Source organism: Lissotriton vulgaris, chromosome 4_1, assembly GCF_964263255.1.
Source record: "Lissotriton vulgaris chromosome 4_1, aLisVul1.2, whole genome shotgun sequence".
Classification (NCBI taxonomy): domain Eukaryota; kingdom Metazoa; phylum Chordata; class Amphibia; order Caudata; family Salamandridae; genus Lissotriton; species Lissotriton vulgaris.
The window spans coordinates 517680099-517752187 of NC_141691.1; positions in this window are offsets into that span (position 1 = coordinate 517680099).

Sequence of the window (72089 nt, forward strand, 5' to 3'; positions counted from 1 at the left end):
CGCTATAAAAAATAATATTAACATAACATTAACTATGCCATGTTTTATAGTTAAGTTTACACAGTTCGGAGGAGCTTCGCGGGCAACCAAGATGGGCGCGTGAGCTCGGAGCTCCGAAGACCCTCCGATCCTCCGTATTAATCCTGTCACATATCCTCATCGATGTTCGTGGAATATTGAAGGTGAACCGACGCTGACACGGGTCCCGTTGTCCGATTTCAAATCCGACATTCCTAGGCGCAGTTACACCGTTTGGAAGTTCGCGGACTGCAGTGGGACCAATATTCAGGCCGGGGCTGGTGGATGCGACACTGCCAGACGGAGGTGACGAGGCACGGATCTGGCCACTCCGGCTCACAACGGAGCTAGCGTAGTGGCGGAGTGAGCGCATACCAGACGGAGTGCGGGATAACTCATCCCTGACGCAGGTGAACCGGTGAGGCCCGTTGTGTGGACGGACGAGGTGGCCCGGGGACCAACGATGGCTGGCAAAGGTGGCGCTGACAAACCACAGCCTCGGGTCAGCAGGAAGACTACGTACTCGCAGTCAAACAACATGGAGCGCTACGCTCAGCCGAGGGGCTCGCCTGGTGCCTCCACGAGACCCAAGGACCTGCATCGGGAAGTGTCACCTGAGGTTCAAGAACCCACGCTCCGTGACATAATGGGCGCCATTGAAGGCATGAAGGCCGAGATGCACCAGCAGCATGAAGTGATGGCGCACTAGGTGGACACTCTGGCGATTGATGTCAACCTGATCAGAGAGGACTTGGGTAAAACGAATGAGCAAGTCAAGTCGCTAGACATCAAGACTTCTAGCCTAACTACGGACGTCTCGGACCTGCAAACCGAGGTCCGGAACTTGAAGTCGGCCAACGACCTTTTTGCGAGGAGGCTTGAGGATTATGAGGGTCGGGCCAGGCGGCAGAACGTCCGCATTATTGGTGTGCCGGAGGGGGCCGAAGACTCGGCTGTGGACCTCTTCGTTGAAGACCTGGTCCAGAACCATCTAGCCCCTAAAGTACTTAGTAAGTTCTTCTCCGTGGAACGGGTGCACAGGATGCCTGGGGGCCGGCCGAAGGAAGGTGCCCCTCCAAGATCTATCATCGCCCGCGTGTTTAACTTTAGGGACCGTGACTCCATTCTACAGGCCTCAAGGAGAGGTGGGCCTCTGCAGTTCCAGAACGCTGCCATTAACTTCTTTCCGGACTTCACCCAGTCCGTGCAGAAACGGAGACAAAGCTTCATGGGAGTGAAACGGTGATTGCGGGACATGGGCATGAAGTATGCTATGCTGTTTCCTGCAAAACTGAGGATCGAACATGGTGGCCGGGCTTTGTTTTTTGACTTGCCGGAGGTGGTGTCGGACTGGCTTGACACCTTGCCCCAGCGGCGTGAAGACACCGAGGAACGGTCAGAAGAAGCTACTGGCGGCCACGACCGGCTGGAGTGATTACTGGCTAAGGACTTTTTTTTGGACAATGGGTCTACCATCAGCTGTTTGGTTTGGTAATCCTGTACTCATAAGGGGGCTTCCCCTGTACTTTTCTATTTGGAGGATGGGGGTGGATAGGGTTACCTCCTTTCTCCTCGGGGGCTTCTCGTAGATTTTTTTTTTTTTAGGGGCAACAGGCACACTGCGAGTTGGGTGGGCTTTTTAGTCTGATGCAGGGGTGCAGGGTGGGGGGCGGACGGGATCTTTGTTTTCGTTCTTGGGTTGAATTCCTTTATTCTTTGTTCTCCTTTTGGCAAGGCAATTGGTTGTATGATTCTGTTCATGTAATGGCGGTGCCCGTCGAGGGTGGGATGGGAGTGGGTTTCGATGATGGGGGGTAGGAAATTGAATGTTTTAAGCTGGAATGTCAAATGGCTGGGGGACCGTATCAAGAGGGGTATTGTACTGCAAATGTTTAAGAGGTGTGTGCCGGATGTAATACTGTTTCAGGAAACGCACTTGGTGGGGAACACATGCCACGCACTTAATAGAAAGGGCTTCAAAATGGTGGCACACTCGGGGTTCTCCTCTGGGGTCCCGGGGGGTGGGGATTATGGTGCGCTCGACCCTCCTCTTGGAGATTGACTCGAAAGTGGTCGATGAGCGAGGATGCTACGTCGCCGTCACGGGGAGATGGGAGGGGCGTAACCTGGCTCTAGTTTCGATATATGTCCCCCCTGGGTTACAGACGGACACCTTCAAAGATCTTGGGGGCGCCATTTTAGGTCTACCCGAGGGGCTGCTTCTTATGGGAGGCGACTTCAACGCAGTAGGTTCAGGGACATTGGATCGGTACCCATCCAGAGACCTCTGAGGTGCGCAGACCTGGCTTCCCGACTTTCTTGACACCTCAGGACTTGTTGACTGCTGGAGGCTTCTGCATCCTACCCAGCGCCAATATTCGTTTCACTCAGGGGCTCACGGTAGCCTCTCCCGGATTGACTATGTCCTGACATTAGCGGCCCACGCATCGGCAGTCTCAGAGGCCAGATTGATGGCGAGGGGCATCTCGGACCACTCTCCGGTCTGGGTGTCCTTCGATTTTGATGTTGGAGCGGCCGAGAGGGTGGCACCAATTAACCCGTGGTACTTTCGGGATCCCAAGATTCGCGGACTCCTGGCCAAAGCCATGGAGCTCTACTTTTCCGAAAACACAGGCTCGGTTGCCTCCGCTTTCTCCTTATGGGAGGCATTCAAGACTGTCCTGAGGGGGGAGGTGTTCTCACTAATCGCTGAGGTGCGGAGACGCAGAGACGTGGACGTGGTGACTATCGAGTCCGACATAGCGGCGATAGCCACCCAGTTGGAGGCCAGCCCGACGCCGGATCTCCTACACGCTCTCTCACTCAAACAGTCGGAGTATCGAGCCACAGTTACGGAGGCTGCGAAGGCCATGGGCCGGGAGCAGCAGGGGCGAATCTATGAGGTTGGAGACAAAGCCGGTAAGCTTATTGCCTGGCTTGATAAGAAGGAAAGGGCCAGCCGCGTTGTCCCGGAGGTATTGGGGGAGGATGGCACGGCTGTCACCGACCCTAGCGCTATTGCTCTGGCCTTCGCTGAATACTTTTCATCCCTTTATGCCTCGGCCTCCGAGATGTCGGAAGAGGACTCTGGCGCCTTGCTGCAAGGCATAGAGGTCCCGTGCCTGTCGGAGACTGAGAAAGAGGACATGGATAGAGACATCGCGGTGGACGAGATCGCTCATGCGATACGCTCCCTGCGATCCGGCAAGGCTCCTGGCCCTAACGGTATCCCAGTGGAGCTGTACAAGATTAAACCGGACCTCGTTGCTTCGCCATTGCGGGCTATGTTTCTTGAGGCGCGGGAGTCGGGTGCACTTCCCCCCGATCAGAGGCTGGCCACCATTGTGGTCATTCATAAGGAAGGGAAGCCCAGAGATTTGTGTCGGTCGTACCGTCCTATCTCGTTACTGAATGCCGAGCCCAAGATCTTGGCTAAAGTGCTAGCCAACCGGCTGGTTGGAGCGATTGGCGACTTGGTGCACCCGGACCAGTCTGGTTTTATTCCACACCGTAACACCGCCCTCAATTTGAGAAGACTTCACGGAGCCCTCGCGAGGGTCCGCACCCTTCAGGAGCCGGCCATCTTGGCGTCCCTGGATGCCATGATGGCCTTCGACTCCCTTGAGTGGCCATATTTGTGGGCGGTGCTGGAGAAGTTTGGGTTAGGTCCGGGGTTCATAGGATGGGTCAAGCTCCTATACGCCAACCCGCTTGCCAAGGTGGCGGTTAACGGACGCGCATCGGCTCCATTTGCCCTTGGCAGGGGCACCAGGCAGGGATGCCCCCTGTCCCCCCTTTTGTTTGCATTGGCCCTGGAACCACTGGCGACATGGTTGAGAGGGCATCCGGACATCAGGGGAATCAAGTGGTCCCCGGGCTTTGAGGATAGGGTGTCTCTGTACGCAGATGACATTCTCCTGTACCTCACCTCGCCGTGTATGTCCCTTATTGTTGTGTGTGATGTCCTGTGTACCTTCGGTAGACATTCTGGACTCGTCATTAATTGGTCGAAGTCTCATTTATATGTCCTGAGGGGTGAGGTCCCGAGACTCCCGCGGGACTGTAACATACAGGTCGCGAGTCAGGGGTTGAAATACCTGGGCATCTACATTTCTGCTGATCCCACGGTACGTTACGCGAACAACTTGCTTCCCCCTCTTGCGCGCCTTCGGCGTGACGTGGAAGGGTGGCAGAAGTTGCCGCTTTCCTTGCTCGGACGGGCAGCTTTGTTCAAAATGATGTCCCTGCCCCGGTTTCTATACGTGCTTCAGAACACCCAGGATCTGGTCCCGTCAGGATATTTCAGAGAGGTTGAGGGCCTACAGCGGGCCCTGCTTTGGGATGGTAGGCCGCGCATCGCTATTACCAAACTGACTCTCCTGTGGTATGACGGAGGGATTGCGCTGCCTGACATCCGCAGGTATTATTGGGCGTCTCAACTGGTAGCCATCAATCACGGCTTCTATGGACCAGCCGTAAATCCCAGCTTTGCCATGGACCGGTGGCTCCTGGGTGATGGGAAATATTACAGGGCTCTGTACTCTAGGTCTCTGGATGGAAGAATGACAGGTCCCACTAAGTCATCGATCCACATCTGGAGAGCGGTGACGAAGGCGCAGGGATGGAAAGGCAAACTCACAATGGTGACTCCACTCTATGACTCCGATCTGCTGGGTAACTTGTGGCATACCAAGGGCTTTGACCGCTGGGACTTGATAGGCATTTCCAGGGTGGAAGACATGATTGCTAAGGGGCAGATCAAGCCCTTCGAGGTACTGCAGAGAGAATTTCAGTTGGGGGAAAGGGAGTTCTTATGGTATGCTCAGTTAAAACACGCCCTCCTGGCAGTTATGCCGGAAGGTGAAAAGATCCCTGAATCTTCCCCGCTGGAGGACAGGTTGCTGGACGGCTACATGCCCGACAGCGCTATCTCACTGACCTATAAGAAACTGATTAACGTTCGTACGGACCTTCTTCTAGAGGTGCGAGATCAGTGGACCCGTGATGGGATTGAGTTAGACGACGAGGATTGGCAGTGTGCGGTCTCGTCTCCGAAGGAGGTGGCTATTCCGGCCAGACTGAGACTTGTACAACTGAAAATCCTGCATAGGGTCTATGTCACAGGCCCCCGACTGGTCCACATGGGTTACTCGGAGGATGGTCTCTGTAGACGGGGGTGTGGTTCCCTGGCGACCTTCATGCATATTATATGGGAATGTAGGGCGGTAGCTGCTTATTGGAGGCGTATACACACAGTGATGGGTGAAGTGACTGGAGTTGACTTGCCCGCTGAAGCCCGGCGCTGTCTGTTAAATGAATGGGACCCCACGGACTACACCAGTTCACAAACTCAATGGGTCACCCTAGGCAACATGGTGGCTAAAAGGGAGCGGCTCTGCCCCCCACAGTAGAGATGTGGAAGGCTAACATGGACTGGTGCATGTTCCGGGAGAAAACTGTATTTTGCCAGAGGTATGCCCAAAACATGGAATAAGATTTGGGGGCCCTGGAATGAGTATAGAGGTGATATTTGCCTCCCGCCGGACACAGCGCCCTTGGAGGAGTGACTGTCCCCTTAGCCCTTGAGTCCAGCTGACTTATTGATACACAATGTCCTGTTTCCTCCCCCCCCCCGATATCCGTGCATGTGACCTGTTCATGTATCCTATTTCACATATAGGACCATCCTGCCAGGAAGTTGGGCGATGCCGTATTCACTTCCTTTGCCTTGCCCTCTTGCACCGTTATAGGTGCTTTTCCGTTTTTTACACTGTTTCTTTTCTTTTCACACTATAAAATAAACCTCATGTGATTCTGTACTGTATTCTGTGTGCACCATTTATACTACGTAAAGTCTTGCTGCCTAGCCTTCGGGATGTATGGCTGAATAGCTGTGTACTACTGTGTTGTAAATAAAGGTTTTCCAAAAAAAAAAAAGTTTACACAGTTCATAAGTTTTTCCCCTTCTTTTGTCTTTCCCCATTTCCTACCATTTGACTTGGCCCTCTCTGCAGGTTCACACCAAACTTCTTTCGTCAGGTTTCCAGAGTTTTTTTTTTTGTTGGCATTAGGACACTGCGCACATTCCTACTGCTAACCAGTGCTAAAGTTCTTGAGCTCACTCTGTAAACACAGTAAAATTGGCTTACACCTGGTTTGCATATTTAATTCACGTCACCCACTTAACCGGCCCTTTAAAAAATGCCACAGGCTGGTATTACAGCCTGTATGCAGTTTTAAACTGCCAATACAACTTTGCAAAATAAACCTTTTGCCAAGCCTAAACCCCCTTTTTTGATGCATAAAGGTCAGCCCTGAGGTAGGCCCTAAACAACTCAAAGGACAGGGTGCATTGTATTTAAAAAGGCTGAGTATGTATGTTGAACATGTTCTGGTAGTGAAAACAAACAAAAGTTATCACTTTTTAAATGTAATAAGGTAACCCAATGCTATCCTATGGTAGAGGAAGGTTTTACAAGAGTCATCTTTCACTCCTGTGAGGCCTACCTCTCCCACAGGATAGCATTGGGTTACCTTATTACATTTAAAAAGTGATAACTTTTGTTTAGGAACAGGTTGGAATATACTTTTTGGTGTCTACAGAATGGAAATTTAAATCCCTCTCTAATGGTAAGTCACCATTTTAAATATGCCACTCATAGAAAGCTGCATTCTCTTGTCCTCACCATTTGATGCCTTCAGCCTGTTTTCTGGGTCATATGACTATGTGTAGTTGGCTTTTTTGTATTCGTCTCAGACAGTCACTTAAAAAGGGGAATGGAAGTTGGCAGGATGTGCTATCCTGACAGCATGGGAGGAGCTCTGCACAGCCCCAATTACACTTCTCAGCTCACACACTAAGAACTTCACAATAGCCTTTTGTGCCCCCAGAGATCCTGGTATCAGGGAAGGGAGGAAGGAAATTCCAACACAATCTGTGGGGGTAAAACTCTGGAAGTTTCAAATCGGGTAGTGCGCCGGGTTCCGACGGACTCACGGTTGGCTTTTATAAAGCCTTCAAAGACATTCTGCTCCCGCACTTGGTTGCCCTCTTTGATGCTATCGGCGAGGATGGCGAGATGCCGCCCACCATGCGCGAGGCGTTGCTGATCACTATACCTAAGCCAGGGAAACCACCGGACCTTTGCGGCTCGTACAGGCCACTCAGCCTGTTGAATGTAGATGCAAAGATCTATGCCAAAGTCCTGGCCAATCGGCTGGCTTTGTTGGTCCCAGAGCTGGTCGCCCCGGAGCAGTCCGGATTTGTCCCAAGCAGGAATTTAACTTCCAACATACGCACGGTGCTGGGCACAATGCAACATGTCAAGCAGGAGAACAGCGGGCTGGCAATCTTCCTTGACATGGAAAAGGCGTTCGACTCTGTTGAGTGGCCTTTCATGGTTAGAGTACTGCGAAAGCTGGGCCTAGGCGAACCGTTCCTGCAGAGGATTGGGGCGCTGTACCATCGGCCTTCTGCCAGACTACGGCTGGGAGACAGAGTGTCGGAGCCGATATACATTGGTAGGGGCACTCGGCAGGGCTGCCCTCTGTCGCCTTTGCTCTATGCACTGGTTGCGGAGCCCCTCGCTTGCGCTATACGGGAGTACCACAGTCTGGAGGGTATAAGTTTTCCAACCTACAAAATAGGGATTTCGACGTACGCTGATGACACTCTACTGTATGTCCGGAACCCGGAATCTAACCTGACTGCGGTTCTTCGGGAGGTGGTCCGCTTTGGCTCGCTCTCGGGCTTAAGGGTGAACTGGGACAAGTCCATCGCTTTTCCTCTCACTCCGGTGACACAACCTTTTGCTATGGAGTACCCACTACAGTGGTCCTCTGACTCAGTCCGTTATTTGGGTATCCGCCTGCATACAGATCCAGAGGTCCTGGTCAGGGACAACTACGGAGTGGCGTACAATAAATTGGTTGATGATGTCGATGCCTGGGTAAAACTCCCGCTCTCCCTTCTGGGCAGGATCGCTATTATGAAAATGATAGTGCTTCCCCGATTCCTGTTCCTTTTCCTCAACTTACCAGTGGTTCTGTCGAGAGCATTTTTTAAACAACTTACCCAAGTCATGATCCGGCTGGCCTGGGGCGACAAGCAACCAAGAGTACGGTGGACGATCCTGACTCTCCTCTGTGAGATGGGGGGCTTGGGAGCTCCGGATCTAGAGCGCTACTACCGAGTTGCGCAGGCTTCGCACCTGCACTCGTGGATCCATGGTGACGCACGCACGCCGCACCTCATACTGGAGCGGTTGTTTGTGGACCCACTCCCTGTGCCTGCCACTATTTGCCTACCCACGGATCGGTCGATTGGCCGGATGGACTCCCTTAAAGCGACCAATCATGCCTGGAACTCCCTGATGCGTTCCCGCGGCTGCGCCCTTTTGTACTCCCCATTGATGCCTGTAGAATGGGCCCTCTGGCTGGACCCGTTGGGCGAGAGAGGAGTAGTCAAGGCCCTGCGTGCCCTCGGCATAGCGAGGATGGAGGATTTGTTCTCTGAGGGCACTTTGAAAACCTGGGATCAACTCACTACCACGGAGTCGGGCCCTTCCTTGCTACAGAAATTTCAATTTCACAGACTTCGCTCTGCGTTCCGAGAGGTCCTGGGCTCTACCATGGAGGAGCCTGAGGAGATCCCGGAACTGACCTATATTATTAAATCCACATCATCTGCAAAGCTAATTTCACAGGTCAACAGGTTGGGAGTGGCGCATCAGCGCCTACAACCCTCTAAAGCTAGAGCGGCCTGGCAAGACGATTTGCAAACCCCTATAGACGACGTTATGTGGCGATACTGCTGCTCCAGCACGCGCAAGATTTCCCTGAATGACAGGCACAGGCTGGTGCATTTCAAATTCCTACAGCGGGTGTACTATACCCCCGAACGACTGCACCGCTATGGCCTTTGCCCCACTGCGGAGTGCGAGCGTTGCCGAACATTGGTGGCGGACTTCTTCCATTTAGCGTGGCTTTGTCCCGGTGTACAAGCATTCTGGGGGGAGGTATTTGCGGAACTTGACCAGAATCTGGGGGAGACCCTGCCGCGCACTCCGGCGCTTGCGCTCCTTGGTTACTCTAAGCCATTGGCCCCTTCTCTGCGCCGGCTGGTCGATATGGCCCTGCTGTTGGCCAGGAGGGTGGTTGCGGCCTGTTGGATGTGTGGGCCCCTACCTGCCAAGACGAGATGGTTGCGGGACCTACAGTACTGCTGCACTCAAACAGAGCTGTACAGCGACCTGTTACCGCCCAGGAGTAGGCCCAAGAATTTCTGGGATCTTTACAAAGAACACCTGCATAAGGGGGAGGATGGCGACTCTGACACTTCTGAAGTAGCTGAACTCCAAGACCGGGTGGTGGAATAGTGGTTTGAAAGCATGCATCTCTTTCCCCGAGGGGAGTGGGTTGGGGTGAGTTACGGGACGGGAGGGGGCTGCGCTGGGGCTCCAGACTCTGGGGCGCGATTGGGGGTAGCACCGGGGGGGGGGCATTCATTTACGGTGGGATGACACGGGACGCATGGCAAGTACACCTTGAGGTACACGTGACTGGATGGGGTTAGCAGTTCCACTGGCACACTCTGGGGGGAGGGGTGGGAGTTAAGTTGGGGTAGTTCTATTGACCTTATCTCAATACTAGACCTTTTTGCCGCGATCGCAGTAGGGGATTGCCAGTTGACACACTGCTCCAATGAGCTGCCTATGGAGAGACATTGCACTTGGTTATACTAGAATAACGACACATCACCACGCCGCCGGGCCTCCGGGATGCCGGCAAAAAGGCTGTGTACGGTTCTTCTCGATCATCGCTCGCATGTTTTTCTTGTAGTGTATGATATAGTGCAATGTGAAAATGTAAAGACTTGGCGGTGTCAATGGCTTTGCTTTCAATAAAGGTCTTTTAAAAAAAAATAAAAAAATAAAAACTCTGGAAGTTTCATCCACTTCAAAGATGGCACTAGGTATAAATTCAGGACCCTCAGACCCACTCTTCAGTTCACTTTCTGACTTGTGGAGGAGTTTCAGAGGACTACCCTTCTGCCTGTGTTCTACTGCCCTGCTGCCTGAAGCCTGTCTTGTGCCATCAGAGAAGTGCCCTGCTGCTTGAGACCTGATTTTCTGCTTGAACCCAGGACTTTTAGAATGAATCCAAATGCTATTTGACTGGCCTCCTGACCAGAGCCTCAGAGACAAAAAAGCTCCAACCTTCTTGAACACGCTCCTGGACCAATGCCTATTTGAGCCCTGGTCCTCTAAGTGGTCCCCTCCAGTCCTGGACCCATAGAAGTGGTGCTAAAGGTTGCCAGATACCCCAAATCAAAACTTGGGACTTCCAAAATGTTCAGGCAAAAAGTGCCCTGAGAACAGGGAGAGGACCGGGATCTACCTGCTTGCCAATCCGCCCAAGGTGCATCGCTTGACTTTGTGGTAATTCCCACTAGGGTCTTCTCCGCAGGAGAAAATCCTGTTCAGTGGCTCCACGTAGATGGAGTATCTGGTCTTGCACAGCCCTTGGGGGCTACAGTCTGCAGCTTTGTCCGCCGGAGATTTTTTACTTCTATAAAAAAAGACTAAGTCCAAACATAGGAATCTTTACCACAACTTCATTCAGCAGCTCCTTAGCAATGATGCCTACTCCTCGGACACCACTGGCTGCCTTGCCCTGCTGAACCTTATCTTTTCAGACATTTTGTTCTCAAAAATAAATCTAAGTCCGAAGGTAAGCAGAGGCAGGGAACAATTCACATCATGTATCTGAACTGTGCTCCATTGCAGTCGGCCATAACATTGGACTTTGCCTCGGTCTCAAGGGCCCAGATGTCCATAGTTGGTGCTTTGATCTTTTAGGTGCTATTTTTCACTTTTAAACTTTAAAAATTAAAAACTCCTATTCTACTGATTGGATTTTGTTGTTTCAGTGTCCAACAATTTAATACATTTTACTCTATTTTTCTAAATTGGTGTGGGAATTTTCTTGTATCGAGTTGTTACTGTTCCATTGTGCATAAATACTGTACACATTGCTTCTATGTTAAGCTGGACTGCTTTGAGTCAACTTACCAGAAGATTAAGCACAGGTTAATTTAGTGCCTTTTATTGGTTCACCCTGACAAGGATAGTGACTGTTGCTTAAGAAGGACTCACATCCTCCTCAACCAACAAACCAACTTCTCACACCTACCTTCTTGCTTCTTCTTGTATGCATAGTTGCAGCTTCTATGTGCTTACCTATGCTGTCTCCTTAACTGGTGTCCCTCAAAAAGCAAAGCGCACAACTCAAGTAAGTATGAGTTCCACTCTGTTCCTTTCTCTTTCTTCACTTTCTCTTTACTATTTAACACTATTGTTGTCTTCTGTTTATTCTTATAAATCAACTTAAATTATTGTTCCTTTCCTTACCTCTCATTGAGCCACACTTAAAACATCAGTGCCCTCTTTTAAATAATAAATCAGGTGACTTGTAAAGCATGACTACTCACCTGTCAAGGTCTCAAGGCGCTGGTGGGCGGGTGGGGGTCCATTGAAAAGCACTGTGGTTCAGTCGAAGAGCCAGATCTTGAGGTCCTTTCAGAATTGAGGCAGTGACAATGATTCCCTAAGGGAGGGTGTTCTAGGTCCTTGCTGCGAGGTAGGAGAAGGATCTTCCTTCTGCCGAGCTCTTGCAGATATGTGGGACAGCAGCCAGGGCCAGTTGGGCGGAATGGAGGACGCTGGTAGGTATGTAGAATGCGAGGCGGTGGTTGAGATAGGCATGTCCCGTGTTGTTTAGGGCTTTGTAGGCGTGTGTGAGGAGCATGAAGTTGATTATTTTAGTGACTGGGAGCCATTGGGGGTCTCTCAGGTGGCTCAAGTGGCCAGTGATGTGGCTGCAGAGGGAGATATTGAGGATGAGTCTAGCGGAGGCATTCTGAATGATCTGCAGTTTCTTGGGGAGTTTCTGGGTGATGCCAGTGTAGAGTGTGTTGCCGTAGTATAGTCTGCTGCTGATGAGTGCGTAGATGACTGTCTTTCTGGACTCGGTGGGGATCCACTTGAAGATCTTTTAGAGCAGGCATAGCGTGTGGAAGCAGGATGATGAGATGCCATTGATCTGGTGGTTCATGGTGAGCGAGGAGTCCATGATGATGCTGAGGTTTTGTGCATGGTCTGTGGGTGTGAGGGGGAATCCAGGATCTTTAGGCCACCAGGAATCGTCCCCGGCGTGGGGGTGGAGCCCAGGATGAGGATTTCGGTCTTCTCTGGGTTTAGCTTGAAGCAGCTCTCTTTCATCCATGTGGTGACAGCCTTTATCCTGTCATGGAAGTTCTTTTTGGCGACTGTTGGTTCATTGGTGAGTGAGAGGATCAGCTGGGTGTCATCAGCATATAAGATGATGTTGGGTCTGATGGCTGCGAGCGGAGCCTTGTAGATGTTGAAGAGAGTGGGGCTCAGGGAGGAGCCCTGTGGCACACTGCAGCTGATCTCTGTAGGATCAGAGTGGAAAAGTGGTAGCCTGACTCTGTGTTCGGCCGGTGAGGAAGGAGCGGATCCATTTCAGGGCTCTGTCGCAGATGCAGGAGTCATGGAGTCTTGTGCATAGGGTACGGTGGGAGACATGTCGAAGGCAGCTGAGAGGTCCAGGAGGATGAGGTCTGGAGTTTTGCCTCGGTCGAGGAGGGTGCGGACATATTTTGTGATGGTGAGGAGGGCAGTCTCTGTGCTGTGGTTGGTTCGAAAGCCAGATTGGGAGAGGTCCAGGTTGTGGATGGCTTCGATGCACTCAGAAAGTTGGGCGTTGATGTTCTTCTTAATGACCTTGCCTGAAAAGGGGAACAGAGAGATGGGCCTGAAGTCATTGAGGTATTTGAGGTAGGCAGAGGGTTTCTTCAGCAAGGGGTTGATCTCTGCATGGTTCCAGTCTTCCGGCAGGTGGCAGAGTTAATGGAGCAGTTGATGGTGGCAGAGTTCGGGTGCGATGGAGGTGAAGAAGTGGTGCGGCCAGGGGTACGAGGGTGCTATGGAGTGGATGCTCTTCATGATCTTGAGGGTGTCATCAGCAGTGAGGGGAGTTGAGTGGGCTCGGGTCTGCTGGACTCTGGTGCCGTTGGGTGCGGTGGTGGCGAGTGGGTTGAGAGGGTCTAGGGTGTTGAGCCAGTTAAAGCTGTTGTAGATCTCCTTAATCTTGCGGTGGAAGAAGGTGCTGAGGTGGTTGCAGAGGTCTTGGGAGGATATGATGTTTGTTGTCTCTGTATTGGTTTAGGCAAATTCTTTGACCACGGTGAAAAGTTCTTGGCTATTGATCCTTTCTTGTAGGGCTGCTTTCTTGGTTGTTCTAATGAGGGGGTGATGTGCGGTGACATCGGTTTTGAAGGCTGAGTGTTCTTCCGGGGTCTTGCTGCTCTTTCATCTCTTGAGTCATCTACAGGTGTGTCTGAACTCATGAAGGCGAGAGAGAACCTGCTAGCTTTTTTGGAGTGTCACGTGTCTGGTGCTTTCTTAGGGGGAGACAGTGTGTCGCACAGTTGGAGACCCATCAGAGGGATAGGTGTGATGAGGTATTGGCGTTCACGGAAGTCAGAGGTGGGGTTTTGCTGAGGGAGGTGGTCAGCTGTTCTTCGGTGACCTTGTTCCAACTTCTGTAAGGGTAGCTGTAGGCGTGGTGGTGTATGGTGGGTTTGGTGAAGGAGAAGTGGAAGCAGAAGTGGTCGGTCCAAAGCAGCTAGGTGGTTTGGCTGAATGGGATTTGGGTTGGGGAGGTGACCCATTGTTTGAGTCCAACAGTGGCGAAGTTCTCCAGAAGGGATTATGTGTTCTTGTCATTGGGGTTGTCCAGGTGAAAGTTGAGGTTGCCGAAGAGGATGTAGTCTGAAGATGTGAGAGCATGGGGAGCAATAAAGTTGATGATGGAGTCACTGAATGGTGGACAGGTTCCAGGCGGTCTATAGATGAGGGTGCAGCAGAGGGTCATGTTCGGGTTGGCCTGGACCTGGAAGTGGAGGTTCTCCATGTTGGTTGAGTGGTCCTCTGAGTAGGTTGTGAGATGGAGGGTGCTTTTGTGTACGATGGTGACACCCCACCCGGCTTGTTGATGCGGTCCTTGTGGATGATCTTGTAGCCATCCAGGATGGCTGTGGTGATGTACGGGGCAGCAGTACAGTTTATCCAGATTTCTGTGAGGAAAGTGATGTCGGGATAGACAGAGTTGAATAGGTACCAGATCTCCACGGCATGTTTGTGGAGGCTGCATGTGTTGAGCAGGATACAGCTGAGGCGGTGTGGTCCGGTGACAAAACCGCCTAGGTAGCTACTCACTTGCTTATAGTAAACAATCTCAGGTTAAAAGTATTCTATATTTTTTCTTGTGTTTAAAGAGGAATGGAAGATGGAACGAATTATGCATTCACAAACTGGACAACAGACATATTTAGTGCAAATGGCATATGGCATTTGTCACAATGAGTGACAATGTGTTGCAGTTTTGGTGAAACAGCCGGGATCGTAAGTATCTGTTCAGCTGGTAAAAAGCACTTATATACCCACTTCTCATATAGTCACACAGTGACTGACACACTCAGCCACATCAATGGTCCAGTTGCTGATGATCTTGCACCACCTTCCCTCTCTCTTATCATCCTCTAATTTGTCCTAGTATGTATGGTTTTCAGCTGTTTCGAAATAGATGTGCCATGTGAATACTTCTTCTCAGTACTGCTTCAAAGTTTTTTGCTGCATAGATTGCGTTGGACAAATTTTATAACAACTTTCTTTCCTTCTGAAGGGATGGAGAAATATTTCCAAATGTCGGAGGAATTCTTTGGAGGTAGTAAGTCTTCTTCTTCTTTATCCTGCTCATTCCATTCTCGTCCATCTCCAGCAGAAGATATCTTAACTTTGAAACTCTTTCTTTTGAAGGACAGACAAAAATACGATGGAGCTCAACTTTTGAGACTGTTTCTAGAAAGATGTGAACCCAAAATAACTGATTTACGGTACAGTTTACAATCTGGGTGGATGGAGAGATTTGTGGTGCATCGAATTCAAAAACAAGAAAGAGTTGCTTTATTGCCTTTGTAGAAAGTTTACATAAGTTACGTTATTTTGTTAATTGTTACTTTTAAAATGTATAATTAGAAGAAATATGTTAATAAAATGTATTTATAATCTTGTAAAATATATATTACTAAACTGAAGTTATAAGTGAAATTGTAGTACAAAAAACTATGAAACCGAGTAAAGAAAACACAGGTTACAGGGATGTTATAGTTAGGAAATAGCATAAAAAAACATAGAAATTCACTGAATAAACCAAAGGCTACAAAGCTGTTATAATTAGGAAACAGAAGTGAAAAAAACTTAGAATTTCACTGAAAAAAACAACGGTTACAGGGACGTATAGTTAGGCTCAGATTTTACAACACAAAACCATAGGAAGTCAGCAGTAATAGTTGCCTGAGTTAACTAAAACTCACAACCCCCCATCCAACGCACTGCTTATGACCTTGCATATTACATCACTCAAGACATGATCAGTGACACCACTAGTGACATCATCCAGCAAAGTAAAATCAATATATATCATAAAATACAGTTTTTGTTTTAAATAAGACAACACAGGTCAAGGACTGGTTAGAAAATATTCCACTTTTTTATTATTATTGCATCTTATAGAGCACATGGCTACCTCCAACGGAAGTGTCATGGTGCTAACAGCGAATACAGCAGGTAAAGACTCGAGGACTGGTGAGGAGCTCTAGGGTAGGCCAAAAAGACAGGTTTTTAGAGCCTTCCTAAACATGGGTTTTGACTTAGCCTTCCGTATGTGCTCAGGCATGGAGTTCCATGGAGAAGCAGTGTCCAGGTCTGGCGGTATTTCTGGAGTCTCTGCCTCAAGTATTGTGGACCAGTATCTCTAGCTGCTCTGTAAGCCAAGGTCACGCCTTGAACTCTATCGTTTTAGAATCAATAATTTTTATGTGTGGTAAAGCAACTTAATACACAGCCCAGCTGCCTACATCAACTTGCCGGCAGGGCGCAGTCTCTTGGCAACGACACAGCGTCTGGGCCTACAACCCGGAGGGCGACACCGGGTAAGAGATTTGAGCTTTAAGAAACAGCCACCACTTTTATTAGAAGAACAAACAAAAGAAACAAACAACCCAACCCTCCACCCCCTCCTAGCCCGCTCTGCATCCGCTTCTAACTCCACTGTCCATCCTCCAGGACCCACAGACTCTTGATATCACCATTCAGGCAGCATTCGTAGCTCCCCGAGGCTCTAAAGGAATGAGTTGCACAATTTGTAAATATTTCGGGCATGTCACTTCCCTCAGGTCTTTAGAAAGGAGCTGTAGGAACGGACCCCATAGTCCTAACCATTTTTCAAACGCCGACTAAGGGGCGAGACATAGAGGCGAGATTGGCCGGCTGGGTCACCCAGTGCGCCAACTGCGAATAGTGAAAAGCGTCAGACCTGGCAGCTGGAAGTATTCCTTACACAATTGGGGAAATGGGATCAGACCATCTAGGTCGAAGAGGGAGCCCATCCTCTTACAGCCCTCCTCTTGCCAGCGATGGAAGACTGGAGACGCACAACCCATCGGGAAATCGGGATTATCAACAATAGGAGTCATTGGGGAGGGAAATGTAGTCCACCCCCTGCGCTGCGCCAATTGGTCCCACGCTTTTAGAGTCGGGGAGGTCATCGGGGAAGAGTAAAGGCCCCACGCCCTGTGTTTGCACTGTAACCACAACTCCCGCCAGATGTTACATCCCGCCACTGTCTGGTCCATCAAGTTCCAATGTTTGCTAGAAAAGGGCCTGTTCCATTCCGTAATATGACGGAGACAGGACGCCTGATAATAAGCCGTCAACAAGGGAAAGCCCAGCCCGCCTGCCGCCTTCAGTGTAGTGGTAAGGGACATCGCAAGCCGAGGCCGCTTGTTGTTCCACAGGAACTTATTAAGGAGTCCCTGCAGTTTCCGAAGTGTGCCCGGCGGGGGACTTAAGGGTAGCATTTGGAAGAGGCAGAGGACCCGCTGGAGCACCGTCATTTTCACCGCCGCCAACCTCCCATACCAGGCCAAATTGAGGCGGGACCAATCAGAGAGGGCTTTGGCAGTTTATTGTTAAGGGACACCGTTTTAGCGATAGAGGGGGACAATCGGATACCCAGGTATTGAATATCGGAGTGCACCCACTGAAAGGCAAAAGTCTTGCTGCAGATCCAGCACGTCTGCATCGGGAATGGAGACATAAAGGATTTGTGATTTTGAGAAATTAACTTTGAAGCCCGCTACCTTTCTGAATTCAAGGAGTTCTGCCAACAGATACCGCAGGGAGGAGTGAGGTTGGGTTAGCGACAGGATAACATCATCCGCATACAGTCTAATCTTGTGAGTATCAGTGCCGAACTTAATCCCCTCGTTACCCACGTTGGACTGAATGAGTTGGGTGAAGGGCGCCATATAGAGCGCAAACAGCAACGGGGATAAGGGACATCCCTGTCGCATTCCCCTAGTGATGGGGAAGAGGGCTGATTTACATCCATTCACCCGCACCGCCGCTCTAGGGGCCGCATAGAAGCACCAAACCCAATGCAAAAAGTTGTTACCAACCCCAAAGGCCTTCAGAACAGCAAACAGGTAGTCCCAGTCTACTCGGTCGAAGGCCTTCTCTGCGTCAATAGAAAGAAAGAAAGCCAGAGTCCGAGAGCGGAGGACCAAATCTATGAGGTGGAAAAGCCACTTTGGTGTTGTTCCCCCCCTGCCACGTTGGGATGAAGCCTGCCTGGTCCGGGTCAATGATTCCATCCATTAATGGGCTGAGTCTCGCCGCTAGAACACTCGCGAACAATTTTGCATCAATGTTGAGCAACAAGATCGGTCTGTACGAACCGCAATCCTTGGGGTCCTTCCCAGGTTTAAGAATGACCGTAATCGCCGCCTCAGCCATGGAGGGAGTAACTTCTCCTGTATCAAGAAAGGAGTTAAAGAGACTGGTTAAAAGAGGAGCCAGCTCCACACAGTAAGTTTTATCAAATATGGCAGAGAAGCCACCCGGCCCATGGGATTTAGCGACCTTCAGCCGAGCAATCGCGGATATGACCTCCTCTATGCGGATCACTCAGTCTACAGCATCCGCTGACGTCTGGAATAGGGGCGTAATGCCACAAGACGCCAAGTAGTCTGCCATTCCCCCAGAGGCCCCTGCCTCCCTCTTATATAGGGTCTGGTAAAACTGCCGAAAGGAGTCTACAATGAGGGTATCAGTGGATTGCTCAACTGCTTGAGGGTTCTAATGGATTGTACAGTCGTCAACTGAGCTCGTGCCCGCAATCTGTGCACCAGCATCTTCCCCCCTTGTTCCCGCTGAGGTAAAACTTGAGCCGCAGGCGCGATAGGGCATGTGCAGCTCTATCTAGGTCAAGGTGCTTTAACGTGCGTCTCTTCGTCTCCAACTCCTTCCAAACCCTTTGGGCCCCTGTCCTCTTATGTATTGCCTCCAAGTCGCCCACCTCCTTCTCCAACTCAGCGCTCTTCTCTTTGCGCAAACGAGAATGTGTTGCCGCAAGGGCTATAAACTCTCCCCGCACCACTAACTTCAAGGCCTCCCATACCGACGCTAGGGGTGTACCCTCCAAGTCATTATCGGCAAGATAGTGGGTAATAGTGTCCTGAATCCGCGTGACCACTGAGGCCGAAGCACTGAGATAAGAGCATGATCTGACAGGGAGCGTGGTGTAATTTCCGTCATTGACAAATAAGGTAAGAGAGAGGACGTTGCCAAGAAGTGATCCAAGTGCGTGTATGTCTTGTGTGCTGCAGAGTAGTAGGTGTAATCGTGCTCTACGGGGTGTGGACAAGCCATACATCATGCAACCCTCCCTCCAGAAACCACTGTCTCCCTACCTGCGACATTGGCCCCGCCTGGTGGGACCTCTGCTTAGACCTGTCCATCCCAGAGTCCATCACAATATTCAGATCACCACCCACGAGATTCAATGCATCCGGCGACGCTAACACCTCAGAGAGGGCCGCCCTCAAGAAGGGCTATTGTCGCTCGTTCGGGGCATATATTGACCCTATTGTGAGCTGTGTCTCCCCCCACTGGACACAGACAGCTAAAAACCTTCCCTTAATGTCCACAACCTGAGAAAGGACTTTTCAGTGCGCAAGCGCTAAAAAGAATCGCCACCCCATGTTTCTTAGCCAGGCCTGAGGACCATAGTTGTAGAGGGAAGCGCTTATCTGCCATAGGCTTAGTATCCTTAGAGAGGAGGTGGGTCTCCTGCAGCAGGCACACGTCGCCCTCCGCATTCTCCAGGAGGGAAAGGATGGCCGAACGCTTAACAGGGCTATTTAGACCACTAAGATTCAGGCTCACAATCTTTAAGTCCCTACCCATAACACTTAGAGGAGGTGGAGTAGCTAATGCAGCGCTTAATGTCAATGCCCCCTTGGGGACCATGATGCCCTGTCTGCAACCCGGGTCCTTGCATAGTTCCCCTGAGAGCTGATGTGGAGCCCCTAAAATAACCCCAAACCCCCAACAAAGCACCCCACCCCAAACCCAAACACATTAAACCCAAAAGAAAAGGAGACTAAGATTTCGCCAAGAGTAACAACAATCTGTTTGACAGGCCCAAATAGCAGGAGAACATGGCGCCATTGTGGAACATTTCCCATTCCTGATACAGGACACACTAACTTCCAATGACATAGGTAGGCAACAAGTCCTCATTAGGGAACCACCCGCCTCCGGCACCGGATAAAAACCCTACTAATGCCAGTCTTGTGGACCTCAAGAGACCCCAGGGTTATCAGCAGCCTCCCTCTCCAACAGGCTTGCGGACACATCCGGTTTCGCAGACGGGGAGGGCTTCCCAAAGCTCTGCCATTCGATGGAGCGCATGCGCTGTCTAGTAGGCGACCTGTTGCTCCCAGGCGTTGGTGCATTCCGCTCCAGACTCAAGATCTCAAAGGCAGAGTCCAGCGAACGAACCTGCACAAATTTGCCATTATATTTGAAGATAAGTCAAAATGGGTGGCCCCATGAGTAGGTGATGCCCTGCTCCCGAAGGTGATGAGTGATGGGCTTAAAGTCCCGACGTTTGACAAGGGTGGAATCTGCCAAATCCTGAAAAAGTGCTGGTTGATGGCCCTGGAATTGTATGGGATTGAGGTCACGGACCTTCCGGAGAATCCTCTCTTTGATCTGAAAGTCATGGACACATACCGGTATGTCCGGGGGAGGGGCCCTGGCACCACACGGCAGTCCAACACGGTGGACACGATCCATCTGAATGTCCTGGTCCTCCTACTCACCAAGAATTTGACACAAAAGTGCCCCAACGTACTCACACAGGTTATCCTCCTCTCCTTTCCATGGAACTGCCCGAATTCTAATACTGTTCCACCTGGACCGGTTCTCTAAGTCTTCAGCGTGCGCGGGAGATCTAGGTTTTGTTCCGTGAGGCAAAGCACATCCTGCTGGAGCCGGTGAATGTCACCTGCAGCTCTCAGATCATGCTCCTCCAGCGTCGCCACTCGCTCGTCAACGGCGTCCACATCACGCCGTATCTCGCGTAAATCCGAGGTGAGCTGCGAGTGAAGCTCCAAAATGTCTTCCTTTATGGCAGAGAACAGTTCTAACATGAAAGCCTTGGTCGCCGGCAGTTCATTGTCCTCAGAGCGTGGAAATTTGTCAGCAGGCGGAGAGGCAGACTGCCACGTCGCCTTCTGTGGCAGGTCCTTTAGGGTTTTATCTCTCTGATGCCTGGCAGCCGCCATCTCACCCCCGGCAGGGGCCCGCGCCCCACAGCACGCAGATAGGGCAAAGGTGTAGTCAGCCCACCGGAGGCACAGCTGAGGGCCCTCTCATCAGCGCCCAAACGCCAGCCTAGGCGGGAGCTCCGCGCACCAAAGTACTACATAGGCCTCGTGACCATCCAGGAGGAGGGAAGCCCAGCTCGGTAAGGGCCCTGCTTAGCGCTTTAGAGACTCCGTAGATTTCCCGGGCAGTGGTGGCGGTCCACCAGGGGGCGGAGGGAACCACCGGGAGTCCAGACAGTAAGCACAGCAAAATGTGAGGGGGAAGCAGGGGGGCATACCACTCACCCCACAGCAGGACCTTCCAAGGCGAGGCCACCCCCCCGGTGCTGGGCTACACTGCGCTGCCGTCCACCGAGATACGGACCGAGCAGGCCGCCAAAGCTCCAACAACCACTCCCAAATATAGGCAGATCTCCAGGCTCCACTCAGGATAGCAGGCTCACTCCATGCACCGCACACAACTGTCAGCCAAGGCGGGACTTCTCCGCATGTGCAGGGATACCGGTCGCCGTCCCACGGGCCGATGGTAGGCCTCACGCTCCCCGCAGGCCTCTCAGGTCCCAGCAATGCAGGTACCCCCCACGCGCTATGCACATCAGGAGAGGGCCACTCACCCCCGCCGCCAGCCCGCAGGCCTCACTGCTGCAGTCTCTTGGGGGCGAACGGGTGCCACGCAGTGCTCCCCCACTCACCGAGCTGGGCCGTACCTCCAATCAGTTGGGAGGGGGTCCACAAAAGTGTCTCGGGCATCGGGGTACCGCCTCCCGCCGACTCGCGGACCGAGAACACGGCCCCAATCCAGCTAGCTGTCTCCTCTTGCCTCATCTCACGTCTCGGCACACTGGCCTCCGCTCATCAGCTCCGCACCGCAGCACCCCAGGAGCACACATCCGGCTGCCACGCGAAGCAGCAGCCACCACTGCAGTATCGGGTCCCCCGGGCCTCTCCGTACTAGATCGCAGATGGGCCTGGGCTCTGCTCGCAACCACACGGAAGGCAGGGCCGTAGAGGAACAAAATGGTAGCTGCTGCCCGGGCCCGCCTCCGACACCATGCCACTGCTTCACTCCTTGATCCGTCGCTCAGGCAGTGAAACTGCCGCTCCTGTCACGGTGGCAGCCGCTTCTCCACTCTGCAGAAACTCCGCAGAGCAGCAGACGATCCCACAGCCCCGGCCTGCCAGGGTCGCCGGGTCTCCGCCGAGCTAGGACTGTACGCCCCCAAAGGGCAGAACGCCGCACTGGGGCATGAAAATAGGGCCCCCTCCAGAGGCTATGATGAGAGGGGAGACAGAAGACCCCCACGGCCAGCACAGATGGGCAGTAGAAGGGGTGATATACAAAGCAGTATGCAGGCGGCGCCGGAGGGACTGTAAAGCACGTCCTACTCCGCCACCATCTTGGCCACGCCCCCGAACTCTATCCTTTTGACAGGCAACCAATGTTGGCTACGCAGGTGAGGGGAAATGTGGTGACAAAGAGGTACATTTCTAATAAGCCTAGCTGCCGCATTTTGAATGATTTGTAGTTTCCTGATCAAATTGGCTGGGAGACCCAAGTATAGACTGTTGGCATATCAATCTGAGATGTTACTAATGCGTGGACCACAGTTTTTGTACAGTCCATAGCAGGAAATGTAGGAATCTCCACAAGGCTTTTAGTTTCCAAAAGCACAATGGGGAGACTTGACAAATCTGGGCCTTGCTTGTAAGGTTGGAATCAAACTTGAACCCCAGGTTTCTAGCGAGACAACTGGAAGAGGAGAAGGGTTTAACTCTGACGGCCACCATAGTTCTGACCGAGGAGGGGGGAGACTGATTAAAGAACAGGACCTCGGTTTTACCTGTGTTCAATTTCAAACAGCTGTCCGACATCTAAGTCGAGCTATTGAGCAGACACTGCTCAAAGTTAGTGAAAGCTGCCTCGGAGTGTTCCCTAAAAGAGAACACCAGCTGAGTATCGTCAGCATACAAGACAATTTTCACTCCACTTTGCTCGACTAGCGAGGCGAGGGGAGTGGGGTAAACATTAAAAAGAGTAGGGCACAAGGCCGAGCCCTGGGGGACTCTGCACATAAGAGGACTAGAGGAGGAAACATGGGGGCGGAGAAATACATGATACGACCGACCCTCAAGACTTGAGCGGAACCATGCTAGTATAGTTCCCGACACTCACAAGAGCTCTAGTCTTTCTAGAAGAATCCGCTGCAACACTGTGTCAAAAGCTGCGGACAAGTCCAACAGCACCAGCATTGCACAGTTACGCTAGTCTAAAGTTTCACGTATAGTCTCTGACACTTCTAGCAGAGCTGTCTCCGTTCTATAGCCCAATCTAAAGCCTAACTGGGAGTCATGAAGATAGTTATTAGACTCCAGGACCTCTGATAATTGTTTCTGAACTTCCTTCTCAAGGATTTTGGCGGGCGCTGGAAGGAGAGAAATAGGCCTAAAAGTCTTGAGATCTGCCAAGTCTGCGTCCTCTTTCTTGAGGATTGGCTGAACAAATGCTGTTTTCCAAATAATTGGATAAGTGCCTGATGTCAGAGAAGAGTTTCAAATAGAGTTTATTAAAAAATTTAACCAGGGGGTCAGCAACTTATGAAACCTGGCTGGATAGGGGTCAGCCGGAGAGCCAGATTTAATTTGTTTCATCTCTGACCGGGATGCTTCAGGGCAGAAAAGGCGAAATTCAGCCCACCTGCCAGAGTGGTAGGGATTATGTGATGGCATAACTGCGGCCCTGTCACAGGAAAGGAAGAGTAAATAGTCTGAATTTTCTCCTGGAACAAAGTAGATAACTCCTTGCAGAGGGTAGCTGAAGGAGCAATAGTACTCTTCAAAGCCTGTGGCTTAATAAAGCCCTGGACAATCTTAAAAACTTCTTTCGCAGAGCTGTCAGAGGACTTAATTTGATTGGCAACGTAATCCCTAATGGTATAACATTTTAGCTTTTGGATTTGTTTTTAGCGCTGCTCTGTATGCGCACTTAGCCTCTGATTTATACATTTTCCACCAAGCACACTCAAGCTTCTTGCTTAGGCTTTTGTCCAAACGAGTTCAGTCATAAACCAAGGGGCGGTGGGTTTATTCCTAGCCAATTTCATGGTCTTGATTGGAGCTATTCTGTCGAGGGAGGAGGTGACCCAGCAGTTGAAGACAGAGGCGTCTCCTATGAGCAACGGAGGAGCCTTCGGTAGCTCTGGACCCATGGACCCTAGTGAGACCTTCCTCCAGTTTCTCTTGTCTGACCCAGCCTGGTTATTACAAAGGGTGCTGGTAAGATTGAAAGGAACTAATTGGTGATCCGACCAGGTTAGAGGCAATGGATCCTCCACATTTAAAGTGTGATCATTAGTAAAGATGAGGTCCAATGTGTGACCAGCCACATGAGTGGGCACACCTACTTTCTGAATCAGTTTTAACACCTTGAAAGCTTCGGCCATTTGGGAGGCTAGGGGGCAATTATCATTGTCCATATGGACATTAAAATCACCAAGGACTATACAATTAGTGTGCCTCAATGAAAGATCTGCAATAATATCATACAACTCCAACAAGTGAGTGGACAGAGAGTCTGGAGGTCTATAGACCAACAATCCGGCAATGGAGGAGACAGGTGAGATTTTAATACAGAAGGACAATGTCTCAATCAGCCCTGTACTCTCAATTTTCTTGTACGTAATCTCCAATCAATCTCCCAGGATCACAGCAAGCCCGCCCCCAGTCTGTTGTCTGCCCGATTAGCCATAGTTATCCTATAGCCTTCTGGAATTGCTAGTAGTATATCAGGGTTAGTACTCTCTCTTAACCAGATTTCAGTTAGGAACATAAGATCCCAAGAGTTTAACTCTAAAGAGAGCTGGATATCATCCGCATGCCTGGGGAGGGATCTGCAGTTAATTAAACAGGCCCTAATATTGGACCTGTGTGTTAGAATGCGTGCTGCAGGAGATGTTGGCGCAAAGGTGCCATTTTTTCTACCTCCCTCCATCAGCTCTTTATCAAGAGTAAAGGAGCATGATTTACAATGTAACTCCTGACCTTGCCCCTCTTGTCCCACCAAGCAGAGATCGAGACATGCAGGCCCGGAGCAGCCCAGTAGGGAAAGAGCGAGTAACTGCTCGTTAGACCAGACAATTCTGGCTGAGATGGGCAGCATGGCTGGCGCTGGCCACGGCCCGGTCGCAGACAAGCTGGCCTTAGGCGTGCCTACGGCACGCCCGCTGCGCGTGTACGCTGGCACATCGGTCTAATGTAGGAGAGCCGGCGGAAAAGATCCTCCGCCCCCTCCTAGACCGGAAGTACTTCTTGGGAGGCTTAGAAGCTAGCAACACCCGCCCTCCACACAAACGACAGTCAGCCGCGATGGGACGGGTAAACATGTGAAAATATTGCCAATAAAAGTGTAAATTGTGCAAATACCGCTGTTAAAAGTTTAAAAATGCAGCTTAGTGTGACTTAGTATTTCAAATTTAAACAATCTCAGTACTGCAAAGTATTTCAATTTTAAAAACAAGCTAAGTGCAGCTTAGTATTTCACTTTTAAGAATATTGGAGATTTCTAACGTTAGCAGCACTAGATGGGAATCAGCACATCCAGCAGTCTTACCAAAATACAGCTTCTTGTATACATTCTTGTATACATTCCACTTCTTATCACCCTAAACGTTTGTTCAAAACCTGGGACACTCATAAACATTCTAAAAAACTTCAAAATACTCTAAAATATTCCTGGTTCCAAACATTACCTTTGTTATAAACATTATAAGTTATGTCTAATTCTACACTCCAAACTTTAAGCAAGCACTACTTGGAGAATTGTTTTGTTTTAATTGTGCAAACACTGCTAAACAAATATTAAAATGCAGTGTAAAAGTAAATCTTCTACTCACCAAGCACCTCCTGCATGATATTCATCAAAGTATCTTTTTGTTTGGTATAAAAACTCTATACTTAATAGAATTAAAATGGAATGCATGTACAAAAAGGTTTAAAACCTCAGAAAAAAGAGAAATTCATGAGATTACAATTCACAATATTCTGTACATAGTCCATCATCCCCTACATATTATTCAATGACCTATCTAGAGCACTTCTTGTATTCAAAGAAAATGCTTACACAATATTCAATTCTTTCTTCAGACGATTCCTCAGAGTGACTCTTTTCTACTCTCCTTCTTTTCTTAACTCCGCACATACCTCGCCAGCCAAAGACAACCTTGTGGATGTGGACCTGCATTTCTTAATAACTCTTGATTCCCGTTTAGTACTATAGATGAGACATTTAGTTCTGCATCTGTATTCAAGCTCCATGTGTTTTCAGTTCCAATCATTATGATCCATCTGGACTCTGCTCTTCTGAGGATCAATTTACGATTGTTCTCTTATACATGTTTCACAATCACATATGTAGAATCTTTATTGGAAATTGCAAGTATGTGCTGCATTATCCGAAATTTCAATTTATTAAATGTACTCTTTTTGTATTTTTTATCTCAAACACATTACAACGCATACACCACATGCGTACTTTCACAATGGTAATGTTCCTTGAAAATTTTGATGCGTCCATCCATAAAATCAAATGACAGTTCTATTGTCACTCCAATTGCAGGCTATATATTTTTTACACTTATAGAAGCCAGGTTTATTTGGGGGTAACCAGTTTAATGTATTTCGTTTACTGGTCATAAAATTCTGGACTGGAATATCCCTCAGAGATGACGTCTTTCTGTATGTTAAAGTTGAATGGTTCGAAAGGTGAACTTTGAGATATTTATCCTGTTCCAAGCTCTTCCAATTATTTTTAATCAATGGTTAACCTCTATTTCTGAATCATTAAAATCCATGATGTACCTTATCTTTGTGTTGTCGTTTAAGGATTCCCTTTTCTTAGGCATTAGCAGATCTTGTCTGTCTCTTTTTCTTGCTCTTTCCAATGCATCCTTCAAGGCTGTGATTGGATAACCACGTCTTATGAATCTCTGACATATCTCTTCTGCTTGATTTTCCAAATCTTAATCCTCTGAGGAATTTCTTCTCACCCTCAGAAATTGCTCATAAAGTATACTCCATTTCAAAGCATTTGGGTGTGAAATATTTACAAATAGAATGCTGTTCCCACTGGTGGGCTTTCTAAAACCTTTCGTGCACATTTTGTCTTTTGCAATGTACAGATCAATGTACAAAACATTGATTCTACCCATACTTATTTCATATGTGAATTTAAGCTCTAGAGGATTGTTATTCAATGATTGTAAAAACCTTTCTAGCTCAACTTGCTTTCCTTCCCAAATTGAGCACAGGTCATTGATAAATCGCAACCAATGGACTACTTTTTCCAACTTCTCAGCATTTGCGTCTGTCCAGATTGTCTTGACTTTCCAGAAACCCATGGGTAAATTTGCATATGTTGGGGCTAACGAAGTGACACTAGCAGTTCCTTGTTTTTAAATATAACATTTTCCATCAAATATAAAGATATTGTTCTTTAGACAGAATTCCATGATTTCCAATAGCATTTCCGGGTGCTCCATCAGGCTTATTGATCTATGTCTCTAGTAATGACTACGAGTTTGTAGACCATCTTGATGTTTTATAGATGTGCATAAAGACACAACATCTACTGTTGGATTGATGTACTATTTTTTCCATGGAATGCCATTGATATGTGTGTGTGTATATATATACCTATTTCTAAAGAACAACACGCCAACTACACCGGTGTTGTACTTTATACCCAAATTACATAAGAACTCCGTGGAACCTCCGGGACGACCGATCATATCGGCAATGAACAGTCTAACTTAACACACTTCCCAATATATAGATCAGTTTTTGCAAGACTTTGTCCAAAGATTGCCCTCATACCTGAGAGACACTGGAGACTTTTTGGATAAAATCAATAAATTTGAATGGCATACAGACTATTTATTGATCACAATGGACATTACATCTTTATATAAGAGCATTAGCCACAAGGAAGGATTGAGGGCAACCGAATATTATCTAGGACAAAGACCGGGAATACACAAGAAACACAGCAAAATGAGCGTAGATATGATGGATTTTTGTTTGCACAACAACATTTTCCTCTTTCAGCATGTACTGTACCAGCAAATACGTGGTGTAGCTATGGGGGCCAGTTTCTCCCCGAGTTACGCCTGTCTCCACATGGGATGGTGGGAGGAACTGGTCCTACATATAAAGTTTGAAAAGACATTCAAGAAACATGTGAAATGCTGTTGGCTTTACATTGACGATTTGTTTATAATCTGGCAGGGGTCAAAAATAGAAGCTTATTCAAGATCTAAACCAGAATGACATTAATCTACACTTCACTTCAGAAATTAGTCCAGAACGTGCTACATTCTTAGATGTAGAAATATACATAGAGGAGGGCAAGTTGGAAACTAAGATACATAGAAAACCTACGGCAGTTAACTCAATTCTACATGCCAGTAGTCACCACCCTAAACATCTAATACAGAGCATCCCCTATGGGGAAATGCTAAGGATTAAACGTATATGTAGCACTAATCAGGAACTAAAAAAAGCCCAGCCAGAAAGCAAAGCAAGATTCTTGAGATGGGGATATTCAGCCACATGTATTGACGTTGCCATAAATAAAAGCAATACGGTAGACAGGAAAGAACTCCTAAAAACAGCCTTAGTAAAGACATCTGTAGTTACAAAAACGCCTGAAACAATAGCCCAAACCGATAAAGAATTCAGGATGATTGTTGGATACAATAAACAGCACAAAGAGATCAGCCACATAATACAGAGTAACTGGTCTCTGGTCAAAAATGACCCAGTGCTAGTTAACCACCTACCAAATAGACCAACTATAACAAGCAGGAGGGCCCCAAATATGAGGGACAGATTGGTGGTGAACAATCCAGTACAAATACCTAAAAAGAATTGGTTTAATCAGAGAAGGGGCTTCTACAAATGCAAAACCTGCAAGGCATGCCAGAATGGAGTAAACACCACCAGTTTTACACTGGCATTTGGCAAAGGGGAACAACAGATAAAAAAGATGTTAACCTGCAAAACCGAATACTTGATTTATATTCTAGAGTGCCCGTGCAAGATGAAGTATGTGGGAAGCACTAAGCTGCAGGAGCACAAAAGAATATTACAACACCTAATAGCAATCAAAAACAGAGATCCAACTTACCCCGTTGCCCGACATTTTAACGAAAAACACCAAGGGGACTCTAGGCTCCTAAAATACTACTTGATAGACAATATACCCCAGAGCAAGAAAGGAGGATATAGAGAGGACAAACTCCGCAAAATGGAAACCAGGTATATCCTGGAATTAGACTCTAAACATCCTCAGGGTCTGAACCTTACGGAGGACCTCTATACCGGTCTATAATACAATATACTAGTACCCAGTGTGTCACACAAAAAAGTATTACCTGAATATATAGATCGAAAATGTACAGATACATTTAGTATATACAGAAGGGCATTCTAAAGTTCGAATAATAAGGCCTGACGAAACATGAAAGAAAGTAAGACTTGGATTTTAACAAACATGGAAATCTAAAAAGTTTTTAATTTCACACCCATCACCTTCCTATTTGTAAATTCACCAACAAATTTAATTCACTTTTAGCACATTAGCACTTTAGAATACTGTACCTGCCAACAGAGGCTTCATTTGGGATGGGTACTGTACTACAATGATAAAGGGAGCGGTAACAACCAGGCCCCTGACAACTAATGACTTGGCAATCAGAGAATATGGCGTACAAACATTGCATATTAGAAATCCCCAAACACAAGAAATACTATAGAATACAGTGGTTAAAATCGTCCAGTCAAAATAAAAATGTACTGTAGTTCGATCTGTAGAAAGCCGTTATTATATGGTTTTTACAATACCTGTATATGGTAAAGGTATAAACATTTTTAATGGAATACATATTTATAGAACATATATTTATTCAATGTGTATATATATGAATTTTTTAAGATGTACAGTACATTGGAATATAGAATGCGGCAGTTTGCACAATATAGCTAATTTGCACATGTGTAAATGAGGAAGGGATAGGAGCCTATCCGGAGAGGGTAGGAGTGTGGTGGTATTCAAACCATGACATCAAGCATATATTGCACTATATGGCACTATTTGCACATTATCTTGCACTATATTGCATCAGTTTGCACATTGTTCGTAAGTTGTATTTGGTTATATAGATCAATTACAACGCAATAGCGAGCATAAGACAGTGAGTTTCAGGTATTTAAACCAGAATTCTTAAAATCCCAAGTCTAAACTTGCATTGTAGCAACTGCACAGTAAATGTATGCACTTTAATATTGCATCACAGAAAAGAAAAAAAGTGAAAAAAGTTGGCATAAAAAGAGTCAGGTGACAGACTCACGTGTCATGTGATCAAGGTACAGCGGTACCGAAACACGCTATGGCCGACTGGAGAACAGCTAAATAAATAAGATACTGCACTAACTTTTGGGTCCGTGCTCCATGTTCTTTCTTTGAAAAGACTGCAAGCTGCCAGCTCGTGGAGGTTGAGTTGTTTGGATATATATACCCCTATATATATCCCCTACTTATGCCTCATAAATCATAGATGAAATCTCTTCAGGCTCATAGCATCTGACATGTGTTAAAATACGATTGAAACTGCAATGTGCCTACAACACCCACAATGCATCATAATAGGCCACGTGGGTGTAATTGTATAAAATTGCAAAACAAACGATGGACTAATGTTTGTACACCGTGACCAGGGACTTTGACAGTCCGAAACGCATAGGTGGGAGAAAATTTCCATAAAATAAAGCACTAAAAACCAACATGAAGTGGTGCGCGGCGTCTTCTTGATTGAGAATTCTGCTTCAAACAAACTAAGCGAGGCTGTCCCATTCCTCGCCGCCAGCGCCAGCTAAAAGTTCGCTCCCCCCGCCTGGGACATTTGCTTGTGGAATATATATATATATATATATATATATATATATATTTATTACCTACTGGCGGTCGCCAGTAGGTAGGTATAGTTAGGACCTAGCTACCATAGGAAATCCGCAACATTCTATTGGGAATAACTTTGGCGCTGGTTGTGGAATTTGCGTGTAATTTTCCAAAATTTAGGCCAGCTCCGCTCCGCTCCTTCCTTGGAAGTTTTGGGGGGATTCGTCATGCGGGGGCCGAGAAAAAAGAGGGGTCCCAAAACGTGTTTTCCCCGTGTTAATTTCCATAGGACGATTAGACACGGCTACAGCCCGAACGGCTGAATGGAATTACACCAAACTTGGCAAAATTTTCTATATTTGGTGAAAATTGCTCCAGTGGTTTTTACGAAAATTAACTTCAAAAACACATATATATCTATATGTGCGCTTCGAGTGCTTACAGGTACGCGTACCGGGGAGCGCACCCGGCGCGACACGGAAGTGCGCGAGCGGAAAGCTGATTGGCTCTCGGGTGTCTGTCAAAATTCCAAACAGTCCAGAGAGTCTGCCATCTTGTGTCTCGGTAGAATCGAGACACAAGAAGTGAAAAAAAAGGGGGAAATGATTATAAGGGGGCAGGGTAGACACCCCCTGACCCCCTAGGTTTTCTGAGGGGGGCCTAGAAGGACCCTGCGATGAAAAAATACTTTTTTTTGTTGAAATTTTTGCGTGGTAAACGCTGGGTGCATTCCCATGTATGCTTCCAGGTATGCGTACCCAGAGCGTACCACAGGGAAAAACAGTGATCACTCACTTCCTCACTCCCCTTCCTTCACTCTCTCTCTCTCTTAGCCTCATTCTCTTCGTCCTCTCACTCTCACACTCCTCTTCCGTCACGCTCACTCCCTATAACTCACCCACACTCCCTCACTTACCTTTCTTTGCTTCCTCACTCAGTCCCTTTCTGTCACTACTTTCTTCACTCCCTCTATCCCCTCACTCCCCTTGTCTCACGCTCACTTGCCTTTATCCACCCTCTATCACCACTCTTTCCTCAACCTCTCTGTTCTTCCTTACCCTTCCTCACCCCCGTTTCCTTACTCCGCTTTCCTCACTTATCCTCATTCCCCATGTTCACGCCCCTTCCCCTCACTCACCTTCCACACTCACCTTCTTTCAGTCCCCCTACTTCACTTCCCTTCCCCTCTCTTCCCTTCCTTCGCTCCCTCACTCATTTTCCTTTCCTCTCTCACCGTACTCCACTTCACTCACTCCTTGAGAATATGTAAAGAATATAGCTCTTTTTGGAGAATTGGAGGTAGTTCTAAAAAACTGTTTTTTTTCTTCTTTTTTAGTTTTTTTTTTTTTTTTAGTTTTTCCGAACGTTTTTAATTTTTTTTGGTCTTTTTTTGAGAACAAAAACAAAACTAGGGAATGCCAAACTGCTCAACAGGAGCAAAAAAAGGGGGAAAAATTAGGGCCGAGGGGCGCAGCGGTGTTCTTCCCTGGTTCTCACAATTATTTGAATGCTCTGCTCCCCATAACAGAGCAGTTGGTCACACTGCTTACAACAAATTGTAATGTCACCAAAAACAGTTTGAATATTTGGAATCATCAGTTCTGGTCTTCCTCTCACTGATAATGTGGAAGCTCCGGTGGAAGTGGAGGGGCCTTCCTGTGGTAGATAGCGAGCCAGGGCTCTGGTGCTCTCCCGAGCATAATTAATCGGGTGCCTCCTCTCAACATGCCTGATTAATGTTGCATTTCCAAAACTATATTTCTGGGTGGGATCTCAATGTGAGAGTACAGTGTCACAAATTTTACATGTGACATTTGCTGCATTGCATTTTTTCTCCCCCTCTGGAAAAGAGAAAAACTTCCAAATGAAGTGGTCCTTCACTTTTATCTGTGGGGGGTCCTCAGGCAGGAATTCATTGGAAGAGTCTGAGGACTGGTCCTAGGAAGAGTTCTGGGAACCAGACATGATGGAAGAAGTTTTGTTTTTGAAGTAACAGAAAAGAGGTGATGTCTCAGCAAAAGCAAAGAGGTTGTGAGAGAAATGGGTGGGGTGTTTCCCTACTTGTGAAAAAAAAACTTTTATTAACCAATCAAAAGTGTTGTTTTGAGGTCACATGGCTTGACACGCGCTTACGCTACGCGCCCCGGGCGATAACGCGGGCGCTTACGCGGCACATATGTAGGCGCTTCTGGGTACGCTTCCAGGGGCGCTTACGGGGCACGTCAGAATGACGTTTTGCTAGATTTTATTAAATGTGTTTAAAGGTGAAATACGGATATTAAAAATGCAAATTAGTACTTTTATGAGTATGCCACTGAATGTCTTGCATTAATATTTACTTTAAATACATAGTTATATTTTTAAACGCATATTTTAAACGTAGCGCTCTTGCTACGTTTACGGGTGCGTTTACGGGTGTGCGTACCCTGACCGCTCCGGGGTAAAACGATTTTTTAAAAAAACAGGAAAAATATATTGAAAAATTAATTTTAGAAAAATAGACATTAGTTAAATAATTTTATAAAAATTATAATTATTAATAGCTATAAAAAATAGCTATTAAAAAACTTAATAATTCACTTAAAAAACCGTAGGTTACAAACTCGTTATAGTAAGGAATTAAGATTTTAAAAAACCTTTGAAATTCACTGAAAAAAACATAGGTTTAACATTCGTTATAGTTAGGAATTAGCATTTAAAAAACCTTTGAAATTCACTGAAAAAACCATAGGTTTCACACGTTATAGTTAGCTGAACATTTCTATCATACAACACCTTTGAAATTCCTGCTATAGTTAGCTTAGCTAACTATAACTTGCGCCCCCGCAATGCACTGCTGATGACGTCACATATTACATCACTCATGACATGGTCAGTGACATCACTAATGACATCACTGATGACATCTCAAATGACATCCCTGATGACATCACTGATGACATCATCTAGTGAATGTGTGTCTTTCTGAAAAATATATATTTTTTTATATATGTACATCTAAAGGTGGATGGAAGAATAAATGGGTAAATAAGTGTCTAAATGGATTTTTTTTGTAAAATTGATTGTATAACTGACGTATTGAGTATATCTTACTGAATAGGTGTACTAGCGAGTAATCTTTAAATATTTAAATAGCTGTATCAGTGTCTCACTTTGTATACAAGTGGCTGCATGGGTTGGTGGGTAGCTACATGAGTGTGTATATGGGTTATTAGTTGGTTTTTTGAGTACCAAAATGAGTGCTTGTATGGTTCGGTGGGGAGTATTACTTAGTGCACAGATGCATGAATGACTGAATCACTGTTTGTATGTGTTTTGAAGACAGCATGTGTGCAGGACTGTATGGGTGGATGAGTGTATGTATGGGTGTGTTAGTGAGTGAATGACTGTCTCAATAGTATCTTTATGAGTAACTACATATGTTTTAAACTAGTATATGTGAGTATTGATGTATATAAGTGAGTATATCTGAGAGCGAAAGATTCTAAGACTTCCTGTATAAATAAGTATGTGTTTCTATAAGTGATTGTTTAAGAGACTAAGTACGTCTACGATTCTGTAGAAGTTAGTGTAGTGGTGGGTGTATAGCTGTATATGCAAGTAAATGGATATTTGATAGCTTATTTGCATGTGTGAGTATGTGTGTGAGTAACTCTATAGATGAGTGTCGGTGTATAACAGGATATATAGGTGTATGAGTACATATGATGAGTCAGTACATGTATGAGTGACTATATAGAACTGTTGGTGAATTAGTGGATGTGTATGAAGATTTTAGGATTACTCAATAGGTTGTTCTAACTGGAAATGGTATCTCCATTTATTTGAAAATTTTAGTTTCTATTTTTGGATGAATTATTGCTTGACGTCGGTTGCAAGTATAACACAGCTCCAGCAATTCTCTTGGGGCCCTATGCTCACAATGCTGTATCAATCCTTACACCTGCTTCAAGCATGTGCAAGGTTTTGACGCAGCATAAGCTCAAAAGTCAGGAGGCCTTGCTGCACCCCCTTCTGCACAAGAAACCCTCCTCTGGTGCAGCCCTTTAAAATGTAATACACCCTCCAGATGCGTCACATTGTTAATACCACACACCATGGCACATCTTTTGCACCACCGCTGTGTCACAAAAGTGACACAGCGGCTGTGTAAAAGAGGCACAAGAGGATTGTAAATCCACCCCTAAGACATTCAAATTCACCCAGGCACTTTTACCAGCAACGCAAATTGAAACAGACTTGTAACATATTTATGTACATATGATACATTCAAGTGCTTCGGACATACTACAGTATACTATAGATAAACACCTTATAGATTTATGCTGTAGCAGTTCCTTATAGTTCTGCACTTTCACATTCTCCATACACTAGTAACATATTCATTCATTCATTTATTAACTACACATTCATTCTGACAAACGTTTACACACTAACATAGAAATATAGTTCTTTCTTTTACCAGTGAAGGTAGTTCTAAAAATAACTGTTTTTTTTGTTTTGTATTTTTTGTGTGTTTTCTCAACAACTTCCAAGCGGAACAAAAAAATGAAAAAAAGAACAACTAATATCGAGGACAGCAATGATCCTGCATCCTGCGTTTCATCAAGTCTATACACTGTTCCCCATAACACAAAAGTTTATCGCAATAAATGCATAGAATTTTAACTTTAGCAAAGACAGAACCAATATGTGGGTGTGGACTGCTTGCTGAAAATGCTGCTGACGCAGTTGATGTGCTAGGTGTAGTAGCAGGAGGGTTCTCATGCAACCTCTGTCTTGCAGCTCGAGCAAAGTTCTTGGGGTGCAAATTCTTCCCATGTCGCACCATATTTGCTGTGCCAAAGGAGTATTTTTTACATGGATCACCCCTTGAAAGAGTTGTTTCTCAAATTTTACAAGTTACTTTTGGAGCATTAACCTTTTTTTTTTACCTTCTGGAAAAGTGAACAAAATCCAAATTAGAGCTTCTTTCCTCTTCTTTGGAGGTTCTTCAGGAATGAAATCTCCCTCTGAAGAACTGCTGGAAGATGACTCCATTGCTCTTATTATTGTGATCTTCCTTCTATTTGAGAAGATTCTCACAACAAATGCTTCTTCTTAGAAAGTCAAAGTCGAATAATTATAATGGGACGGAACTTTCAACAGTCGCAATATGAAAAGTTATGAACCAATCAAATCTCTACTTTTTAAGTCACATGGCTTTACGTACGGTTATGATGCGCTTGCGCAGCTCTTTCAATACGAGTATGCATGATGTTCTACCGTGATTTGTGTAATTCTTTTTAAAAGTAATATATGATTATTACAAGTATTTAAAAAAACCATAGTTATCCCAAATGTCTGCCCTTAGTATGTACATTAAATACATACATGTTTTAAACCAAGTAGAAACATTGCCCCCTTTCGCATACAGAACGCCGTACATGACGTCACACCGAAGCTTTAATGCGACGCGTAACGTCAAAGCATATTCGTACTGTATGCGCGGGTACACGCTGAGAATGATAAGCAGTACAAACTATGGTGCGATCACCCTCTCAGTGACAAATCAGAGCTCAGGGCGCGCTAAGGAGAATGATTAGAAGTGCTGACTCTGGGCGAGGAGCCTGGCTCGAAACCATGATGGCCGCCTGATCCCTCGGCTCCGCCGACCCTCTCGCCTTTCTCCCGTTTTCCGCCTTATCCTGTTTTCCATCCTGTACACGAGTGGCTGTAGCGGAAACGGGAGGCAAACCCGGATCTGCCGATGTGCTTCCCTGCTCGATCCCGGCAGCGAGAGTGCCGAGACGCCCCCGCCTCCTCCTGGCGCTGTGCGGCTGTGCCGGGGCTTTGTTCTCTCGCTGGCCGGCCCTGTCTACAACAACAGCGGCCATTCCAGGTGGATCGGAATCGGCCGAATACGCGTGGCAAGCGCGTCTTGCCCCCTGCATCTTGTCTCACCGCTTCGCAGGCTTTGGGCGCCGCCGCTGCGGAGGCAACATTGTATTTTATCCCCAGCCCGGGGACAGCCTACCTGATACTTTGTTTCTTGGTGAGTAGTGCCGGGCGCCATCTTACAGCTTGCCCTTCTCTCCTGTGACGGCGGCTCCTGGGCTGCTTTTGAAGACGCGGACGTCTGCCCATGCTACATCGACACTGTGTGGCCATGGAATGTGCCTCCCCTGTGCCCTCGGTTGGGCAGTGCCATGGTATATGTCGGCGTAGTGACAAGTTGACTGTGGAGGGTGATGGCGGCCGACTCCCGGGACAGTGCTGCATCTGTTTGCCCTGTGGAGATAATGTGTCCTCTCTCCCTGATAAACCGGTACTGCTTGGCGACATCCTGGGAGCCCTAGGTATTCTAAGAGCGGCTTTCGGTACCGCTGCCCGCGAATTGGGGGATCGGCTGGATGGGATTCTATCTACAACACCCTTGCCTGACCGCGGACGCCTCTGGGAGCAGGACACTATGCCACACCCAGCTTCTACCTTCTGTTCCTCCTCCCCGGTTGCTATTGACACACTGGGGGTGCGAGACCCTACTGCTGCTGGGGTGCCAGCTGTTACATCCTCGGGGAGGCTTGTAGTTTCTAGAGATGCGATGTGGCTGGAGAAAAATGTCCGGGCGCCACGTTTGGCGACTCCTCGCTGGGTTACTGACACGACTTGCTCCTCTATCCTGGAGTGGTTCCTATTGACTGGGCTTGCCGATTCTGGTGGTTCACTGAAGGGCGTTGCATTTTCCTGTACTATTATTATCTACATGGCTGTGTGTCGGATGGACTTTGATGGACACCCCCCCGCTCGGATGTGGTCACTTTGCTCGCTCGCCTCTTCCAAGATGTCTACCATGAGGCTGGACTATGTCGCTGCTTCGCATCGCAGGGGGCAAGGTTGAGGTTGTCTCCTTTTATGTTCGGACTGTTTTTGCTTGCACTGCTGGGATACTGATGGACTGCCGGGGATAGTGAATATGGGTATTGTGTTGGTGGCGGGGTCTGGGGGCGGGCGGCCGGAGTGATATATGCTGGTAGTTTTGGTCTTATCTCTGTGGCCCTCCTCCGGTCTTCTGTTTATTACGTTATTTCTTTTCTTTCTTTTTCCCTTTTCTGTTCTAAATTTCGGGTTCGATTTCTGGGCGACAGGCACACTGCTGGGGGTGGGGGGGGGTAGGCCGTAGCCTCCGCATGCGTGCAGGGTGGGGGTTTGGGGGTGGGGATTTTGTTTAGTTTCAGTTTCTATGGGCCTTATATTTTCTCTTTTCTTGGTTTCTCTTCTCTTTTTCTTTGGGTCAGACAGGTGTTTAGGGGTAGCGCAGTGTATTCTTTATGCTGCTTATGCTTTTCTTACTGTGGATTTGGGAGTACTGAGTCCGTGGGGCGGGCGATGGCCAGCATGTACTGTTTGTTTGTGGTACTGTCCTGAAGCATATTATTTTTTGCTGCTTTTTCAATTATTCTCCCTCGTACTGTTGTTCACTCGCTGGTTCGCTGCCTGTCATTTGCTTTCGATAGATTGACCGCGTCTGATCCTTCTCATCTACAAAATTTTAAATTAACCTAATTCCTCCTCTACCCGGCGGTCCCTCTTTCCATATGCCACGTCTTGGACACTTTTCGCATCTTGTTGTTTGGGACCGCTGGGCTGCCCTATCCTTACTTTTTGTGCTGTCTATTGCTTTCGAGGCCGGCCCGTGTGGTTGTGGGCCCGTAACTGTACTCTTCTGATGCACAATAAAGGTTTCAAAAATTTAAAAAAAAAAAAAAAAAAGAAGTGCTGACTCTGATTCTGGGCCTGCCTCTGCGCACATGATAAAACCGCCCCCATCTCTCTCTGTTGTTAATTGTTAGTGCACACACTCACACTTGCACATGCGCAGTGCACGCCAGCCCACACTACACACATGCCACCACCAAGCATGCTGGCTATCATTTAGCCTGGAAACCAATACATTAGCCAATGGGATGTCCCCCAGGGCCATCATTCTTGCAGACCGCGAAAATGCTACCAATGACGGCCCTGGGCTTGGTTTGGTCAGCCCCCGCGGTTCCCATATAATGCGGGCACTGACGTGAGCACGCTCTCTTTTGTCTGCCTCTGCTGCGATGACACACAGACTGTCAAAAACACATTGTTTCAAGACACGACAAAAGACGACAAAAACAAAGGTAAGAGAAGACGTCACAACATCAGCCTCCACTGTAAATTGTATATGCATAATTCAATTTTTTTATCCTTCATATGGCTTTTCTACCCCTCAATGGTTTTAATTGTAATTACATAATTGAAATATTTCTTTATAAGTCACTAGGTCCTATACACCTCTAATCCTTAAAATTGTGCGAGCATAAATTTCTGTGTCGCATTTCTGTACTACGCCACATGCTTAGGCCTCTATTATTAATATTTGTGCATCCATGATAGTATTTTATTTTTCTGCGTCATGAGGCCGTCCCAAGCCTCTATTAACTTATTGATCTTCCTTTGTTTGCTGTAGATGCACCACTCTTAACTACGGAATATTAAGAACTCACATTAAAATTCACTTTTGATAGTAGTTACACAACTCCGTTTACGATGACTAATCAAAATGTCCTTTTGTTTCCTTCAGCAAACATCGTTCAGAAGCAACCACGGCCTATCGAGCAACAGCAATGGAATTCTCTGCAACTTATTGAATATACTTTGATGTATAGAAGCAGAGTTCAAGTGGAGTGGTGAACTCCGGTGGCCGCACTCTTTATACAAGGTAAGCACAGCAGCCTAGATCTACAAAGCCTTCACAGGAATGCATTAGAAATAAGTCACCATAACGTGCGTCAGTAACGCAGTAGACACTTCCATATAGACACCACTTGAACGCGGCACTATAACAAGTGAAATATACCAGGTACACTGCACTCGTAAAACTGTAGTGTTGGCTTTATTTGTGAAACGAGAGAGGGCCATATTATCAAGCCTGGGCGACAAAATTATCGCCACTTAATCGGCAGGAAAGTGGCGATAATGGGTTTGATAATATGCTCTATAGAATTCCAATCGAAGCTCATGTTAGCTGTGAAGGACATCTAACATGACATTCGATTGGAATTCCATAGAGCATATTGTCAAACCCATTATCGCCACTTTAGCGCCACTTTCCTGCAGATAAAGTGGCGATAATTTTGTCGCCCAGGCTTGATATTATGGCCCAGAGTTTAATGTTTTCTCTCTCTCTCACTCTCTGTGACATCATTTCTCTTTCTCTCTTAAACTGAGACACTGCTGTCTGCTTGGACGTGTAGAAGAATCGTTGAACTTAAGTTGTGAAGTCTACTTTCTAATGTGTTTGGCCTGAAGCTTTATACAACGGTAAGCACAGAGGTCTACATCTACAAATCCTTCATAGGAATGCATTAGAAATAATTCGGCATAACGGGCGTTAGTAACGCAGTAGGCACTTCCATATAGACACCACTTGAACGTGGCACTATATCAAGTAAAATGTACCAGGTACACTGCACTAGTAAAACTGTAGTGTTAGCTTTATTTGTGAAACGAGAGAGGGCCATATTATCAAGCCTTGTGGAGAACCGCAGCCTTAAGGCCCGGCGGCGCAGGGTACGCCTGAAATCACCGGGATTCATCTGCCTTGTCAGAAACAGATGGAAGGAAGTTATAGCTAGAACAGGTACTAAACGATGATTTAACAAAAGGAATACCTTTTTATGTCTCAAATAAAGACATGTGTGAGATGGACACTCTATAACATCCCAATATACAAAAGAAAAAATATTATATATCCTTATTTTGATAAGTTTATTTAGATAATTTTTGCTTTGTTTTTATTCATACAGAATTTATATATAGGTAAATAGAACAATGACATGACAGTGCATTTGAAAACCAAAAAATACATAACATGTGAATAAATTCATATACTATGAAAAGATATGTGTAATTCATGCGATAGATGAGAACGTTGACTTGGGCAGTGCGGCAGATGTCTTACAACGCGCGTTTTGGCATACATGCCTTCATCAGGTAGCCGTCCACTATTCACAGTAGCGATGAAACACTCAGATATAATGTGGTTTCTGCTCCGGTAACAATTCAAGATAAATGTGATGGAGCTCTGTAGAGATGCATGAAGATATTATTCATAAATTGATATCAAATTGACTCTTCTATTGTTCGTTTTTAAAGAACAAGCAGCATATATATACGCGGTATAGATGAGAATATAACTCTTCTAGTGAGAGCTTTAATATGATGAAGGAGCCAGATTTCGAGGTGTATAACGAGGAAAAAATCGGGAGACGTAAAAAGGGTCGAACTTGATGGTCTAAATCGTAAACGTTTCTAACGTGACCGATTTATGATGGCCATCAATTATTATCTGTTACAGATGGAGGCTGCCGCTCTGGTTTGCTTGGAGGATGTTTCCCTTCAATGTTTCAAAAAAACGAGGTGGACGACCTTCCGTGCGCGAAATGCTGGCTCCAAATGAGCTCTGCAGGAAACGAGTAGATGAGAATTTTCTTGCGGGCTCCTCACGGCCCTCGGGCTCAACCGCTACCACTGAAGTCGCTCCACGTGGGGCGCCAGTTGGAGAACCGCAGCCTTAAGGCCCGTCGGTGCAGGGTACACCTCAAATCCCTGGGATTCACCTGCCTTGTCAGAAACAGAGACACAGACTCTTCGTCTGGGGTAGAAGATGGTATTTATTAGCTGCAGCTAGTACAGTGGTCTTAGAAGTCGTCAGTATAACGAGGTTCAAAAGAGACTGCCACTTAACTCCGTGGTGCACAGGTTTATATACGATACAATACAATGCAAAATGCAATCACACAAGAGCAGGAGCTATAGGCAAACGTTATAAACAAAGTTTTAAGACCAAAGCAACACAAGTTTCCCGGTTCTGTTTGTCACTCGACCCCTTAAGTAAATTACAAATGAATCCACACAGTTCGATTTACAAGTAGAGAAAACACAGCTGCGTGTTATAGAAGGACAGTCGTGAAACAGGAGAATGCATGAGACATGTAGCGAAGGACAGCAGATAACATAACTTAAAGGAAACAATGGTGTGAACCAGCATGTAGTCCGGACGGGGATTAATCAGCTCAGACAGGAATTAGTGTACTCGGCCAAACCCTGACACTTGTTAGTAAACATAGGCAAAGAAGCCACCTGACACGCAAAGGCAGAAATGACAAATACATCGCGTTCGCCGAGCTGCCTGAGTGAGGGCAACATAAAATGGCGGCGATCACAAAATGGAGGCTGAGCACGAACAAGTTCGTAATTTACAGAACCTCAGACCCTCCTTTTGCCATTACTCAGGCAACAACGAACCAACTCATGCTAATCTGAGTCGGAATCAACACTGATATTCATGAAATCTTCAAGCTGTTGCTGTACCATCATCCTAATATTCTCTGTCTTTTGAGTCGCAGATTGTGGAACACATAAAGTAGCCAACAGGCCACAAACTGCAGGACCACATTGAACACATAGGCAACAAGAGAATATGATGGCCAAAATTGCTCCAAGGAACGTTAAGATCTTCCATCATCAAGTTGACAATATTCTCCAAAACCATCCCATAAAAGACCAATCTCCTTCATCCTGATGAATCGACTCGGAGACAGTGTGCAATTTGGAAATGGCATGGTATCCTGCTGGAGCGTCATCTGGAATATTAATGCAGCAACTAGATCCGATCAATCTACAGACACCTCCTCGGTCTGCTAAGATCACATCTAGCGCAATTCGATTTTGCAATGTCATAAGACGGTCGGCCCGAAGCTCTGCTGTAATGTTACCTATCGCACCTGCAGTAACATTAATAGTGGTCTCAACGACTCGAACCAGTTGCCTTATGTGTCTGCTGTAGACCATCGGGCCCCAAAAGGGAAGGAATCCTTTAAGGAAATCTCTTCCCTCTTGTTCTGCAGTGTCTTTGGTATCAAATACACCTCTGCTTTGTCTAACTCTGTGGTGGTCTGACGGAGCCGTATATATAGGAGGGAGGAGAAAAGCTATGTAACAAGTTCCAGAAAAGTTGGAAGGAAGCCAAGTATACGCTCGGTCGTTACAGACAAAATATGTTCCTTGAGACGGAGGGAAATCAGGGGACGAGAAAATGTACGTATATGAACATGTCTGCTTGTCTTGCTATTAACTTGGAGACAAAAATTACCTTGATGGGGTACAGTCCATACTGGAGAAGACTCACCCTTCTTAGTTTTGTCACCAAGGATAGAAACATAGTGGGTAACATTCCATCCGTCATAAGCTCTCTTCTCATCTAACGGAATCTTATTCTTCTCTATAATCTTAGCCATTGCTACTATACCTTTAATCAAAGAGCTATGACTGAAATCTAATCCATTCACAGAAGTTCTTAAGGGCTTCTGAGTCTGTTGTGGTATGCAGCTGAAAACATAGTCAAATAGGCCCAAGCTGAACCTTCATATGAAAAAGGAAGAACCAGATATGGCATTCCCTTTTGTGTATTGTGTGGCATGAGTCCGCACACCCAACAGTCAGTCATATTAATAGCCAACTGATGTTGGTGCAACAACTGGATAAACGTATTATTCATATATTCAGCTCTCCTTATCTGTTCATGAGGGGGTAGAGTATGCATTTTGTGTGAAAAGACAGAAAGACGAGAAGGCAAAGAGTTTGTAGAATTAGCAACATTTCTTGATTGTAAAACATGTATGATCCAACCTGTGCAAGCTAATAAAATACACAAAAATATAAGAACACACAAAGTTACGCCAAATCTACTATGCAATAATTTACAATACTTTGATCTCATTTCCTGCTTCCTATTTTCCCTACCTACAATCGTTGTACCATCCCTCTTTATCTAAAAAAAAAATGTTGGTCACTGCAATCTTCCTTAATCACTCAGCTACTCACTTCTGTATATCCTGAGGCACTAGCCACTTACTAAAAGAACAAAAATCAGGTTACAGTCTGAGTCTCCTACCGTGACCCTGCGACGGAGACAGATGGCACATCTAATACTAGTATCACATAAAAAAACAAGGAGGGAAAAAGGGGACCCAAAAAGGAATGTCTTTAAGTAATAAAAATGTTCATAATGTTCAGTTCTCCTTGTTAGCTCTCGGTTTTAAGTTGTAACATGTTTTGCTCGGCACGGTCTGGTCCTTGAATAGAGTTTCTGGATTGGTGGTGTCTATTCGACAATGCACAGGCTCAGCGGCTTGAAGAATATCATTATCTGCTTTTTCAGACTGAGTCCCATAAATTTGAGCATCACTGAAAGGAACAAAACAAGGAACCCCTGCAGTATCCGATTCCCTTACACCACTGCGAATCCACTGGTCGAAGGGTAATGGCAGTGGCACATTCTTACAGCGCACGCTATGCACCTAGTTACGCTTGCCAACCACTTTCACAGCTGTGCAGGTGACGGGCAAAACTTGCGTAGGCGTAGACCAGCGAGGCTCCAAGTTCTTAGTCCGTTGAAAATTCTTTATACAGACCCAGTCACCGGGCAGGATGGTGTGACCTTGGTCTGTGGAGGCCTCCGGCAAAACACTTTGTACCTGTTGGCGAATAACACTTAATGTAGTAGTCAGATCATGCAAATAGTCAATTAACAGATGATATGGTATTTCTGAATATCTTTTGGGGCGGGGGACGCCCCAAACATTAGCCGGGCGTCCAAATACCACTTCATATGGGCTAAGTCCCATGCAATTGTGCACAGTAGTTCTGGTTGACAAAAGGGCTAGGGGCAAAGCATCAGGCCAAGCAAGACCTGTACTGGCTTGAATCTTGGCCAGCTTAAGCTTGAGTGTACCATTGTAACACTCAACTAAACCCGCTGACTGTGGATGGTTTGCCACATGGAATTTTTGTCTAATACCAAGACCAGAACATACTTTCTGCATAATCTGGCCCACAAATTCACTTCCATTGTCACTCCAGACAATGCGCGGCAAACCGAATCTGGGGAAGTACTCCTTAATCAACACTTTAGCAGTCGACAGAGCAGTGTTATCTTTCAAGGGGTAGGCCTCTATCCAGCGGGAAAAGGCACATACCACCACCAGAACATACTTGAGGTTGTTGCAGCGATCCATATGAATGTAATCGATCTGCAACACTTCAAAAGGATATGACGGGGGAGCAAAATGACCTGCCGGAGTTGGGGTACCCTTTCCTGGGTTATGCATTAAAGAAACAATACAATGCTTAACCACATTTTCTGCACATATCTGAATTCCTTCATTCTGCCACACAGGAGCCAAAAGCTTACATATGCCTTTTGCACTAATCTGAGCTGGACCATGAGCCATAGTCACGACCGGTAACACATAAGCATCCGGTAACAACCATCGCTGATGTTCCGACAACTCCGTCCAACAACCCATCAAATCTAACATTCCCGTACTTTCTTTCCACGTACTCACTTCCTTCTCAGTAGCCTCTCCCTGAATCATTTTCACACTCTCAATCGTGTCTTCACACATTCCTATTTCCCTAACCCAGTTTGCAGGACCTGTCACATACATTCGACTAGTGGTGTTTCTAGCTGTAGTTTTCGCTACCTCGTCTGCAAACGCATTTCCACGACCCACATCATCTGTGACTTTCTTATGTGCACTGCACTTTATGATCGCTATCTGTGCAGGTAAGGTAAGTGATTCAAGAAGATCAGTCACTAACTGACCATGCTGAATCTTCGTCCCGTGAGAGGCAAAGAATCATCTCTCCCTCCAAAACTTGCCAAAACTATGTGCAACACCGAAAGCATACTGACTATCTGTGTACACATTTACTCTCTTTCCCTTCGACAACACACACGCTCTTGTCAAGGCTATCAATTCAGCTGCTTGGGCTGAATTATGTCCAATACGTGCCGTCTCAACAATTGTGCATAAGGTGGTGACAGCATAGGCAGAAGTAGTTTCCCCATTTGAAAGCTTGAAACAAGAACCATTCACCCATAGGATCCCGTCCGGGTCCTTGAGCGGATTGTCATTTAAATCAATCCTACCCTTCGTTTCTTCTTCTGTTCAAAGAAAACAATCATGCTTTTCCTGATCGTCTTTCTCATCTGGGAGCGGCAACAGTGTAGCTGGATTTAACATATTACATCTTTTAATATGTACATGGCTCGCTAGAAGTGTCAGCTCGTAACCAGACAAACGAGCACTCGTGAGATGCTGCGTCTTGGTTCTATTCAGTAAAGTATCCACTGCATGTGGAACCATAACAATGAGTGTGTTATCCAACACTAATCCAGCAGACTGTCTAATAGAAATTGCTGCAGCTGCTGTAGCTCTGAGACAACTGGACAAAGCTTTAGCTACTGGGTCTAGTATAGCGGAGAAATAGGCGCATGGCCTCTGCTTATCTCCGAATTGCTGTGTCAAAACTGACAACGCGCAACCTTCTCTCTCGTGAACGTACAGTGTAAAGGACTTACTATAATCTGGGGTACCCAACACTGGAGCAGAACACAAAGCAGTATGTAAGTCAACAAAACTTTTCTGACATTCATCCGTCCAAGGAAGCGGATGGGGCGTATCTTTCAACGTTAGTGCCACCAATGGTTTTGAAAAAAAAGGGAAAAATTGGGAATCCATTGTCTACAGTAGGAAGTGATGCCCAAAAAGGCACTCACTTCTCTCTGTGTGGTAGGTACAGACATCTGTGAAATAGCATGAATACGCTCTGGGGTCAATCGCCTTCCCTCCTTCGACATGAGATGACCTAAATAGGTCACTTCTTGGCGGGCATATTGCAGCTTAGAGGGTGACACCTTATGATTCAAAGCAGACAAATGATGCAACAACGCAACAGTCACACTCTTACACACATCTTCCGTATCAGCAGCCACCAACAAATCATCCACATACTGAATAAGCGTAGCACCTGGAGGCAAAGAGAAGGCATCAAGTTGAGACTTAAGAGCTTTACTATAGATGGAGGGACTCTCACAGTAGCCTTGTGGAGCTCTTTTAAATCGGAAACTTCGGCCACCTAGAGAAAAACCAAAGATGTCCCTACTTTCCTCAGCAATAGGAATACTAAAGAAAGCATTTTTGAGGTCTATCACGTAAACCAAGCCGCCGTAGCAGGGATCATCATCAACAAAGCTGGAATGTCCGGAAAAACAGGGAACTGTGGCACCACTATTTTATTGACCTCTCTCAGGTCAATAACAAATCGATAGACAGGAGGCTGTGAAGGATCCGTTCTCTTAAGGATCGGAAGAACAGGACTGTTGCAAATGTTGCCTCTGGTTTCTTTGACCACACCTTTCTGAATAAAATCATCAACAATAGCCAACAGTGCTCTCTCTCAGTCACTAGAAATACGATATTGAGGAATGCGCGGCATTCTAACATTCTCTTTAACTGTTACAACATACGGTGGGATCGCAAGACGACCCAATTCATTCGGGCCCGTGGCCCAAAGACTTTCAGGGAGAGAAAGCAACTCAGGTGGAATCTGGTCTCGAGAAAAATACATGGAAGACATCAATTTCTTTCCCAACAAGATGCACACCAGAAGGAGAATACAATGTTGCATGTAGTCTTTTCAACAAATCCAGACCTAGCAAATTCTCACTACAACCAGTTGTCAGGATAAGTGAAGCATCCAAATCATAAGGACCAATCGAAACAGGCAAAGGGCAAGAAACCGGATTACGGACTTGGGCGCCAGAAAATCCCACAGAGGTATTCATTAAGCCAGACAAAGGTGCCCCAGGGAGTTTAGAATGAATGATAGAACTTCTCATCGCACCAGTATCCAAAAGAAACGGCTCTGAAACACCCATAGTATTGACAGTGACATACGGCCCATTTTGATCTACTGGAATCGACACAGCCCTATCTTCAACGTGATAATCATCATTGTAATACTGCGTGGATGGAACTGTCTGCTGAGCAAAGTAGTTCGAAGTAGATGGAGGAAAAGAACGCTGCTCCTGAGAGGACGCACCCCGTCCTCTACCTCTAGATCCTGTCTGAAAATTACCACGACCTCGGGGAGCAGACATCCCATTATTACGCTGTAATAAAACCAGACAACTATTCTTGAAATGTCCTTCTTCCCTACAATATGCACATTGATTAGGACCTAACGAAGGTCGCGGCGTAAAATACTCAGGCTTCTGCAACAATCTCTGAAACTGTGGAGGCTGCTGAAACTGAGAGTTTTGCTGATGCTGATTCGAGCGATGTGGATACGCCTGCTGCAAAAGAACCTTTGTTTTCAAATCTTTGTTTTTCTTCTCTTTTTTCTCCTTCTTCTCCTTATCCCTATTCTCGTAATACTGTGCAGTAGCCAATATTTTAGCAGGGGAAGAGACAGCCCATGCACTTTCAGAACTCTTTAATTTATTTGATAACTCAGGAAGCAAATTATATACAAAGTTGTCCACAAACAATCGCTGACCACCCTCTACACTCAGATCCTGACCACTGTGGTCAATAAACATTTCTTCAAAGTGAGTGAAGAAATCCGAGACGCTTTCATCTTTCTTTTGCTTGCATGCAGCCAGCTTATCCCAATTTACTCGCACCGCAGGCATCATGTCTTCATTAATTCAATTATTCTACCTGGAAGAGCCGTAATCAAATCCTCGGGTTTCACACCACCCACCTGATTCGCATCCGCAGCTCTAATAGCAGTCCAATCGCCACATAATTCAGCCACATGATTTTCCTTACGAATCCGTGCCCATATGCCTTGCGGAACAACATTTCCAAATAACATATCAATGTCGGCCAAATTCATAATACAAGCTTCAACCGTTTGGGACAACTCTTTGTAATATCCAGCAGGATTTTTAAAGGGGTCTGGAAGAGTTTGTTTAAGCGCCAATACTTCAGGCCTTTTCCAGGGTTTGTGGACCCATATACGCGGGAAATAAGCAGGGACAGGAGGTGGACCAAGCACCGCTTCTCTCCATACGGGAGGAACTTCGCGCATTGGATAATTCTTACTACCTTGTTTATTGGCAGGATCAGCTTCGGAAAAGGACAGGACAAGAATATTGTTCGAAACGCAATGAGTCTGTTCACTGCCTCTTCAACTCGAGGTCCTACAATAAAACCCTTATCAAAATCAGCTTGTAATTTCAGTAGTTCCGAAGGAACTGTATCTGACTCCATAGCTTCCCAACCTATAATAAGAGTTTGACACATAACATTGAAAAAATATCTCTGCGTGGGCTCTCCCCATTGATAGAAGCAACTCATGATATCTTCGGTACCATATTCTAGTCCATGCTCAATCCATTTACGAGTGATACAACCCAAAACTACTTTCTCGTCCGTAAGAGAAAGTGGACAACGAGATTGTCGTTTAGAGAAAGCTGGAGACAAATTTCAAGACCTAAGAAGAGGAGAAAAGAAACTTGAAACAGCATCTGCTATCTTCCTCTGTGAAGTAGGAGAATCCCTCAAGAGGATAGGAGGCATTACAGATGTAGAAGGCAACGGGGACTGAAACGTAGCAGACTGAAGAGTAAGAGCGGGAGAAGATGGGGGCTGAAATACAGACTGGAAGGACGGAGCAGAAGCAGGCAAAGAAGCATTAATAGGCTGAGCCGGTTGCTGGACAATCGGCAAGTGAGCAACCACTTGTTGAGCGACAGGAGGTGGTAACTGAGGTGCATTAGCATTTTGGGCATAGGGCGGAGGTGAATTCAATAAACAAGACATTAGGGAATCTTCTTCTAATTCCTTATTTTTATCTGAAGAGGAAGTAGGCAGCATCGGATAGCATCTATCTATCACCATGCAACGTTGTCTCTCTAGTACCTCATTCACACCATCTACTTCGCTATCTTTAAACTGTTGGGCAGCCTGCAAAATCGACATGGCTTGTGCTTTCTTATCCTTTTTCGCTTGTTTGATTTCTTTCTGTTTGGCTTCTTTACGCCAAAGGCAAAAGGAGTCAAACATAGCCGGCCGGCTTTTCTTCTAAACAGAATCGTTTCCAAATTATCTAGTATAGCGGGGTTAAAGCTACCATTCTGGGACCATCTCAAAACTCCACTATTCTTCGTGTATCGGACCCATGTCTCGTTAAAGGTAATGGGACCAATACCATGTTTCAAACAGAGCGCATAAGTGGGAGTTCCAACTGGAGGGATCGGACATGATTCCTCCAACTGGGAATCCCTTGTACAACCCAAACAAAAACATCTTTTGAACTTACTCAGCACAGGCATCATCACTTCTCTAGACTGATCACAAACAACAAGGGGTGTAGATCAATGAAACAGTACAAACGTACTTACCCCTTGGCTTCAGCTTTTGCAATACCTGAATAAAACAAAACAAAACAAAACAAAGGTCTTTGGGAGCGAGCCACCAAATACTTAACTAAGAATCGTTCTACACCAGCGAAGGTCCGTCTATCGTCTCGCTCTACCAAACATCATCAGAAGGGTCCGAGGTAGGGAGACAGTCAGGGCAGCAGTCGTCAACAGCCGTCGGAGAGGAGTAGCCGCGCTGTCAAAGACCTTCGGTCCACTTCCGACATACAGGGGTCGATCACGTGGTGCGCTTCCTCCGGAATTTTCTTGCGGGCGCCTCACGACCCTCGGGCTCAACTGCTACCGCTGAAGTCGCCCCACGTGGGCGCCAGTTGGAGAACCGCAGCCTTAAGGCCCGGCGGCGCAGGGTACGCCTGAAATCCACGGGATTCACCTGCCTTGTCAGAAACAGAGACACAGACTCTTTGTCTGGCATAGAAGATGGTATTTATTAGCTGCAGCTAGTACAGTGATCTTAGAAGTTGTCAGTATAACGAGGTTCAAGAGAGACTGCCACAGGTTTATATACGATACAATACAATGCAAAATTCAATCACACAAGAGCATGAGCTATAGGCAAACGTTATAAACAAAGTTTTAAGACCAAAGCAACTCAAGTTTCCCGGTTCTGTTTGTCACTCGACCCCGTAAGTAAATTACAAATGAATCCACACAGTTCGATTTACAAGTAGAGAAAACACAGCTGCGTGTTATAGATGGACAGCTGTGAAACAGGAGAATGCATGAGACATGTAGCAAAGGACAGCAGATAAGATAACTTAAAGGAAACAATGGTGTGAACCAACATGTAGTCCGGACGGGGATTAATCAGCTCAGACAGGAATTAGTGTACTCGGCCAAACCCTGACACTTGTTAGTAAACATAGGCAAAGAAGCCACCTGACACGCAATGGCAGAAACGACAAATACATTGCGTTCGCCGAGCTGCCTGAGTGAGGGCAACATAAAATGGCGGCGATCACAAAATGGAGGCTGAGCACGAAGGAGTTCGTAATGTACAGAACCTCACTTGGGGACAAAATTATCGCCACTTTATCGGCAGCAAACTGCCGCTAAAGTGGCTATAATGGGTTTGATCTATGATTACCTCAGAGCAATGACAACAGATAGGTTACAACAGTCTGACAAACAGATCCACAACCTTATTGCGCCACTTTGAGTCACTTTTAACATGAGTAAAGTGACGCAAAGAAAAAATCTCAACTCCAGACTCTGTGACACAGTTTTAATATTGTTTTCTCTCTCTTTCTCTCTCTCACTCTCTGTGACATCATTTCTCTTTCTCTCTTAAACTTAGACACTGCTGTCTTCGACGTGTAGAAGAATTGTTCAGAATAAGTTGTGACACTAACTGCCTAAAATGTTTACCCGCAAGGTTTATACAACGGTAAGCACAAAGGCCTAGATCTACAAAGCCTTCACAGGAATGCATTAGAAATAAGTCGCTATAACCGGCGTCAGTAACGCACTAGGCACTTCCATATAGACACCACTTGAACGCAGCACTATAACAGAACTGGAATGTACGAGTCACACTGCACACGTAAAACCGTAGAGTTACCAAAACTTGTAGGGGCATAGTATCAAGAACGGTGATAAAACTATTGCTGTTTCAGCAGCAAGAAACTGCCGCTAAAGCAGCGATAATAAGCTCGATAATATGCCCTTGTAAATTCCCATAGTAGCCCAGGTTAACACCAGAACCCACACTGCTATGGGAATTCACAACAGCATATTATCAAGCCCATTATCGCCGCTTTGGCTGCAGTTTCCTGCCGCTGAAACGGCGATAATTTTACCGCCGTTCTTGAGAATATGCCCTTTAATGCTTCAGCTCATTTACTCACATCTGTCTACATAATTCTAAACTCTAATTTTCTTTTTTATTTTGCAGATTACCAATCGGACACCTTTTAGAATCCATTTCACAATTTAACATTGTTTAAGTTATTTTTCCAGTTCTAATATAGTTATAATTGAGTTTCGTTTATATTTATTGTTTAATAAAAGTTAATGAAAAAAAACGACATACTTCTTTTATTTTGTGGGGGAGGGGTATGATGGCCCACAATAAAAATAATGTTGAAATACTATAGTAAGATAGTCAAGACTAGGATTGAAAACTACGGAGTTCTACTAAAATGGCAGTGGACGAAGTACGTAATCAACTTTTGGCTCCTCGGCACTACCTTTCAAATAAATATATAAAAAATATGACTATTAATACTGTACAAAAATACAGCAGCGGATGACACGAACCGGGAAAAGAAAGCAACAGATTTACTAACTGATATAAAGAAAGGTTTGCTTCTTAAACTTGAAGAAAAAGAAAACGTGGGCTTCGAAATGACGCTTAGCATGCAAAGACAGTACCACTGCTACACCAAAAAAAAGGAAAGCTTTTCATACTATCATAGAAATGAAGGAGCATATTATCAACAAAAGGCGATACATTATCGCCGCTTTTATCGACAGGAAACTGCCGATAAAGCGGTGATAATTTGCTTGATAATAGGCCCTTGTAACTTCCCATAGCATCCCAGGTTCTGTTTTTTAACCTCGGCTCCTATGCTTATTCACAAGGGCATATTATCACGCCCATGATCCCTGCTTTATCGGCAGTTTCCTGCCGTTAAAAGCGACGATAATGTATCTCCTTTTGGCGATAATATGGCTCATTGCTCTTCTTCTGACCAGTAAACTTAGGTGCTTATTATCAAAGGCCGGTGTTAAAGTTATCACCGTTTTATTGGCAGGAAACTGCCGATAAAACGGCGATAATGAGCTTCATAATACGGCCTTGTTCTTTCCCATAGAATATGACTATTAATACTGTACAAAAGTATAGCAGCGGATGACAAACACGAACCGGAAAAAGAAATTGACAGATTTACTAACTGATATAAAGAAAGGTTTGTTTGTTGAACTTGAAGAAAAAGAAAACGTGGGCTTCGAAAGGATGCTGAGCATGCGAAGAGAGTACAACTGCTACACCAACAAAAAAGGAAACCTTTAATACTATCATAGAAATGAACGAGCATATCACCAACAAAAGGCAATACAATATCGCCGCTTTTATTGACAGGAAACTGCCGACAAAGCGGCGATAATGGGCTTGATAATAGGCCCTTGTAACTTCCCATAGAATCCCAGGTTCTGCTGTTAACCTGGGCTCCTATGGTTATTCACAAGGGCATATTATCAAGCCCATTATCGCCGCTTTATCAGCAGTTTCCTGCCGATAAAAGCAGCAATAATGTATCGCCTTTTGTTGATAATATGGCTCATTGCTCTTTTTTTGACCAGTAAACTTAGGTGCGTAGTATCAAGGACCGGTGTTACAATTATCGCCGTTTTATTGGCAAGAAACTGCCGATAAAACGGCGATAATGACCATGATAATACAGTCTTGTTATTTCCGATAGAAGCCCATGTTAACACCAGAACATAGGCTTCTATGGCAATTTATAAGGACGTATTATCAATCCCACCCTCCCAACATTAATAAAAAACTCCACACAATGCAGGTACCTGGAGCTGGAAGGTCATTTTACATATCATTGCCCCAGAAATGTGGCGTTGCCCGCGACGTGTACGGGGAAAGCGAGAGAGAGACCTCAAAACATATTGTTTTTTTAAAAAAGACCCAAGGGGTGCCGCTCACCGAGACCGCTTTATCGGCAGTTTCCTGCCAATAAAAGCGACGATAATGTATCGTCTTTTGTTGATAATATGGCCCATTGCTCTTTTTTTTACCACTAAACTTAGATGCATATTATCAAGGACCGGTGTTAAAATTATCGCTGTTTTATTGGCAGGAAACTGCAGATAAAATGGCGATAATGACATTCATAATACGGCCTTGTAATTTCCCATAGAAGCCCATGTTAGCAGCAGAACATAGGCTTCTATGGAAATTTACAAGGACGTATTATCAACCCCACCCTCCCAACATTAATAAAAAACTCCACACAATGCAGGTACATGGAGATGGAAGGTCATTTTACATATCACTGCCCCAGAAATGTGGCGTTCCCCGCGACGTGTACGGGGCGAGCGAGAGAGAGACCTCAAAACATATTTGGTTTTATTAAAAGACCCGAGGGGTGCCGCTCACCGAGACTGTAATTGTACGTATTTCCATACGCGTACGCCGTGATTTTTCTTTAACACCTTAGCAGCTATGGAACGTCCAGCTCCAGTGCTGTACGTTCCATTGCGCAGGTGCAGTTGGAACGTCCAACGGCCGACGGCAGCACTCCCGAGGTAGTGGTGCCGTCAGCCGTTGGACTAGGCGCAGCACTTATGAGGTTAAAAAACTAAAATAAAAAAACAGAGCCTAAACAGACATGTACGACCCCCTGATCAAGCCTAGAGGGTCAGAATGTTTCTACCCTACCCCCTTCCCTTATTTCTCAACTTTGTTTTACTGTTTTCTTGTGACTCGGTTCTAGCGAGGCACAAGATGGCCACCAACACTTCCTGGTTTTGAGTGTTGACAGACAGTTCACAGCCAATCAGCATGCAGCTCGCGCTCGTAATTGAACAGATTTCAGTACGCGTGCTGAACTCCGTCTCTAGATATCGCTATGATTTTACATGCAATTTTCTCAGAAACTACTGAACGAATTTACATCATTTAACGAAAAGCACAATCCGTGAACAGAACTCTACCTCTCTGCCAAATTTCGTGTAATTCCGTTCAGCCATTCGGGCTGTAGCCCTGGCTAAAGGTCCCTATGAAAAATTGCATGGGGAAAACACGTTTTGGGACCCCCTTTTTTCTCGGCCCCCGCTTGACGAATCACCCCCAAACTTTCAGGGAAGGAGCGGAACCGAGCAGGCCATTTTCTTGGAGGAATATTCGTCCACCGGCGCCAAAGTTATTCCAAAAAGAATGTTGTGGATTTCCTATGGAAACTAGGTCCGAACTATAACTACCTACTGGCGAACGCCAGTAGGTAATATATATATATATATATATATATATATATATATATATATATATATATATATATATATATATATATGCTTTTGTACTCCAAACAAACGCCACTTCCAAATCCACCCAGGACCGGCGAAGCAAGGTAGGAGACGGACCACTGAAATTCACAGATCCTTTATTGCACTGTCAGCTGGCAAAACAGGAGGGCAATACGCGTTTCGGGCTCCACGAGCCCTTGTTCACATGCAAAGATCTAGTCAAACTTTTTTGTTTTTATAATGCTTAGTGACTTGTTTAAGCCCCACCTTCAATGTCGTCACATGACCATAGACATAGAAAACATTATATGTTTTGAGATATTCCTTGTGCAAATACGCAAAATAAGTTAGATACATATATATAACTTATCAAGACAATTTTAAATTCATAAATGAAATTCTTTTTTTTATAAAAGAAACATGTCTTGTCGCGAAGTTTGTAAACATATGACTGGATAAATCCATAGAATGTTATATCATAGAGTATATAGTGAAGGTCTTCAACATTTACAGAGGCAAAACAAGATATCAAAGTGCAAATAATAGTGCTGCTAGATCAAAGTCTAGTTGTGCAAAAAGCAGTGACACCCGTGCTTCAGAGAGAACAAATATATGTAATGTGCACGAAGCATGATAAAGTGACCTGTGTATAAAAATGCAATGATGCTTATTTCAACAATTAGGATAAAATCACAATTTTGTCATATAAAAAGCAATATTAAAACATTCCATACAGGTATAAAAATATTATCATGTTAAAAGTGCTAAAAACACCCCTTAAAAAAGTGCTAAAATGTGTAAAATGTGATAAATATGAATATACAAAAGGAAGTGAAGAATTCATTGAGTTGGTTGCCGTGACTAACAAGGAACTTGACTAGTCACGGAAACTGTTATATGTAGAAACAGATAGCATAAAGATCAATACAACGGACAATATGTCAATGGGAATGTAGTCTAGGTAACAGGGAGCCTGACTACCTAGACAGATGTTGAAAGCAGCACTGTACAATCCAGCAACAGAGCTATATAGTAGTCAGAGAAAATTGCGTAGATCCTCAGTATTGTTTAGCCCATTCGGCCATTTACTGTCGTATTCGAGGATCATACTGGACTCTAACTGTCTGAGTTTCAGCTCTCTATTGCCTCCCCGCCTAAGTATAGGGACGGAGGCTACAACATAATAAGTTAAACAATTAACATCCTTATTATGTGTACTTTGGAAGTGCCGAGCCACCGGGTACGTTTGATCACAGTGCAAAATAGCCCTGATATGCTGCAAGATCCTGACGTGCACCTGTTGTTTAGTGCTGCCAAAATAATTCAGGCCACAGGTGCACGTCAGGACATAAACAGCATATTCAGTTTTACAGGTATGGTAGCCCACAATGGGGGTATCAACTAGCTTGAATGGGGTACTGTAATGAGTTTTATTGATGCCAAATTGACATGCTCTACAATTGGAGCATTTGCGGAACCCCGATACCGGTTGTAACCAACTAGCTTTCTGCTTTAGCTCTGGACTGCTTTGGTCCAGAGCAGTTCCCATACTCTGTGCTCTACGAAAAGTTACCAGTGGTTTTTTTGGTAACATGCATCCCAAAACAGTATCCGTCAGGACAGTAGGCCAGTTACGGTTGATAATTTGTCTGATCTTTTTGTCTTGGCTACTGAATGCTGTAATGAATCTGGGGCACTCATTCGCTACTGCATCTATTGAAATGACTGCTTCCTGATCATTACTGGTCTGTTCTGGGAATAAGCTAGATCTAGATCGTTTGTCGGCTTTAGCCAAAGCCTGATCGAACACTGGATCAGAGTACCCTCGAGCTTTCAATCGTGTTCTCAATTCCCTGATACATTTGAGATACTCATCTGGAGAGCTACATATTCTTTTAATTCGTAGGATTTCTCCTAATGGTATGCTTTCAATGGTGTGCATAGGGTGGAGACTAGAAGCATGCAAGGTCGTGTTTCCTGCAGTGGCTTTTCTGTGAAGGGTCGTCTGTAACCTATTATGTTTATCTATATAGACGCAGACATCTAAAAATTCAATTTGTTTGGCACTGATGTGAGACGTAAATTTAAGATTAAGGGCATTGTTATTAATTTCATCGATGAATTGACATGCTTTCTTTTCATCACCTTGCCATACTATAAAGATGTCATCTATGTAGCGTAAAGATTTGACAATTTTTTCTCTGACCCATACCTGGTGTGTGACATTAAGAACCTGCTCCTCCCACCAGCCCACGTGTAAACACGCATAGCTGGGGGAGAAGCAGGCTCCCATTGCCACACCTCTAAGTTGTCTCCATACCTCTTTACCAAAAGAAAAGTAATTGTTTTGTAAGCACCATTCCATTAAGCTAATAACCATTTTATTGTGCTCATGAAAATCCAATGGCCTTCGCCCTAAAAATAATAATAATAGTAATATATATATATATATATTACCTACTGGCGAACGCCAGTAGGTAATATATATATATATATATATTCACTGAAAAAACCATAGGTTATAGACCATATATAGTTAGGAATTCGCATTTACAAAACCTTATTTTACTCACACAAAACCATTGAAATTCCATATATAGTTAGTTGCACTAACTATATATCGCGCACCCGCAATCCACTGCTGATGATGTCACATATTACATCATTCATGACATGGTCAGTGACATCACTGATGACATCACTGATGACATCTCAAATGACATCACTGATGACATCTCAAATGACATCACTGATGACATCACTGATGACATCTCATTTGACATTACTGATCACATCACTGATGATATCATTCATGTGATAATACGATGAACCTCTTCAGACTCTAATATAACCTTAGATACAATCAGTGTAAACAGACACTCACAGACTGTCACTCATCCATGGAGTTACTCACACACCTAGTCAGTCAATCAAAGAATCAATCACACCTCCATTTCCTCAACTATACAGTTATACAAACTTTACTTATTCAAACATATACTAACACATATTAACTCTCTTATACAATCCCTGATACAAGTTCACAATGATCCATACAGCCACTCACACATTCACTGGCTCTTATGCACAGTTATTTATATATGTCAACTCTCACATGTACTGAGTACATGTACTGAGTGGAGAGGTGTGGCTCACTGGTTAGAGGCGGCAGACCCGAGTGCAGAGAACGGCCCGGGACCAGGGTTCGATTCCCGACGCGGCAGGGTCTTGGACCAGGATCAGCGGACTGATAATTCTCGCATCGGTGCCTACTCCGACCAGGGAGCACACTCGGCAACTCTGGGCATTAGCTTGCCTCATCTCCACAACGGCCCCACACAAACGCCGGGGATGCCTGGTTTCACCTTGGAGACCCCCAGGAGGGACTATCTCACAGGGAAAGCCAGGACGGGTTCCCCAGCGGTCTATAGCGCTACGAGGCCTCCGGGTAGCAGTGCGCTTTACAAGACACAACAATTTACAATTTACAATTTACTGTGTTTTACATATGTACTTACTTTGACATGTAGCACTGAGAAATCCATTCACTCACCAATACACTCATGCACACAGTCAACCGCCCATACAGCTGTTTCCACATGCACTTTTGAAACCATACATCTAGTGAATCAACTGCTCACACATCTATGCACAGAGTCATACACCTCCCAGCCACCCACACACACACTCAGTATCCCATACAAATACTTGGGCAACCAATCAATAACCCATATAGTTACTCATATAGCTACTTATCAACACATGCAACAGTTTACAGAACAACAGACATAATGATGCACAAATTAAGACAGTTTAGTCACTAACCCATGCACTCAGTGAGACACATTTAATCACTCACTCATACAGTCAGTCATGCACCTACTAAATCCTTCATCCAGACACTTATACATCCACTCATTCTTCAATATGTAAGACATATTTTAACTTTACAGAAACATACAGTCACTGGATGTTGTCATCAGTGATGTCATCAGTGATGTCATTTGAGATGTCATCAGTGATGTCATCAGTGATGTCACTGACCATGTCATGAATGATGTAATATGTGACATCATCAGCAGTGGATTGCGGGTGCGCGATATATAGTTAGTGCAACTAACTATATATGGAATTTCAATGGTTTTGTGTGAGTAAAATAAGGTTTTGTAAATGCGAATTCCTAACTATATATGGTCTATAACCTATGGTTTTTTCAGTGAATTTTCAAGGTTTTGTAAATGCTAATTCCTAACTATATATGGTCTATAACCTACGGTTTTTTCAGTGAATTTTCAAGGTTTTGTAAATGCTAATTCCTAACTATATATGGTCTATAGCCTATGGTTTTTTCAGTGAATATATATATATACATACATATATAAACATATATCATCTGTATATCTACATATAAATACAAACATAAATGCATGCATACATATACTTATATGCATTTTAGGGTTGTTAGGGCGTTTTCGTGTGTATTATGTTGCTTTTTTAGGGCTTTTGGGTCAATTAAGTAGGGTTCCCGGAGCCTAGGGCTGAGGGGCCGGTTCAGTTTCGTGCGTATTGGTGTTGGCAAGGTTTTGAGGGATTTTGGCGGTTTTTGGTCGAGATTTGGCCGTTTTATGGCTTTTTTTTGTGTTTGCGGGGGGCGCGTATTCGGGTTGAAATTCGTCCCCGTTCCAGTGGATGGATTGGGCTGATTTTTGGTGAGATGTTAGGGAATCGCTGGAACTAGTGTCCAGCCAAGTTTGAAGCGGATCGGAGCAGTGGAAGTGCTTTAAAGAGCAATTTTTGTGCGGAGTAGCGAATTGTCATGTTATTCAATGGGAGTTTTTGGTGCGCATGGAGAAGGTGAATTTGGGGTGTTCCAGTTGCGCTAGAGGGACGGGGCTTGGGTGAGCTGTAGGGAGAGTGGATCGGCAGGTGTGCCGAATTTTTGGGATTTGTTGGCCGAAGGGAAGGGTGTGCTTGGGCAAAGTCGATTTGGTGAAAACGGTGCGGTATTTACATGAAAATTGAAAAAACACTAATAAAAGCAAAGCTAAAAAGCCACCTCATTACAAACAGAATGGCTTTAACTTAAATGAGGGCGAGATCTATTGCATTTTCAATGCTTGTTTACTTTGGTTCCATCAAGAAGGCATTCAGATGTGTCACACATTTGCCATAAATTCTGAATGTTAGCACTCTAGTTGCACATTAGATCACTGTAGTAAAGCTACTGCTCACCAGGGACATCTGCTGCTGGTATTCAAAGTGCATGTTTCAGTCTGCATGTCAGAATTTTTTTAATGAAATAGAAGAGGATTTGAGAAGTCACTCAAAATGATCCCTAATTTTTCTTTCTGAAGCACTAATCATACTTTCTATGGCAAAATTAACCCCCTCATGTTGTTCCTTTTTAAATTGAGTGTTTTCAGACTTACCACTTCATTCCAATCAAGATGGCTTCTGGTGTGCCATACTTTTGTCATAAGTAAGACTGTTAGCGCTCTAGTTGTTCTTTAGAACACTCTGGGACATTCTGTCATTGGGCTATACTTGGGGTACATCTGGGTGATATTTGGGCTACATTTAGGCTCTTTTGTCTCTGGTGGCCATCTTGCGAGACTATGTCAGAATTTTTTAATGAAATTGAAGAGGGTTTGAGAAGTCACTCAAAATGTGCCCTAATTTTTCTTTCTGCAGCACTAATCATAATTCATATGGCAAAATATACCCCCTCATTTTGTTCCTTTTTAAATTAAATGTTTTAAGAGTTACCACTTTATTCCAATCAAGATGGCTTCAGGTGTGCCATACCTTTGTAATAAGTAGGACTGTTAGCGCTCTAGTTGTTCTTTAGAACACTCTGGGACATTCTGTCATTGGGCTATACTTGGGCTACATCTGGGTGATATTTGGGCTACATTTGGGCTCTTTTGTCTCTGGTGGCCATTTTGGGAGACTGCATGTCAGAATTTTTTAATGAAATAGAAGAGGATTTGAAAAGTCACTCAAAATGTGCCCTAATTTTTCTTTCTGCAGCACTAATAATACCTTCTATTGCATAATATACCCCCTCATTTTGTTCCTTTTTAAATTAAATGTCTTAAGAGTTACCACTTTATTCCCATAACGATGGCTCCAGGTGTGCTATACCTTTGTAATAAGTAGGACTGTTAGCGCTCTAGTTGTTCTTTAGAACACTCTGGGACATTCTGTCATTGGGCTATACTTGGGCTACATCTGGGTGATATTTGGGCTATATTTGGGCTCTTTTGTCTCTGGTGGCCATTTTGGGAGACTGCATGTCAGAATGTTTTAATGAAATAGAAAAGGATTTGAGAAGTCACTCAAAATGTGCCCTAATTTTTCATTCTGCAGCACTAATCATACTTTCTATGGCAAAATATACCCCCTCATGTTGTTTCTTTTTAAATTAAATGTTTTAAGAGTTACCACTTTATTCCAATCAAGATGGCTTCAGGTGTGCCATACCTTTGTAATAAGAAGGACTGTTAGCGCTCTAGTTGTTCTTTAGAACACTCTGGGACATTCTGTCATTGGGCTATACTTGGGCTACATCTGGGTGATATTTGGGCTACATTTGGGCTCTTTTGTCTCTGGTGGCCATTTTGGGAGACTGCATGTCAGAATGTTTTAATGAAATAGAAAAGGATTTGAGAAGTCACTCAAAATGTGCCCTAATTTTTCATTCTGCAGCACTAATCATACTTTCTATGGCAAAATATACCCCTTCATGTTGTTTCTTTTTAAATTAAATGTTTTAAGAGTTACCACTTTATTCCAATCAAGATGGCTTCAGGTGTGCCATACCTTTGTAATAAGTAGGACTGTTAGCGCTCTAGTTGTTCTTTAGAACACTCTAGGAGGCTGCAGTAGAACACAAAGGAATCAACTGACAGTCTCTGTCCTTGTTGGATGTACATGTTTTACTGAGAATGTCAGACTTCATTTTCACATGACTGAGAAAGATAATGTGAATTTACAGAAAATATGCTTTCAGTTTAGCTTATAGATCCCCTTCCAAACCACTGTGGGAAAATCATGAGATATTAGTTTTCTTTCAAACAATATTCATGATATCACAGCAGAAGGTTTTTTCACATGGTAAAATCACCTTAGAACCCACCACAATTCCTAAAACGAGTATGGTACCATCAACAAATGATTGATAATGTAACTAAAGTCCTAAAACCCTCTATTAACTACAATGCTTTTTAATGAGGTGCTATCATGTATATTGGTCCCAAGATGGCTGCCAACACTTCTTGGATGAAGTGCTGACAGCCAATCAGATCAGATGTGTGGTTAGGCTCCGCCCAGATATATATATTTTTTTGAACCTAAATTACTCAAAATCCACTGGAGCACATATATTGAGACCTAGCAAAGGCACATCAGGCTAACAGTCCCTACAATTTTGCCAAGTTTCGTGCAAATCCATTCAGCCGTTCGAGCTAAAAGTGAGGCCAACCGCCCTATGGAAATTAACATGGGAAAAATGCGTTTTGGGACCCCCCTTTTTTCTCGGCCCCCCCTTGATGAAACCCCCCCAAATTGTCAGGGGCTGCTCAGAAACAAAATGTTCCATTTTCCTGAAAATTTCAGCCAATTCCGTCCACAAACGCCAAAGTTATTAGACATAGAATTTTCAAAAATCCCATAGAGAAAAAATCCTAACTATATATACCTACTGGCGACCGCCAGTAGGTAATATATATATATATACATATATATATATATATATATATAGAAACACAACATGTCCTGTAGCATTGAAAGGCACACAACAGTGCACTGCCCTCCAGCTTAATCACGCAGCATTCCTCTCTGCTCCGAAAGAAAGTAATTGCTTTCATTCACGGACCCCATGCCCGATAAATCACAGGGAGCAAAGCAATCAGCATCCGCCCCCTGGTGGGTCATGGAAATGAATAAAATGCCGGAAATAGTCCTGAAAGCCTCGAGTGTGATGTTTAACTGCCCAGGAAGAAGGGGCCGTCAGCTCTTGAAACGAGTCGGCAGAGAGGAACGAAAAGCGGAGCAGAGAGGAATGCTGCGTGATTAAGTTGGAGGGCAGGGCACTGTTGTGTGCCTTTCAATGCTACAGGGCATTTTGTGTTTCCATATTTCTACACAGCAGCCTGGCCGTGGAAAGTGCACCATCATCAACACCTGCTGAGTGAGGCCAGTGCTTCAAACTAATCCTAGCTGAAATTGGCACGGTGCTCCATATGCCTAATGAGCAAGATCTTAGGCTCTGCTACCTACTTAAGGACATAACGGACATTTCATTTTTAAACGCACGCATGAACTTACTTAAAGAAAATAATGGCTTTCATTCACGGACTCCATGCCCCATTAATCACCGGGGGCAAAGCACTCAGCATACGCCCTCTGGTGAGTCATGGAAATGAATAAAATGCCGGAAATAGTCATGAAAGCCTCGAGTGTGATGTTTAATTGCCCAGGAAGAAGGGGCCGTAAGGCCTTGAAACGCGTCAGCAGAGAGGAACGAAAAGCAGAGCAGAGAGAAATGCTGCGTGATTAAGCTGGAGGGCAGGGCACTGTTGTGTGCCTTTCAATGCTACAGGGCATTTTGTGTTTATATATATATATATTCACTGAAAAAACCATAGGTTGTAGACCATATATAGTTAGGAATTAGCATTTACAAAACCTTGAAAATTCACTGAAAAAACCATAGGTTATAGACCATATATAGTTAGGGATTAGCATTTACAAAACCTTATTTTACTCACACAAAACCATTGAAATTCGCATATATAGTTAGTTGCACTAACTATATATCGCGCACCCGCAATCCACTGCTGATGATGTCACATATTACATCATTCATGACATGGTCAGTGACATCACTGATGACATCACTGATGACAACATCCAGTGACTGTATGTTTCTGTAAAGTTAAAATTTGTCTTACATATTGAAGAATGAGTGGATGTATAAGTGTCTGGATGAAGGATTTAGTAGGTGCATGACTGACTGTATGAGAGAGTGATTAAATGTGTCTCACTGAGTGCATGGGTTAGTGACTAAACTGTCTTAATTTGTGCATCATTATATCTGTTGTTCTGTGAACTGCTGCATGTGTTGATCAGTAGCTATATGAGTAACTATATGGGTTATTGATTGGTTGCCCAAGTATTTGTATGGGAGAGTGAGTGTGTGTGTGTGGGTGTCTGGGAGGTTTGCATAGATGTGTGAACAGTTGATTCACTAGATGTATGGGTTCAAAACTGCATGTGGAAACAGCTGTATGGGTGGTTGACTGTGTGCATGAGTGTATTGGTGAGTGAATGGATATCTCAGTGCTACATTTCAAAGTAAGTACATATGTAAAACACAGTACATGTGAGAGTTGACATATATAAATTACTGTGTATAAGAGCCAGTGAAAGTGTGAGTGGCTGCATGGATCATTGAAAACTTGTATCAGTGATTGTATAAGAGAGTAAATATGTGTTAGAATATGTTTCAATAAGTAAGGTGTGTATAACTGTATAGTTGAGGAAATGGAGGTGTGATTGATTTGTTGCATGACTGACTAGGTGTATGAGTAACTCCATGGATGAGTCACAATCAGTGAGTGTCTGTTTACACTGAGTGTATCTAAGGTTATATTAGAGTCTGAAGAGGTTCATCGTATTATCACATGAATGATGTCATCAGTGATGTTGTCAGTGATATCATTTGAGTTGTCAACAGTGATGTCATCAGTGATGTCACTGACCATGTCATGAATGATGTAATATGTGACATCATCAGCAGTGGATTGCGGGTGCGCAATATATAGTTAGTGCAACTAACTATATATGTGTATTTCTATGGTTTTGTGTGAGTAAAATAAGGTTTTGTAAATGCTAATCCCTAACTATATATGGTCTATAACCTATGCTTTTTTCAGTGAATTTTCAAGGTTTTGTAAATGCTAATTTCTAACTATATATGGTCTATAACCTATGGTTTTTTCAGTGAATTTCAATGTTTTTTTAATAGCAAATATCAAAAGCTGTAAAATGTATTCTTATTTTAATGGAAAAATATATTTTATATGTTTTTAATATAATTTTTTAATGTATATATATATATTTTTTTTCTATTTTTTGTTTCGCTACCGGTCCGCGCACCGGGTGGCTTCCCGTTAGCTCAATATGGTGCCGCGACCCGGTCCGCGAACAGGTAAACATTCCGTTAGCGCAACTGCCGTGCTAGAAAACAACATCGTGACGCGTCGCGTAAACGGGACGTATCGCGTTGCCGCGTAATGCGTCTTATGACGCGCCGCGTTAATGCACCCGGAAGTGCTCTGGAGCGCGAACCGAGGCGCGAAGCGCAGCACCCCGGAAGCGCTTCGGGTGCGTAGCGGGACGCGTAACGTAAGCATAACAGGTCATGTGACTTGTTCATAAAACTTTTTATTGGTTCATTTTACTTTTGGTTTCCTAATGATGTAAGGCTAGGTCATGTGACCTGAAAATAACACTTTTCATTGGTTCATTACATTTTTTTTTTCACAAATGATGAAAGCCCCCACCTTTTTTCCTCACTCTGACTTTCATTTTTATGAGAGGAAGACATACTTTCAAAATTTTGAAAAATGGCAAGTGTTGTAGCTGCAGCTGCTGGAGCCACTCCACCACCACCACCACCACCAAAAAAGGATGGACCACCTCCTCAGGTCCTCCTTAATCAAGAGGAGGAAGAAGAGGAAGAGGAGCAAGTGAGCAGGCTGTTTTTGCCTGAAGAAACAAGGAGATCCCATGTGAAAGTAAATTACATCTGGCAATTCTTCACATTTCCCCGGGGCCAAAAAAAAGTAAATGCCCGTTATGTCACATGTCTGATCTGTGACAAAGAACTATCCCGAGGGACAGGAAAAAAAAAATACAGCTTCGGGAATTACACCATGCATCGCCACATGGAGAGGTGGCACCCTAGTAATTACAGTGCTGCACAGGTACGTGACCTGCAGGAAAACCCCCCTCCTGTGGCCAGTACATCAACAGAACAGGCAGTGACGGGACCAGAGGCGAGGGAGATGGACCCAAACATATCTCTCATGTCACCCAATCAAAACTCTTCCCTCACGTTTTTCAAATCAACACCCTTCTCCCCTCTGCCCTTTCTGCCCTTTTTCCATAGCAACTACCTCCTGATAGACTTCTCATGTTTACAAGTTCACACAACAATGTTTCAAATGAACTCTGAACTCTCAGTACACCTGCTAATCCACTGCAATGTTTCTTAAAATCATTGTTTCTTAACCATTCAAATTACATCTTTCAAAGAACACATCCATGCACCCTAACTTTCTGTTTTCAGAAAAGGAAATCCACCAATCACTGCTAGTGAATCATTAGCACTGAAACTCCACAGTTTATTTCTTTACAAACTCCTACTATTTCAACTGCCATTTCATTCCCACACTTCATCTGACTGCAGCAGAACCTCCTCTCACCATGTTTTCTGTCTGGATTCTTGGACATAGTTACATCCACTGGGCTCACAGGTATGCTGATAACAGAAATTTACACAACCTCAATTTACAAAATGTGGAAATCACATGGATTGGGCAGAGAGGATTGAGATCTCATCAATTGATACCATTAGTGAAAACCTTTTTGCATTTGCCAAACCCTGACCTCATAATAGTGCACTGTGGAGGAAATGATTTGGGCACTTTGACTGGGGTAGGTCTGGAAATGCTTTTAAAGGACACCTTTGAGCAATTGATGGCACTTTTTCCTCAAACTGCCTTGGTGTATTCAAATATATGCCAAAGACAGAAATGGAGGTGGTCCAATCAATTTTGTCCACAAATTGAAAAAGCGAGGAAGCATGTAAATAAGTCTGTTTCAGCTTACATGAGAGACCATGGAATGGGCTCCATCTACAACAATAACTTGCGTTACTACATGCAAGATATCTACAGAGAAGATGGTGTGCACTTCTCAGATGAGGGAAACAGAGTTTTCATACAAAATTTAAGACAGTGTATTGGTACCTACTTATAAGTACCTAGAACTTACACAGAACCCAAAAGCTCTTTTCAGAGCTACCTTAACTATAATTGCTCTTTAAAAATTTCGAATGTACCTTTTTTCACTAATTTTCACTTATATTCGCTTCCCGGTTCGCTACCCGGTTCGCGTACCGGCAGCTAACCGCGCGAAAAATTCAAATTTTTTTTCGAGATAAATGAGCCTCCTCAGCCACCCTTAGAAAACCTAGCGGGTTAGGATACGTCTCCCGTGCCCCCTTATACCCATTTCCCACATTGTTTTTCCTCCATCTTGTGATTAAATTCGACCGAAACACAAAATGGCGAACTCCCGTTACGTTACGGGTGAGCTACCCGGTTCGCGTACCGGGTAGCGCTTCTACAGCGAAAAATCGATTTTTTTATTTTTTGCCCCACGTGACCCTTAAATAGCCCCCACATCATTCCTAGGGGGTCAGGAGGGGTCTACCTTGCCCCCTTTCATTAATTTCCCCCTTCGTTTTTCTCCACCTCTTGTCTCTCGATCCTACCGAGAGACAAGATGGCGGCCGTTCCGGACTGTTTAGAATGTTGACAGACACCGGAGAGCCAATCAGCTTCACTTCGCGAAGTTCCGTTACGCGTCAGGTACGCGAACCGGGGCGCTAACAGAGCGCTGTCACAGATATATCTATTTTTTAAAACGTTAATTTCTCGAAATCCACTGGAGCACATACATTGAGACATAGCAAGGGCACGTCGGGCAAACCATATCTACAATTTTGCCAAGTTTCGTGTAAATCCATTCAGCCGTTCGAGCTAAAAGTGAGTCCAACCGCCCTATGGAAAAATGAATGGGAAAAACGCGTTTGGGACCCCCCTTTGTTCTCGGCCCCCCCTTGACGAAATTTTCAGGGGCTGCTCAGAAACAAAATGTGCCATTTTCCTGAAATAGTTATAGTTAGGATTATTTTCAATAGAAAATCTCAACATTCTATTGTGAATAACTTTAGCGCCGGTTGAGGAATCTGCCTGAAAATGTCCTCAAATTTGCCTCGCGGCGCTCTGGTCCTTCCCTGAAAGTTTGGGCGGGATTTATCAAGCGGGGGCCGAGAAAAAAGGGGGGTCCCAAAACGTGTTTTCCCCATGTTAATTTCCATAGGGCGGTCGACCTCACTTTTAGCCCGAACGGCTGAATGGATTTCCACCAAACTTGGCAAAATTGTAGGGACTGGTAGCCCGATGTGCCTTTGCTATGTCTCAAGATATGTGCTCCAGTGGATTTTGAGTAATTTAGGTTAAAAAAAATATATATATCTATAAGCGCGCTCCGGTACGCGCACCGGGTCGCGAACCAGTGCGCTACGCGATTTCGCACGAGGAAAGCTGATTGGCTCTTGGGTGTCTGTAAACATTCCAAACAGTCCGGAGCGGCCGCCATCTTGTGTCTCGGTAGGATGGAGACACAAGAGGTGGCAAAAACAAAGGGGGAAATGAGCAAAAAAAATCCAGAAAAAATTATGGATTTTTGGGGCATTTTTGGTTGTCACCAGCACGGTTGATGAGTGTTATGCTTTGCTCACCATAGGTGATGGTCTTACCACAAAAAATCCAAGTGATCTTGCATTGCCCAAACTTTGGTTGAATGTTTGGGACCATCTCCGTTGTCTCTGGTCCCGATGGAGTGGGTTGCTTTCGTTTGGAGGTGCTGGGTGAAGATTGGGGAGGGTTGCTGGCCAGTTCACCTCTGCCGCAGCATAGTTGTTGGAATGCCTGCGCTGCATGTGCCGAATCATGGTGTTATTACCAAATGAGTATTTTTTATTAGGGTTACCCCTTGAAAGTTCCATCTTACAGATTAGGCAAGTCACCTTTGGCGCATTGACTTTATTCTTGCCCACTGGGATGGAAAAAAAACTCCCATACAATGTGCTGCTTTGGCCTATATGGGGTATTGTCTTCTGGTAGGAATCTCCTACTCCCCTCCTCCTCCTCCTCCTCCTCTTCTTCACTGTGGTGTTGTGGTGGTCCTCTTGGTGGTGGTGGTGGTGCAGATGCTCCAGCTGCTGCTGCTACTGTAGCCATTTTAAAGTACAAAATATTATTCACAGATCTCCAAACAGGTCTTCCTCAGTCAAAGGACAAAGTCAGAATAAGGAAAAAAGGTGGGGTCTTTCATCATTTGGAAAAAAAATGTCCTGAACCAATGAAAAGTGTTATTTTCAGGTCACATGACCCGGGCTTTCATCATTTGGAACCCAAAACTGTTCTGCACCAATAAAAAGTGTTATTTTCAGGTCACATGACCCGACGCGCTTACGCGGCGCGCCCGGGGCGCGCCGCGTAAGTGCGTCGGATGCTTACGTTGCGCGATCGTATTCGCTCGAGTGCTTCCGGGTGCGCTTACGCCGTGCGTATCACGTGGACGCGGCTATGCGATACGTCACGATGATGTTTTCGTTCACGGCAATAGCGCTAACGGGATGTCACCGGTGGGCGCCCTGGGGCGCGCCGCAAGACTGCGCTTACCGGGGCGCTCACCGGGACGTGCACCGAGAGCGCTCCAGGGCAAAAAAGAAAAAAATAATTCATGAACAATATACATAAAAAAAATAGTATTACATAAATATAGAATATAGGATTAATTTTATAAAATATTACATTTCATAGCTATAGAAATTTGCTATTAAAAAACCTTTGAAATTCACTGAAAAAACCATAGGTTTCACAACAGTTATAGTTAGGAATTAGCAATTTAAAAACCTATGAAATTCACTGAAAAAACCATAGGTTTCACACCAGTTATAGTTAGGAATTAGCATTTAAAAAACCTATTAAATTCACTGAAAAAAACATAGGTTTCACACCAGTTATAGTTAGCTGGAAATTTTACTGACATAAAACTATTGAAATTCCACGTTATAGTTAGTTGGACTCACTATAACTTGCGTGCCTGCAATGCACTGCTGATGACGTCACATATTACATCACTCATGACATGGTCACTGACATCACTCATGACATCACTGATGACACCATCCTTGTGACAGAGTAACAGACCTCCTTTCAGTGTAATGTAACCCTTGAAACACATATTCAAAAATAGAAACACAGATTTTCATATAGAGATACCCATACCAGTTACAACAACCAATTCAGTAATACCACCATCTATATACACATCCACTCATTCACCAACAGTTCTATATAGTCACTCATACATATATTCACTCATCATATGTAGTGAAACACCTATACATCCTGTTACACACTGACAGTCATCCAAAAGTTACTCACACACATAATCACACATGCAAATAAACTATTGAACATCCATTTATTTGCATAGACAGCTATACACACACTACCACCTTACTTCTAAGGAAACCTACACATACTTACTCTCTTAAACAATCACTTATAGAAACACATACTTATTTAAACAGGAACTCGTACAATCTCTCACTCTCACATATGCTCACTTATATACATCAATACTCACATATACAAGATTAAAACATATGTAGTTACTCATAAAGACACTAGTGAAGCAGGCATTCACTCACTAACACACACATATACACACTCAGCCACCCATACAGTCCTGCACATATGCTGTCTTCAAAACATATACAAACAGTGAGTCAGTCACCAACCCATGCAGCCACTTATACACAAAGTGAAACACTGATACATATATTTAAATATTTAACAATTACTCGCTAATATAAGTATTCACTAAGATACACTTTAAAAGCCAGTTAACCAATCAATATTTTATTAAAAAAACATCCATTTACACACTTATTTAAACATTTATTCGTCCATCGACCTTTACAAATACATATATAAAACATATTTATTTTTCAGAAAGACACACATTCACTGGATGGTGTCATCAGTGATGCCATGAGTGATGTCACTGACCAGGTCATGAGTGATGTAATATGTGACGTCATCAGCAGTGCATTGCAGGCGCGCAAGTTATAGTGAGTCCAACTAACTATAACGTGGAATTTCAATGGTTTTATGTCAGTAAAATTTCCAGCTAACTATAACTGGTGTGAAACCTACGGTTTTTTCAGTGAATTTAATAGGTTTTTTAAATGCTAATTCCTAACTATAACTGGTGTGAAACCTATGGTTTTTTCAGTGAATATATATATCATCCAAAGGTGCCCCGGATCATGAGAACGCCACTTCACAAGGATAGGAAACATTCCTTTTATTATTGCACTAAAACACAATATATATATATATTCACTGAAAAAACCATAGGTTTCACACCAGTTATAGTTAGGAATTTGCATTTAAAAAACCTAATAAATTCACTGAAAAAACCATAGGTTTCACACCAGTTATAGTTAGCTGGAAATTTTACTGACATAAAACCAATGAAATTCCCACGTTATAGTTAGTTGGACTCACTATAACTTGCGCGTGCAATGCACTGCTGATGACGTCACATATTACATCACTCATGACATGGTCAGTGACATCACTTATGACATCACTGATGACACCATCCAGTGAATGTGTGTCTTTCTGAAAAATAAATATTAGTGAGTAATGTTTACATTTTTAAATATATGTATTAGTGTTTCACTTTGTGTATAAGTAGTGCATGGGTTGGTGAGTAGGTACATGTGTATGTACATGGGTTATTAGATGTTTTATTAGTATCAGTATGAGTGTTTGTATTGTTTAGTGTTGGAATTACTTACAACATTGATGCATGAGTGACTGACTCTTTTTTTGTATGTATTTTGAAGACTACATATGTGCAGGACTGTATGGTTGAATAGTGTGTATATGTGTATGTTAGTGAGTAAATGACTGTCTCACGTGTGTTTTAAACAGTAACTACAAATGTTTTAATCTAGAATATGTGAATATTGATGCATATAAGTGAGTATATGTGAGCGTAAGAGATTGTAAGAGTTCCTGTTTAAATAAGTATGTGTTTCAAAAAGTGATTGTTTAAGAGAATAAATA